This window comes from Pinus tabuliformis, chromosome 3_2 (genome assembly GCF_031772625.1).
Source record: "Pinus tabuliformis cultivar Carrire ecotype Pingquan chromosome 3_2, CPIR1, whole genome shotgun sequence".
NCBI classification, from domain to species: domain Eukaryota; kingdom Viridiplantae; phylum Streptophyta; class Pinopsida; order Pinales; family Pinaceae; genus Pinus; species Pinus tabuliformis.
This window is the reverse complement of record NC_142302.1, coordinates 323,298,909-323,361,613: the sequence shown is the minus strand read 5'-3', so window position 1 is coordinate 323,361,613 and position 62,705 is coordinate 323,298,909. Positions and strand designations below refer to the sequence as shown.

Here is a 62,705-nt window from a genome sequence, read left to right as displayed (position 1 = left end):
TTAGTAATTTAAGCTTCAGATAATAACCTTTCATTTTTCTGTATTTCTCTCTCTCAGTTTCATAGAGCAACCTTTCATTTCTATGTATTTATGTAACCTTTCATTTTTCTGTCTCTAAGTTTCATAGAGCAACCTTTCATTTTTATGTATTTATGTCTTTTAAGTTTCAGATAACAACCTTTAATTTCCTTGTCATACTTTAATTTTTGCAGAGCAGATTACTCTCTAATTTACAATTAGTCAATAACCTTTCTTCGAAAAGATTAAAAGTAAAAGACATTTTATTACATTTGTATTTATACTTTTATCATTATTTGATGAAAACCACAGAATGGAGAAAACCTATTAATCCACTTTTCTATATTTATAAAATTTCCAATTCATAATTTTTATTCTTTTTGACCTTTATAAAATCTCTTGAGAGCTCAATGACCTTTCAAAGAATTCTATTATTTACCCAGTGATATATATTTATAATTTTTAGATAATTTTGAAAATTTCTCAATTTTTTTTCATTCTTTACCTTATATTTATAATTTTTAGATAATTTTGAAAATTTCTCAATTTTTTTTATTCTTTACCTAGTGATAGATATTTATAATTTCTAGATAATTTTGAAAATTTAATGGCCTCTCATTTGTACAAAGAGCTACACAATTTAAATTGCAAAATTATCAAATTAGTTTTCACAAATCTCTTGAGAGCTCAGTAACTTTTCAAAAGTTTTTATTCTTTTGCTGGTGATAGAGATTTAAATTTTAGTTTTTAAAATTTCAAAAAAATTTGGCTTGTGAATTGTACAATTTAAATTGCATAATTATCAAATTAGTCTTCCTTTTTATATGAGATCAATTTTACTATCATGTAAAAATGATTAAGCTTCTTCAAAATGATAATTTGATTATTTTTTCATATAATTATTTATTTAATTTTATGTAAAAAATTTAACATAATATAACTATATATATATATATATATATATATATATATATTTTTTTTTTTTTTTTGAATTGTACATACATTATTTTTTTTATTTTAATATGGAATTTTCTTTATTTATAATGAAATTTAATATTTTTTTATTATATATGGAAATTTATTTATATAAACAATTTTATTTTGTTTCAACAAGAAAAATTAACATATTTTTATTAAAACCATGTTACATAAAGACAGATTGTTAAATATTCAGAGATATACCAGGTGGAAACTAAAACAAGTCATCAAGGGCTAACATGGCATTTCCCTAAAAGTAAATACCAACAAACTCAAAAGTTACCCAATGAGAAAAATATCAATATATATTCTATCAGTCTTTTAGAGATATACCAGGTGGAAACTAAAACAAGTCATCAAGGGCTAACATGGCATTTCCCTAAAAGTAAATACCAACAAACTCAAAAGTTACCCAATGAGCAAAATATCAATATATATTCTATTAGTCTTGAAGTGGCTGTATGTCTCCCAATCTCCCAATGATGGGCATGTCACTGAGATCTATAATCATTGTTTGGAAACCTCTCCTTGGGAAACCTCTCCCTAGTCACTTTTTTGTTAAGCTCTTTGAAGTTATTCTCTGAGTTTTATTAACCCAATTGGTATAAGCAATTGTGTGAAAACTAATTCATTTTGTCTTCACAATTTTCCTTGTCCAACATGCCAACATAAGAAATCAACAATTTCTTCAATACTCAAAGAATTAAATAAAGAATTGTATAAATCTTGTGGTCATTTAGCTATTTTCCTGCATATTTTCCCATTAGTCATCTTACTCCGGGCATAACCAAATACTACAATTGCAAATTTCCATCATCAAATAAACAACCCCTTAAGTAGAAGGTTGTTCTTAGTAATAGAGTTTTCTAAATTTTTTCAAAATAAACTTTATCTCATATTTATTTGGTTAGAAATAAGAGTTTTTATATTTAGTGATTTAGTTTTTTAAAACTATCTTCCCAACTCTTCTATTCTTTGATTGTTTATTATGAATTGATGCATATCGAAATCACCAACAATTTAATTTATATACTTATCTATGTCACGTATTAATTATTTCATATTAAATAAATAAATAAATTATAAATTAATAAATTTGATGCTTCATACATATGGATTTAGGTTTTTTTCCTCCAGAAAAATCCTTATATTTCTAAAAAAGAAAATACACATAATGATTATTGTAAAGGTCTAATCTTTTTAAAAACATGTCTAAAAAATGGATCATAAAAACATATTAACAACAAAATATCTAAAATCCTCCACATAAATGTAGAAACTATTTAGCAAACTATAAACTAGAACTAGATAATAAGAGCCTCTAAGGGTTGATTATCTTTAATACTTTCTTAGAAAGACACACTATTATCATATTAAATTATCTATATATGTGTCTATAATTGAACCACTTCAAACTTCTTGTTTTAGATTTGATCACCTAAAATATATCTTCTAAATATGGAACCACTATTCCAACTGTATCATACACCCAATCCACTACAAAATTAAAATCACCTAAAATTTATAATTTTTTAACATTGTAAAAATTTACAACATAAGTAAATTCCCATAATGCTGAGAATTCAACCTTGCAATTTTAACCTAGATTTAAATTGTTTTATTTATAGTTATTTTTTTTAACATAAATTTTATATTTAATAACATTTTCTTTATGTTAAACTATAAAGCAACTCATTACTTTTTATATAAAAAGTATCTAACTAAATACAATTATTAAAATTACATAATCAAAATACAATTATTAAAATTACATAATCAAAATAATAAAAATTATAACAATATTATATCTAATTACATATTAAAAATACAATTTAAATAATTAAAAATTATATTATTGAAATATTTTATCATCTAAATTTGAATCAATCTTATACTGTCCATCCAACAAACTTAAAATATATACTATCCATCCAACAAACTTAAAATACAAGGACACCATTAATTTGTAATTTGTAGTTTAATTATATCATTTTCAATTTCAACTATTTATTTAAAAAGTTATAATTTAAATAATTAAATTTTAATAATAATTATAAACAAATATCCAATTATATAATATGTAATATATTAAATTTATATTTTTTTTGGAAAGTGAAAGCTGTTATAAAGTTTTCTTCATTCAAATTTCAATAAATCTTATCCAATCCATCCAACAAACTTAGAAAATCATTTCAACGAAAGCACTAATTTATAGTTTTAATTATTTATCATTTTCAATTTCCACTGTTTCGATATGACGCTTTTCTTTCCTTTCCTTTCTTCAAAACCACCAGTCAACATGTACCTTCCGCCTGAAGCCCTCAAACACATGACCCACCTGTAAGACATGAGTGACGATTTAACTTTTGTTGGAAGCCTAGTAACACAGGACCCACCTGCAAGGAATGAGTGCCTGCCTAACTTTGTTATACGGCAATATACAGTGAGGGTTGATGATTTGCATATATGTGCGAGGGGTCCATTTAATTATTTCTTTCTATGCAGACCTCGTTGGTCTATGGGCCTGTATTCTTTTTCATATTTGTTTCTCCATATTTGTTTTGTTGTTACCTTCTGAAATCCTCTGGTAAACATGTACAAGATGTTAAGTTTATACGTGTTCTGCAGTATTATTTTTCTTACACAAGTGGTGTGTGATGCCGGGCTTTATGTGGAGAAGGGAGGTGTCGAGTATGAGTCTATTGTAGGGGACCCTGGAATGAAGAGTGACAAGCTGAGGGTTGCACTGGAAGGATGGAACTTCTGCAATGAAGTCGGAGAGGAGGCTCCTGGAATAGGTAGTCCAAGGCAGGCTGACTGCGCAGACATTTTCTGCCCTTTACTCACAGGTAATTAACCGACTACATTATCCTCGCATATATATTTTAATTAAGTGAATTTTCAAGATGCCATAGACTTTCAAAATAAATTTTTATGAGGGCGCCTCTTTCTGCAAATAAATCATATCAGATAGCGTCTGACAAATTAAATTACAGTAGTATAATTGCAAATCTTTAAAGCAGGTCATCAGTTACTCAAATTACAAAAATAACAAGAACATATTTTACTAAAAAATAATTTGATATGAACGACATACACATTTTAAGTTAGATCATAGGCTGCTTAGACCAATAAAAACAGCATAACTGATTGACAGAATTGTTAGATATTTTGTTGAAATTTAGTTTGGTTTATGCACACAGAATTGATTGACAGAATTCTGTGTGAAGTAGCAGCTAAATCAGATAGGTTTTATCTTAATTGACAAGAAATGTGAAATAGACCCTCTCCTACTTGTAAACGAATCAACTATGATCAACGCAGGTGGACGTGCTATAATAGACTCGAAAATATAAAAGGCATTCCAATTGCAGGTAAACAGTCCTAAATGTATCCTCCGTCCCTGACAAATATTTTCTGAAAATACTCTAGTCTATGTACACAACCTTATCCAATTATAAATATAATATCTTGTTCAAGTTAGAAGGTTCAAGGTGACGAAACGGTAGATGTGATCTGACTTCCGAAGGCCGATCCTTAATCGATATTCCTGTGACTGAACTTGCTATGGAAGACCTTTCTGTTTCTGGGCCTCTTAGAGCATGCCAGCCCATAGTGGATCCTAAATGATTGATATTCTATCCATGAATATTCGAGGCCTTGGTGATGAACCAAAATTCTTGGCCCTCAAACATCTTTTTGCTTCCTCGAATCCTTATATGATTCTCATTCAGGAAACCATGCACGACTGTGCTCAAACCATCTCATATTTCAGACATATGCTCCCGTCTTGGCACATGGTTGCCTCCAACGCTGTGGGCATGTCAGGGGGATTGGCTGTATTATGGAACCCCAGATGGATCTCCGCTGCTGCATTTCAATGTTTTGCTGGCATCCTTGTGCTGGCTCATGTCGGGGGTCCCATGATCCCATCCACATATTGAATATATATGCGCCATACAGGCAGCGGACTCAGTTCTGGAATTATCTGCTTTCTTCAGAACTTCTTGAGATTGATTCATTGATTATTGGCGGAGACTTTAACTGTACTTTTTGTTGTGATGAGATATGGGGTAATGGCAGGATTCTTGACCCTGTGGGAAGACATATCCGGGAATCCATTATCCAAAAGAATTTCATTGATCTTCTGCCGGTTGATCATGGTCCTACCTGGGACAATGGACGGTCCAACAGTGCTTATCTGGCAAAAAGAATCGACAGATTCTTGTTACATGAGCGAATGCTTGATAAATATGGGCCGCCAACTATGAAAATTTTCCCAGCCTTTATATCTGATCATCGGCCCATAATCATGCAATGGAAACAGGAACAGCGCCATGGAAGATACCCATTCAAATTCAATCGTACCTGGTTGGCCGATGACAGTTTCAACTCATTTATAAAGGATACTTGGTTGCATTCTACCAATCTGACTATTGACTCTCCTCGGACTTTCAACGACCGCCTTCAAGCTCTTCGTATGGAGGTTAAGAAATGGCAAAAGGCAAAGGCTGCGTCTAATAGAAAGGAGCTATTGCATTTAAATTTGGAATTAGAACAACTGAATGCCCTCCTTAAAAATCCCCCCTTGGCGACCTCCACTAGAATCTGGATCTGGGCATTAGAAAAAAGAAAACAACAGATATTAAAACAAGAAGAAGAGACGTGGAGACTCAAGAGCCGAGCTTTATGGATTCGTGAAGGTGATAAAAACACCAGGTATTTCCACATATTTGCAAATAAGAGGAGAGAAACAAATGCCATCTGGACTATCAAGGATGAACAGGGAAATGCACTATCCACGCAGAAGGCCATCTCCGGGGAAGCTGTTAAGTTTTTTAAAAGGGCTTACAGTGCTGTATCCGTATCCGATATTGAGGATGTTATGTGGGGCATTGAACCATTTCCCATTATGTTTGAAGAAGAACAGAACAATGCACTATTTGCTGAGAAGAATTATTGGCAACCATGAAATCTTTCCAGAAGGATAAGTGCCCCGGGCCAGATGGGTGGACCATCGATTTCTTCATCCATTTCTTTGATCTATTTAAGGATGATATCCTCAAGATGGTCGAAGATTCGAGGAAGCAGGGCACCATCAGTCAGAAGATTTCCTCTACTTTTATCGCCCTTATCCCTAAGAAAAAATGCACATCCACCTTTGCTGACTTTCGGCCCATATCATTGTGCAACGTATTGTACAAGATCATTTCAAAGATTATTGCAATGCGCATCAGGGATACTCTTTCTCAGCACCTGTCCTCAGAACAACACGGTTTCCTCAAAAACAGAAACATTCTTGACGCGGTGGCTCTCACCCAGGAATGCTTGCACTCTATGCATTGCAGGAAACTTGAAGCGGCCCTATTAAAGATCGACTTAAAGAAGGCATACGACTGTGTGAGCTGGGTTTTTATAAGATGTCTTCTAGCAAAGATAGGGCTTGATGTCAGATGCATTCGATGGGTCATGGCCTGTATTGTGGATGTAAATTTTGCAGTACTCATTAACGGTGAGCCAACTCCGTTTTTCAAATCGGCCAGGGGACTTCGCCAGGGCTGCTCCCTATCTCCACTTATCTTCATCCTGGTCATGGAAACTTTGAGCTTACACATTAAAATTGCTATCCAACAAAGGAGATTTCTGCCTCTTCCAATCTGCAAGGAGATTTCCATGTCTCACTCCCTATTTGTGGACGATATCCTCCTGTCGGCCATGCTGTGCAGATCTACTTGGGAATGTATTTTCTATACACTAGAAAGATTCCAGAGTGCCACCGGTCTATTCATAAACGACACAAAGTCATCTTTCCACGTAGCTGATACGAATGGAGAGGTGATCACTTACCTCGTTGAATTATTCCATATCAAGGCGATGCCTATCGGGGAGGGTCTCAAATATCTGGGATTTCACTTGAAACCTGTAAATTACAAAGCTGCTGACTGGTCGTGGATTGCAGACCGTTTCTACAGGAAGATAACATCATGGGAATCCAGATGTTTGTCTATCGGAGGACGTGCCACTCTTGCCCAGGCCGTGTTGGTCCAAATCATGGTCTTCTGGGCACTTCTTTTCTATATTCTGTCTTCTGTTATCAACTGTCTAAACAGCATGATATCAAATTACATTTGGGGCGGCCAGAAGGAAAAGACCAAATTCCATCTTTGTAGACTTGAAAAGCTGTCCCGCCCAAAATCCATGGGAGGTTGGGGCTTAATGAATTTACAGTCTTTCCGAAGGGCGCTGCTGTGTAAAACCATGTGGAATGCGCTGTCGGGGGAATCTCTATGGAGCAAAACTGTCAGGGCCAAATATTTGTATGGTCACGACATTATTTACTGGTACAGACAATCCACTTTCGGTGCCAACAGTGGTTCTATCATCTGGAGGGGTTTCAAGAGATTGTTTCCGTTTGTCCGAAAAAACTTGATTTGGAATTTCCATTCGGGTTCCAAGATCATCATCGACATTGATGATTTTGCTGGTATGAGTGGGCCGATCCATATCTCTCCTTCACTTCTGAGACATCTGCACAACAAAGGATATTTTTTCTGGGCTAGTGTTATAAAAAGATGGGACGACGGTTCCCCGATATGGAAATCTGCTGCAGATTTAAATCTCCCCGGAGATCTGGCTTCACAATGGAACGATGTCACTCGGTCCTTAAATTTCTCAGGCATATATCGAACGATGGAAAATGACAATATCAGTTGGAGAGGACTTGGCGGTTCTTCTGTGGTAAGCGCCAAGCACATATACCATCAGATACTACTCTCGGACTGGGACTCGAGCGAAAAGACATTTCCACAGGCATTTTGGAAAACCGGCTGCCCAACAAAAATTATTATATTCGCTTGGCTGGTATTTTATGACAGAAACCTTACCTGGGAAAATCTTCAGAAGCGTCAGTGGCATGGGCCTGCTATCTGTTCACTCTGTGGTATAAATTCTGAAAATAACCTGCACATTTTCCTCCAATGTCCACAATCCAAAAAAATCTGGCAGCTCTTGGCTACACATTTTGGTTTCGATATGGTCAACACCCCTTCCATCTGCGATGCTTTTTATTCATGGAGCAACATGCGCTGCATGTGGAGGCCGCTTCCTTTGGTTACTATTTGGACCATCTGGAAATGGCGGAACCGTATCATTTTTGAAGCCATAAAGGACCCGATTTATTCTATCTATGAATCCATCCTTTCATTATTTGAAGCTATCGCTCGTCCACAACAACCCACAGTCAAACAGCGAAGGATGCTGATTCATAATGATCTCTATGATTATCCAATTGCTTTTTTTGATGGCGCAGCCCAGAGGAACAATTGTGCCTGTGGGATTCACATTATTCCGGAAGAAGGACAATCATATGACATCTATTGGAACAGAGGTCCCGGTACAAATAGTAAAGCGGAGATTATGGCCCTCGCTGGTCTCATTGCTTTCTCTGATTTCCTTGGCATCAAAAACCTCCACATATATGGAGACTCCAAAGTCACCATCGAGCATGTTCTATCCAAAAGCCGAATTAGAAATATACATCTTTCAGGCTGGTTAAACAGGATTATGGATTGGTGGCGCACCAGGACGGACTACAACATCTCCCATATTCCCAGAGGGAAAAATCGAAGAGCAGACTTTTTGTCCAAGCAAGGACTCACATCTCCGCCGGGCATATGGAGACTGCAGATAAATGTGGACAACTGCGCCTGCCAGATCCAAGATTTCACCATAACGGGTACACATCTCCAAATTTTGTGATGTCCACAGATAAGTTCTCTATTCTCCTACTTATGACTCTCGCATATGCTGTTATTTATGCTATATTTTGGACCAACGGTTCCCACAGATAGGTCTGTTTTTTTGTCTGCACTCTCTATGTTTCAGTTTTTTGGTATAGCTTCATATGCCTGTCAGTATGTACTGAACTGTTGACATATCAAAATGTTGTACACGTTTTTTTTGTATATTATTGATTAATACAATCAACATACCGCTTTTTTTCATGCTGAAAAAAAAAAGGTGCCTATATAAAATGTCGTTGTAGTCTTAATAACTGGGTAGATGTGCAAGGAGCTAAAATCAAGTAGCAAGAGTACCTAATAACTTCATTGATAAGGGCAATCCTAATGTTTCTACTCCTTTTCCTTCTTTTATTAAGGATATATATTTAACTATTTCCTAACATACCTTATAACGGATTTCGGACAGAAATTAACCTTGGTGACTCAAAACACAGGACCAGGGAAAGTCCAACTCTGTGAACTGATCGTTTAATTCCATGGAAAGATCCTGTTTTTGATAATCAAGCTTATGTAAAGGTATTTGAATATGGCAATGTGATAGCTAGTTATCAATGAATGAAGCACAGAAAATGGAGGTAAGAAAACTGAAATTAGTCTTATTATAATTGATACTTAGAACTTGATTGTGGGCATGAAATAATTTCCATCCACCAATACAAAGAGAACTACCCTGTTCAATTATGGCACGCTTAAATGGGTTGAAGGAGAACAGCCTCCTTACAAGCGAGATGCTTTATTTGTGAAAGCATTTTTGGGCATTTATCACACATTTATAGTAAAATTCTAACAGCATAATGAGATCGACCCTTTTTTTCATTACAGTGACTTGTGTTTACAACTGATTATCCACATTTATCACTAGTTTTAGGAATTTATGAAGGCTTGTCCGAGTGGCATGCGTGTGAGGAGGTCACCGACACTTAATGCCAGAATAAGGGTGTCAGCTTGCATTTTTTGCACGAATCTGGATTGTGATCTGCATGTTTGGGATTACAGTATATAGTGGAACTACAAGAAGCTGCCAGAATCGGCATGGCGTGAATATTTGCAGATTATGGTCTGTAGGATGCATATTTGGAAGGATAAAGGAATACAACTTGCTGGTTAATATTTGTAAGGACCCACACTTATGGAGCCACAACCTAGTCTAGGCATTAATAAACTTTGATTATTGCATGCATATTGCCATTATCATTAGCGATGGCGATATTATGCCTTGGGGTGATGCAGTGATTTAGAAAGCATTGTGAACATGATGATCACAGTGAGGTCCATGCTGGCAACATGGACACCTAGTCGGTTGAAATGACAGGCTGCAGCTACATGCTTTTATATATAATTTTTTAACTGTGTTCAGCTTGGCACTCGGCTAGGGGTTTTACAATTCTAAGATATGATTTCAGTTTTCTTGTTGTCCACATTTCGAGGATGGAACTTCCAAGTAGGGTGAGGGAGGAGTCATTCCTATTGGCATCTCTGTAAATTTTCTTACCATTTAGGGTAAGGAGCTCCAAGGAATTGTGACTAGACATCTTGTACCTGTATCCTTTTGACAAAGAGTTGAACTCCGTGCAAGTTATTTCTCTTGTACAATTTGGAGAAGAATGGCCCATGTGGCGTGAACCATTGGAGAAAGGATTCCATGGGAGGAGCGACTAGCCATAAAACTTTCCCTTTGGGCACGAGAACTTCCAATTCACAATCATCCAAACAATTCTAGAATTTGGCATCTCACACCCATTGTTGCTTGAGAAAGCATGCATGCACAATAATCCTATAACCATCACTTTCTCTTCTTGATGCCTGTGTTTCAGGATTGTAGAGAAAAGCTGTAGCAGTGGTAGTACTAATTAGAGCTAGGAAACATAGAGCATGGTTTTCCACATTATAGGAAACACAAAGCATGTAATTATCTTGAACGCTGTTAGCAAACTCTGGATGGTAAAGGAAAATCTAAAGGCACTTGGCGTATTCAAAATACGTCCTTGGCATTAGAGAAAGTTGCTTATTCCAGTGAAGGTTGTTCTGGCTTCAACAATATTTTATGATGTTAAGGGGTTTGTAATGTTCATTTCTTCAAATTGACTCAACTTTGGAGGACCATTAACTCCATGAAGTATATAACAACCAATTAATTTCATATCCCTTGACCAGATCTACATGTTAGAGCTTGGCAGTTTTGAATTCTAGTACCTCTACTATGGACAATTTTAAATTAATGTTAGGCTCCATGATTGTGTTGTAAACTTGTAAGTTAATGTGTACAAATTTAGATTCAGATTGTATTGCTCCATGATTCAGATTTTATTACTGTTTGTCTTGCTTTAAAGAAGAGGATGTAAATACCATTTTATGTACCTTTCTATTTTTTGTTTTCTCTTGACATATCTATTTTTGTAAATATAAGAAGTATTTTTCAAATTTAAAAAAAAGAGAGATCATCCGTAATCTCTCCAATTGCCCTTCTAGAAAGATCATTTTGGACAGATCCTCGACATCAATAGTAGCATGTAATTCTCTGATAATCATTCTATTGGAAGAAAACAAACTCTTAGAATAGGCAAGGGTTCTCTACTCTGTCCATGTCCTTTGATCAGTATCCCAAAAACCATGCCACAGAAAAACACCCTTCTTGTTGAGTTCCCTTGGCTAAAATCTTGTGAGTTCTAATGCATTGTTATTGCATTCTCCAAAATCTAAATAGGATGGAAGGTGAGATCTGATCCCCTCCTATTGCCAATAAAGTCCCAGTAAATACACTTAGTCATGGGCTTCCAGGCTTCCCAAAGTTCAAACACTCTTGAGGACAAGAAATTCCTATATTCTGAAGTATTGAGGAGCACAAATGATTCCACATAGTGAAAAGTGACCCTAAATTTTGCTGATATGACTGCATTACATAGTCTCTGTGGATGAGTTAAGCTTTCCAAATGGTGTAGAAATTTTGAATAATATGACACTTATTCACAGAGATTATCCCGATTATACACTATTGCGGAATACATGCATAATACATAACCTCCTCTACGTTGATCATCAATTTAGCAGCATTAAAATCAATGAAACATCAATCGCATGCGCACATTAACACAGTATGTAACCCGGGGAAAGCATACAGCTGAAAACCCCACACTATCTGTATATTATAATGATTGAGAACATGTAACAATACATGGTACAATACTCCTCACAAGTACTCAGTGCTATCTCCACCTATTACACACAAAACTAGCTCAGATCCGAACAAGTCACAGGTTCAAATCTTCTCCGCTGCTTTGCCTGCCTCCACTGCACAATCCTGCAAGAGAATCATGTGAGCACAAGCTACAATTGCCTTTGTATTGGCCCACACTGCGCAATCCTCATTGGCATAACTCAATCCCTGCATGTGCAAATCTCATGCACAACTGATAGTCACAACTCACCCTTTCACTTACCTCTAACACCTGTCTTTGTTGAACTGTCCATGCACTGAGTTAACTGATGTATTATTTAGTTTCTTTATGAGTTAATAATTAGTGAATTAATTAATATTTAATTCACACAACTCATCACTAGTGTATTCTTTAGTTAGACTAAATACAACTAGTTCAACTAAGTCAAACTGAACACATCTCCATCAACTCCACATCCAACTCCACAGAACTCACATGCATGAGTTCTAACTGAAGTCCTCCATGCAATAGCTCAACTAACACATAAGAAACCACGTGATTCCTTTTGTCAGCTGCATGTGCCACATCCGTAGCTCGAACTGAAGTGCTCCAAGAGAATAAGATAATGTTTAGAGTCCAAATATTACTAAGGGCTAATAATATTTGACTGTTTCTATTTTTAGCCTGGCAGTCTAAAAATAGACTCTGATCACTCCGCTGTGAACCAAAAATAGAAGTCCATCTATTTTTCCCAACATGACCAATCATCCATAAACAACATCCTGCAACTCATAGACCGTGATCCATATGTCTAAAAATAGACATAGTCTAAAAATAGACTTTGCGCCAAAAATAGCTTGCGGGCCCACTTAGTGAAGGCGACTCCTTTCCACTAAGCTCCATCATCTTGTTGCATTTTCAACAAATGGGGCTCTCCAACAAGACTCCTTACTACCCACATTGTTGCCAGAATCTTCGATATCAATAAGCCCTTGTCAACCTTCTAGCTTTGGCATGATGCAGAGATGCGAAGAGAGACCCCATTATCTTCCATACTTAGCCTATAAGAATGCTCTTAAAATCTTCTCCAGCTTCAGAAATTGAGATTGGATTGGAAACCAGCAAGAAGCATAATACATGTGACCATCTTGCAGAATCTTGGAAGTGATGGTGAGCTTTCCAACAAAAGGAAGGTCCTTGTAATGCTAATGTAGAAGCTTAAGCTGCAACTTCCTCATGCACCATTCCCAAAATGAAAGCAGGAAAAGATGAATTCAATGGAAGAAATCAACTGGGCAATTGAAAAAATAATCAGAATGATGACCATAATGATAAAGCCCAGTTAATTTCAGACCCAGCAGAGGAGAATCCATTTCTGGTGCAAGAATTAGTTCCAGCTGTTGTCACATTGTCTACTTCCTAGTACCTGCATTCTTAGCGTCAATACGTATTCAGACAGTTGCAACACCAGTTTTTCTCTGATTTTTCCACAAAACCCAGTTAGTATTATGGTTTCCTTGACACCCACAATTTCCATAATTTCCACATCTGTTGGAACTGTCTCATCAGCCATGACTACATCTGATCTCTCAGAGGACTAATTATTTTTAACTATTCACAATCATGGGCTTTTTTGTTCTGAAGACAATGAGTTGAGTTCAGCAGTAAGTGGTGATAGCGTGCTTGGACCCAGACTGCAGCCCCTTTGGTCAGGGAAGCTGATGTCTCGATAATGTGACAGCAAGGTGAACTCTTACCTATCTTTCTACCCTTACAGGCCAAAACAGAGGGCCTTTTATTTGAGGAACAGTATGTTTGATATTTTTATGTAATTTTTAGCTTTCTCTACAATCTGCTTAATAACCTCTTATTTTATTTCATGTCAGATCCTGTGGGCGGTTGCCTCTATGGAAAACAAAATGGTTGCACAGTAAATCAGAAAGTCACTGAGGTAGACAATAAACTAAGGAGTGGGGATCAATTTCCAAATATCTCTTTTGAGTCTCAGAGTAATCCAGACAAATATGCTGCGGAGAAAGAGCTATATCTTGGTTCCCTCTGTGAAGTAAGGGACTCATCAAATCCATGGCAGTTTTGGATGATCATGTTGAAGAATGGGAACTTTGATACTAAATCTGAATTGTGTCCAGAGAATGGTAGAAAAGTCAGTCCGATCATTACAAGTAGGACCTTTCCGTGTTTTGGGAAAGGCTGCATGAATCAGCCTCTTGTGTACCACAACTGGACAAAGCCTCAAGAAAATGCAATTTATTCCTGTGATTCACAATCACCCAGTTTAAGGGGAAGCTTCTATGGCACTTATGATCTGAATGCAAGTCTAGGAGCTGACATTGATAATATTTCTTATTTTTCTGTTGTTTGGGAGAAGCAAGCTAGCACAGGCAGATGGATATTTTCCCATAAATTGAAAACGTCCAAGAAATATCCTTGGTTGATGCTGTATTTGCGTGCTGATGCCACCGAAGGATTTTCTGGGGGATATCATTACGACACTCGTGGGATGATGTTGAAGGTCTTTCCTGAGTCCTTATTTGTCTTACTGTTTAGTATTTAGGAAAATGCATTCAGCATACTTCATATGCTCACTTCAATATTTTTCGTTTAGTTGCCAGAGTCACCAAATTTCAAGGTAAGATTGACACTCAATGTTATACGCGGAGGTGGTTCAAATAGCCAGTTTTATTTGATTGATATCGGTAGCTGCTGGAAGAATGATGGACAGCCATGTGATGGTGAGGTTGAAACAGATGTTACTAGATACAGTGAGATGATCATAAATCCTGAGGTGACGAGCTGGTGTAGACCTGATAACCTTGCTGTCTGTCCACCTTATCACATCAATTCCAATGGTAGCAAAGTCTACAGAAATGATACAGCTCATTTTCCATACTCTGCTTATCATTTGTACTGTGCACCGGGCAATGCAAAATATCTTGAGGCACCTTTTGATCTTTGTGATCCATATAGTAATCCTCAGGCACAAGAACTGGTGCAATTATTACCACATCCAGAATGGGCTATTCATGGTTATCCAGCTCATAAGGGAGAAGGGTGGATTGAAGATCCTAGAACATGGGAACTAGATGTTGGGGCGCTGTCAAGTCGTTTATACTTTTATCAAGTAAGTTTTGCATTTTATATATCAATCTGTTGCATTTGCTTTAGTAATAGAATTCCATTACCTTTCATGATTGATTTAGGGCTCTTCCAACATACCAATATGTATCTGTCAGTTTAGTCACAAACTTACAAATTTGATTTCTGTATCTCTGATTTCTGTTGGGTTTTGAATTCCTTAGCAGTGTTATCAGTAACTTATGTATAAATAAGCCATCCTTCAAGTAACTCATAGGTCAATTCAATCTGCAGGACAAGTTGTTAATGAATTTTAGTTAGGAAACACTTACGTAAATATTGCTGTAATGTATAGTGTGAATAAGGACCACTTCGTTGATTCTTTAGTGATTTCATTGGCTCTAAATGGTTATGTAGTTTATCCTTTTTAGTAGTTTGTGGCATACTACTCACAAGAGCTTGCCTAAATGAATTCAGAGAAGGCCAAGGCATGATTTGGATAGGCAACATTTGAACCAATGATCCCACCTATTATGTGGTCCTTTGATTTATCATTTGGCCAAAGAAAGTAATACTGTTACAAGCACACAGCAGAAGTGAGGAATTTAGAGAGGCGACTCTCTTAAATTCATTGTGAGTGCATTAACATATTTTTATAGTAAAAAATTAGTACAAAATTGTTTCAGAGACTGGAGACGAAGATGGAATTATTAACTATATCTTGTTATGAGTATGACCTAACATATCTGATAAACTAACATGTCAAAATTAGATTTTCTCGTGAGAAGCAATAAAAATAACTTAGTGCTAAAAATGGTGCTGAAAATAGACAAAATGTAATTTTATTGCTCATTATTTCCTTCCTGCTTAGAGAAATTTGTTCCCAATTACTTCAAAAAATAATAAAACTGTTTATCAAAGGACAAGCTCCCTTTCCAACCAAGTATCTAATGGTCTGCTTGCTTTTAGTTGTTGCTGTCTTGCTATAGACCAACGCGTCTTTCAGGAGGTGAAAATTTGGTCTGCTTGAACTGGGGGTTTGAACTTTGTGTCATGCTCGTATGTCTTCTAATGATAAATTACTGGATGTCCTCCTGGCTTAAGCATAACACCTATGGCCAAAGACTGCTCTATGCCAAGAAGTTCAAGTACTGGTGTAGAACAAAGTGTGTCATGGATCCATTCAAAGGCTCGTGGAATGTTAGGCTCGTTGCTTTGTGTGTCATTCTTCTTGACAGTATAAATAGAAAAATGTTCTACTTGGATGCATTTTTGTTGCATGCTTCTGCATCGTTTGATGAAAATCTAAATTTGTGCACCTTATTCTTCTTGTGCAATTTAAATTTTGTGGTAGCTGTTGTATATAGCCTTGTGATCAGATTGGTATGTCATGCCAAGGATCAAGTCATGGTGGTATATGCATAACTCATTGCATTCTGCAGTTTAGTTTAGCACATTCTATTCTGCAGTGTTAATAACAGTCTCAATATCAAAAGTAACATATCACTTACAATCAACAAAATAGGTTCACTGCTAGTGTTAAGCCTTGTATATGGCCCATGTAACCCTAAAACCACTTATGAAGCCCTAGATATTGAGTGATTGCATTTCTATTGCTATATTGTTATGTATGCTAGAACCTAGCATAGTCCCATTTTATTACAATTGTACCCTTCGTCTCGTATATATACACTAAGGAGACATAGTCTTAGGATCATCAAATCTTGTCTTGTACATCGTATTCATTGTAAAAGGAGGTTTCCTTCTTGAACAGTATTGTAATTATTGGTTTCTATAATTTTAAAGGCGCAAGGTTCATAACATTTAGTAGTAGAGCTTATGATCCTAGGGTTATCCTACTTCAAATGGGTCATCTTGGCACTTTTGCTATAATTTTTTTTGGAAGGTTTCAGATGGTTAATAATGAAGAATATTGAGGAGAAATCTTGGGTAATATCTGGTTCAAATTTCAGATCTTGGTTCACTATATTTTCGAAGATATGCTCTAAGGAAATCAGTTTCAAACTGACATAGCGTGCTCCATCTATGCCTATTCCATACTTACCACTGCCCATCTTAAATTATGAGCCCCTATTCCACCTCCCTTCTTCGGGTCAACTGACCATTGGTTCATTCACATTGGGATTTGGCCACCACATTTCCTCATGCCTTGGGTAGGGCCTGGAAATGCACATTTGGAGGTTGATGTAGCTAAAAGAAAAGAAAAGATAATATGATGGCCACAAGAAAAACAAAGGAAAAATCAAAATGCAAAAGATGGCTGGGACTTACAAGTTAGCACGTGGGCAAAACATTGAACCTCAGGCCGACTCCTTTGATCTTCTAAAAATAGATCCCAATACTTGAGTGCTGGCTAGAAATGCTCTTTCTCATGCCTATTTATAGTGCATTTGGGGTCTAGGGTAGGGCCGATTTGTCCACTAGTTGGGCCAACTTGTGCAACTAGTGGAATGAATTTTCAAAAACTCCTTTCTCTTCAATTGTGAGGAGTTAGAAGGCGTGCCATATATCGTTGGAAAGGTCTCAGAGCAAGTTTTCTAATCATATATTCTATGTTCCCATTTGAGCTAGGTGATTGGAGTGAAAATGCCTTCAGAGAGAGTGTATCCAAATGGGGCCTGCTTGGACAGCCTTTGACATCAATAACAACCATTTTCAACATGATCTTGATGCATACCTGAGAGTTGCCAGGCAGTTAATAACTGAGCCTTACCAGATATCTTTTACTGTTCACAATTAGTGTTTGAACTTAAAAGAAACTTTAAAACATTGTTATTCTAGTTTTTTTGGCATTTTTTTTTCATTTTTCTATTTAAAATTGTGATTTTGTTCCATACAAATCATAAATCAGTATGCAATGTTCATCTATCTTATATGGTGGTATGCAATATGAAATAATAAAATTTGAAATCATATATGGAATTTAATCTTGTTTTTATGTATTATTCTGATTTATTGTCTCATTTTATAGTTAAAATGTAAGTCTTTTTCCAATTTCTGGAAACAGTTTCCTAGTGTTTATTCTGATTGTTTAATTTTATAGTTAAAATTTAAATCTTTTTCCAATATCCGGAAACAGTTTCCAAGTTTTTTCTGAGTTTCTCGCCATTCCCTGTTGCGCTACCCCTGTTGTTTCCTATGTTAAGTTTCTCAGAGTTCCTCTTCTGAAAAGCCTTTTCCTGTTGTTTCCTGTTTCTGTTTTCAAAAACTTGTGTAACATGGTTAAAATAGAAAATGTATTTAAGAGCTCATCAGTGGATTTAGCAGCCTTAGTTATTTTCTGGGAAACTAAGAAAACAATAATCAATTTGATTTATAGTCAATTTACAGCTGATTGCTGTCTTTGGGTTTTGAACTTTGACCAGTTTGTGACTGTAAGGGAAACATTAAAATTACAAATTTGAAAGCTAGTTCATCTGAAATGGATTATATGGCTTCTGATACATCTCCTGTTTGGAGATCTTGTGATGATGTTTTGTTGGTTGGACAACCTCAATGGTTTTGTTGGTTAGAATATTCCAAGTGTCAGACAAACAATGTTGCCTGGATATAATTTGTGAAGGCTAAAATTTATACAATTGCTATGAAGCTACCCTACCAAAAGAAACTCATATATTTCTCATTTAATGTGCTCGAGCTCATTATAGATGTTATTGAAAAATGAAGCTCTGGCAGAGGTAAACTTACCATGATTTCATTATTTGCTACTGTTAACTGAGAGCTAGACATTCAATATTAATTTGTTCACTTCCATTGCATCCAAGAGAAGTAAGTTGCACTGTGCAATATGGATGAAATATGTCACCCTTCATATTGTGATTAAGGTAAATTTATGATTGCCATCACATGATAGGGTTCTTAGGTTGACATATGGAGATGTCAATGGACTTGAGTTATACACCTTCAAGTTTGATTGGAGATGATGCATTTTGGTCGAGCACATTATGAGTGCTCATGCCTCATCATGGTGTTGAATGGATATTATACATTGGTTTATACATGATGGTTCTAGTCCCCAAGGGTTGGAAAGGTATGTGAAGTAGTTGTTGTGGTGAATTGTCTTGGTACTTGGTTCTCTCTTCATTGTTGTATTTAATACTTCGGTGGATAGTTCTGATATGCTTTTTGATACTATAATGTTTTACTTAGCCCTTTATCGTGTTATAACTTTGACTTATAACAGAGTTTACTAGAAAATACCATTTCCAATAGTCATGATGCAAACCCTTATACCAACCATGGGCACAAATGTGGTGGCAAGACTATTTTAAGGAGACCATCCACCTTTTGTACTTTCATCATAGTGAAGGCATTATATATATATATATATATGCAAAAAGCACACTTAAAATCATATTAATAAATGGGCCACCCCCCATTACCTAGCCCAACCACTAAGTTAAGCTACGCTATGGCCCAAAAGTGGAAATGATGTCATTATTAGTTTTCTAAATTATTTTGGAGGGGCTGTTGTCCGCTATTGTCATAACCACGGTGTATCAATTGTGCCCCTTTCGACTTGGGAGACATGCATTAGAGCTTGTTTTATATGCCTTAGTTTTAAACTATGGGAAGAGGGCACCATCCGGTCGACAATGATGTCATGGCATATATAGAGTGGGCTTCCCTCTCCCTTATCCCATGAGGTGGCTTATCTTATGCATATACATTAAAGCTACAATGCTATGAGGGGGAAGCCGCCATACGAAGTTCACTCTGCCTTGTCTTTATGTGGTTGCCGTCACACATCATTTGAGTGGGGCAGTGAGAACATTAAGTTATTGCGTGAAGCCGCCATCATACCTAGCCCACGAATCATGAGTCGGTTGAATTTGTGAAGGGGACAAAGGCTATTTTCTGTAGAGCTGCCTAGTTGATATGGTCCATGCCCCATTACATGAACATGAGCTGAACTGAGCCAAGTTGGTGTTTGATTGAATGGCGGCATCTTTATTGTCCTTTTTTTTCACATGAAGATGTAGATTGAGCCGCCATATTTCCCTTTAAGCACACTTAACATCGAATGCATGACATGTGGAGTTGTGTACCACATAAACAATGTTGTCATTATGAAGCCATGTTTGAATCATGAATACTCTTTGTTGAAGGTCTTAAATGGAGTTAACCTTTGCGTGGACATTTCGTTGGATGGAGGGATGGAATCAACCGTTGTATGGAGGCGTCTAGTTATGGATAGTTTATTTGCATATTTGTTACTCATTGGTAGAGCAATCTCCCTATATCATTGACATTGGGAGGATATAGTCCATAGGCTATTTTGAGGAGGTTGTACATAACTAATTCATTGGTGATGTTGGAGGGAGGCTGCATTAGTTTTTGTGAGAATATACTTGATGTTTCAATTGCAGAGTAGGGATCAGTGTTGGGAGTTTTTTAGGCTCAAGTGTGTAGGAATTTACAGGGTAAGTTCCTCAGACAGAACACCAAAGGACACCGCTCACAAACAGATCACAGATCAATACACCAGTATTTTGACATGGTTAAAACCCTCAAAGAGGGAAACAGTCCACGGCTTGAGCCAACGCGGCCACTTCAGGCAATTTATTAATAAAAGAATGAAAATTTACATAAGCTTCTCTCATGCACGGTTGACCTACAAATGACCTTCCATGCTCTTTAAATAGAGATCATGGACCAATCGGGTGTTAAGCCACGGATCAAGTGTCAGTAATACCGAGGAGAGAATGAACCGTCGGATCACTACATATCGTGACCGTTGGATTGTAAGTTACAAAATGTACATAGTAAAGAAACACACTTTACCTAACTCTATACCTAACTCTACTAGACCAAGTTGTACTTAACTATTTCCTATGTGTCGGAATATCCTAACATCCCCCCTTAAGAACAACTTGGGATAGGATTGAAGGATTTACAAATATGACACAATAGGAGAAGGAAGGAGGCACTAGAGCCTATCCCCCCTTAGTGACAACTTCCTGAACTCCAACCATAATCGAAGTTTAGTGAACTTCGCCTCTATGAGAGCCTTTGTAAAGATGTCTGCAACTTGATCATCTGTTGAACAATATTGCACTTCAAGAACATGGTCGTGAATGAGCTTTCTGATGAAGTGCATGTGCAGTTCAAGTGTTTGCTACGCTGATGTTGGACTGGATCTTTGCATAGCTGAATGGCACTTTGATTATCACACCAAAGTGTAGTCGGATGCTGCTGCTGAAAGCCAAATTCTGACAGGATCTGACGAAGCCACAAGGCTTCCTTACTAGCTTCTACGGCACCACGATACTCTGCTGAAGAAAGAGAAATGGCACCTTGTTTCTTGCAAGCCCATGTAATAGGTCCCGAACCAAGAGTGAACACATAACCTGCAGTAGACTTCCGATCATCAGGGTCACCAGCCCAATTGGAATCAGTGAAACCAACCAATAGAGGAGATGCTTCGGCACTGTAATGAATCCCAAACTGCACTGTACCTTGAACATAATGAAGTATTCTTTTAGCTGCCTTCCAATGACTTTCACGTGGGTTTTGCATAAACCGAGCAACAAGGCCAACAACAAAGGAAAGGTCAGGACGAGTATGGGTTAGATACAAAAGTTTTCCTACAAGTTGACGGTATAAGGTAGCATCAACTTCAGGAGAAGTACAAGTGACTGAAATTTTGACTCCAGACTGAAAGGGAGAAGGGGCTGGCTTACAGTCTTTCATGTGAAAATGGCGTAGAATATCACAGGCATACTTGGATTGGGAAAGGGAAATACCTTCCTTGGATTGCAAGACTTGAAGACCAAGAAAATAATGTAAGTGTCCTAAGTCTGTCATTTCAAACTTCCTTTTAAGGCTAGAATTCACATGGTTTATAAGGTTGGGATCACTACCAGTCAGGATAAGATCATCAACATAAAGAACAAGAATGATAAGAGACTTGCCCACTTTCTTGGTGCAGACGGTATTGTCAGAATGACACCTAGAAAAGCCATTTTCTAAAAGAAAGTTATCCATTTTGGCATACCAAGCTCGAAGAGCTTGCTTGAGACCATAAAGGGATTTCTTAAGCCAACATACAAGGCTAGAGTCTGTTTGTATAAAGCCAATAGGTTGTTCCATATAGATTTCTTCATGCAAGTCCCCATGCAAGAAGGCTGATTTAACATCCATCTGATGGACTTCCCATTTGAAAGAAGCAGCAAGGGAAAGAACAAGGCGGATAGAGTTCATTTTGGCAACAGGGGAGAAGGTTTCAGTATAGTCAATGCCTTCAACTTGTGAAAAACCCTTAGCAACAAGACGAGCTTTATGTTTATCAACTTTCCCATCTGGTCCATACTTGGTTCTGTAAACCCATTTGCATTTAACAAGTTTTCGTCCCTTTGGTAGAGGAACAAGATCCCATGTATCATTTGCCAATAATGAATGATATTCTTCATTCATAGCTGCTTCCCAATCTGGATGGCCTGAAGCTTCTGCAAAGGTGTCAGGATCATAATTCACTGAAGCTTGAGCTAGTAAAGAAGAGGCTCTATCGAACTGAGAACGTGTACGTCGCTGATCTGTAGGATCACCGGCAAGATCACCTGCTGCATCCCGAGTAGCTCGGACCCATTTTGGAAGCTGAGGAGCTGAAGGAGGATCCTAAGAAGGTGGGGGAGGAGTTTCATCCTCGCTTTCATCATCTGAAGAAGAAATATTTTCAAAAGTAGAAGAGATAGGGAGAGGTTGCACATCCGCCGAACTAGGCTCGCAGGCCGATATATTTTCAGCAAACTTTACATCTCTTCTAATGATAACATTTTTGGACTTAAGTGGAATAAGTCTATATCCTTTGACATCTTCAGAATATCCAACAAAAATACATTTTTCACTCTTAGGTTCTAAAGCTTTATGTTTCTCATCTGGAATATGGGCCCATGCTTCACTTCCAAAAACACGAAAGTGACTTACATCTGGTTTAATTGAGCTCCATGCTTCTTCTGGAGTGATATTCTTTAAAACCTTAGTAAGAGTGCGATTTATTATGTAATTTGCACAGTTAATTGCTTCTGCCCAATAATTAAGACTAAGTCCTTTAGATTGAAGCATACAATTAGCCATTTCCTTTAAGGTGCGATTCTTCCTTTCAGCTACACCATTTTGTTGTGGAGTATATGGAACAGTATGTTGCATTTGAATTCCATTCTCAGTGCAAAAGTTGATGAATGTGTTTTTAACATATTCTCTGCCATTATCAAATCTTAGCTTAAGAATTTGATGTCCAGATTGTTTTTCAACAAAGGCCTTAAAGGCCAAGAACATGTTAAATACTTCACTCTTGAGTTTTAAGAAGTATACCCAAGTGCGTTTGGAGAAATCATCAATGAAAGTTAAGAAATACTTGTAGCCAGAGAATGAAGCAGCTGGAAGTGGACCACATAAATCACTATGCACGAGCTGTAAAGGGGCTGAGGTGTGCCAAGAGGCATGTTTTTCAAAAGTGTCCCGATGATGTTTTCCGAGTACACATCCGGAACAAACACCATCTCTGCAAGATACCATTGGAAGACCTGTCACCATATTTTCTTTACATAGATTTTGAAGAGAGCGATAGTTTAAGTGACCAAATCGCTCATGCCAAAGTTTGCTCACTTCATCATTATGAGCAACAAATACTGAGGGAAGATTTGATGACCCAAAGTTGTGAAACTTATACAACCTTGTAGAATCATCAGCAATGACAGTAGCTAAAATCTGTCTAGGATCTCTTAGGTCCTTAATTACAACATCGTGAGGTGAAAATTCAACGATTTAACCTTCACTTGAATGGGTTATCTGATATACAGATAGAAGGTTGCAGGATAAGGTTGGAACACATAATACATTATTAAACTGACCATTGTCTAGATGAACAGTTCCAGTCCCTACAACACTAAGAGATCTATCATCACCAACATATATATTTTTGGTGTTACAATCATTTAAAGAAGAAAACATGGCTTTGTTTTTGGCCATGTGATAAGAAGCTCCAAAATCAATGAGCCACTCATGAGAATGAGAAGAAGAAGATACATTTAGTGCATAGCCGGACTGAGATGCTTGACAACCACATGCAGAAACTGCCATTCCTGAAGATGAAGTTGAAGTTGAAGATTGTTCCAAATGGATGTTATGCTTCTTCATTGCTGCTTCCAAGGCTTCCATCTTCTTAAAGCATTTGGATTCTAAGTGGCCATCTCGATTACAAAAGTTGCAATGTCTATCAGTCTTCTTTCCTTTGTTTTTATTTGTCTTATCATTTTGTTGAAATGATTTTTCATTTTGAGGCTGAAATTGCTTAGGACCCTTGTTTGGTTTAGGACCATTCTTTTTAGGATACAACTTCTTAGGATTCTTTGGATTTGGTTGCTGCTGGGCGGCTAACGCTTTCTTAGAAGAGTTTCCAAGATGAAGAAGACCAAGGTGTAAGAGTTTTTCTTGTTCTCTTATTAAAGAATCACAAAAGGAATCAAAGGAAGGGGACTTGTAGGTTTGTCCTTGAGAAATGAAGGCTTCTCTTGTAGAATGGAAGGTGGAAACAAACACAGAATAGGCTGGTCCCAACTTGGTAAGAATGGAGTAGATAAGACTACTATCTTCTTTCTTAACCTTAACACCTTCCAAGAGAAGTCTAAGGGTCTTGAACTTGGACAAAAAATCTTCAATGCAAGAAAAATTATTGGGGTCCAATGTAAGCAATTCATTTTCAAGTTGATGGGCTTTAAGTTCATTTTTAATTCCAAAGACTTTAGTAATTTGTTGCAGTGCTTCATCAGGGGTATCAAGTTCTGCAATATGGAATCTAAGATCTGGAGAAATAGACATCCCTATCAACCCACGTGCTTGGTCTTGCCTATTTTCCCATTTAGCTGCCTTATCTTCATCTTTTGGTTTGGTCTCTTGGCCTGTGGCTATTCTGTAAAGACCTTTACTTCTAAGTAAATCCACAATGTAGGACCACCATTGGAAGTAGTTAGTGCTATCAAGAATGATTTGGCATGGACTTTCCATTTTTAACAGAGACTGAAGCTGTAGATGCTGAAACTAAGTGTACCAATGGAAAGATCTCGAAAAATTATTCCGTTTCAAAAAAAACGGTTCTGAAAACGGCTTCCGGATGAAGAAGTTATGGCTTTTTGAAAAAAAATTGACGAAGTCGCCGACGAAGTGCAAGAATGTGCGGAAATGAAAAAATCTGCCCCCACAAAATGGAGACTTGAACCCAAGACCTCTACTCATAAATTAGCTTTGCACCAAGTGCGCTATACAAAATGTTTGAGAGAGAGAGAGAGAGGGAGAGAGAGAGGGGGGGGTTGACGCTTTGGGTTGCGTGCTTGCTTTGAGAAAGCTCTTTTTCCCTACAAAACAAAAAACACAAAACCCAACACGAACATACAAAAAAAAACGAACCTTGCGGCTCGAAGTTAGCTTTAGCCGGAAACTAAATATTTTCCTCAATGTTTCTGATTTTCCGAGATCACACTAAGGCGCAACGGAAAAGAGCATACGCATGAGAAAAATCCTTCCTTTCTGTTTCTGATTTGCCCAGATCGCACAGAGTTGCAGGGCAAAGAGCATACGCAGAAATGAAAGGTATAGATCCGGTAATAAAAAAGCTAAATAAACTGAAACCGAAATAAACAGAGAGAAAATAATTGTAAACTGCAAATAAACACTGTATACCTCCAGATCTTAAAAATGACGCAGCTAGGGCTACCGGAAACCTTTTCGTGTGAAACGAAAGGGGTTCCTCACTGGAATAGATGCTCCCAACACAACAGAGCAATCCTCTCGGCTCGAAAGCAGTCAAAAATAGTAGATCTAGGAAACGGCAGTCGGATGCAGTTCTAGCGGCTTCAGATTTGGATCACCAATGGACGCGGCCCTCAAATAGCTCTGATACCATGTAGGAATTTACAGGGTAAGTTCCTCAGACAGAACACCAAAGGACACCGCTCACAAACAGATCACAGATCAATACACCAGTATTTTGACATGGTTAAAACCCTCAAAGAGGGAAACAGTCCACGGCCTGAGCCAACGCGGCCACTTCAGGCAATTTATTAATAAAAGAATGAAAATTTACATAAGCTTCTCTCATGCATGGTTGACCTACAAATGACCCTCCATGCTCTTTAAATAGAGATCATGGACCAATTGGGTGTTAAGCCACGGATCAAGTGTCGGTAATACCGAGGAGAGAATGAACCGTCGGATCACTACATATCGTGACCGTTGGATTGTAAGTTACAAAATGTACATAGTAAAGAAACACACTTTACCTAACTCTATACCTAACTCTATACCTAACTCTATACTAGACCAAGTTGTACTTAACTATTTCCTATGTGTCGGAATATCCTAACAAAGTGAATGGTTTGTTTATCTTAAAATGTTAATAGCAATAATCCTTTTCTTAAGATGTTGGACTTTAAAACCGGCCTTATTATTAATATTTCATTTAAGCTTTTGAAGGACAAGCTTCTATGTTTTGTTTAGATTTTTATTATCGTCTCTGTTAAAATTGTTCTCATTTAATTCAATTTGCATGGCCTTTCATATCTTTATTTTTCCATAGTGATCCATTCTTGCAATGATCTTTGCATCCTCCACACTTATATGGTGACCAATATCATGGGAGTGTTCAGCCAAAGGTGATCTTTTATTTCTATTATGCCTCAGGTCTGTGCAATGCTCACTTAACCTTATTAGAAACAGTCTTCTGATTTTAACAATGTATTGCTTGCCACAAGAACATGGGATTGAATATCCACCTTATTGTTTTCTTAGTTTATTATTGTTGAAACTTTCTCATTGAGTTAGTATGGGCTGAGAACATTATTGTATTGGTTTCCTTGTAGAGGATGATTATTTTATTGTATCTCCTTTGAGAAAAATGTGGATGTCAACGACTCAATGGTACTTTTAGTAGATAAGTTGTTGAGAGGGCTATTTTATTGCTATTCCTAGGAGGACTAATGGATCTAGGAAAACGAATACTTGTTTATTTTAAAGGGAGATAGAGTTGAAACTTGTACAAGGGTTTACTCTCTCCATTTGTAAGGTTTGAGTAAAAGAGCTCCAAAGCTTTTGAATAAAAAGTGTTTTATCTTTGTATAAGCTATTGTGGAATGAATGTACAACTTTGTTATATGTATGGTAGATATTTTTGGTGCATATTGGTGAGTTTATATTGTAGGCTTGGATTGTAAAAGTCAATTTGGGAGCTAGGAAGGGGTATTCGTAAAATCTATTTGTCACTTTGTCTTGAGGAGCAATTGATGCTCTAGATGTCCTTTTGTGAGTGAATGCATAGTTTTTATCTTTAGATAATACTCCTCTTGGATTGATTTGGATGTGGAGCTCACCATAGAATCCCTTGCCTTTCATGAATTTGTAATATCTTCTTTTCCAAATCTAGGGCTGCCATTAGCTCATATTTTACAGCCAAAACCAGCCTCTATCTTACCCTTTGAAGTTGCATCCATGACCCCATATCCCAAGCAAAACTAGTTTTCCCTTTCATCTACCACCAAAATACAAACATTTTCAATTTCTATTTATGTTTTCTAAGCTCCATTGGTCCCACTTTATACTACAAAATATTGAGCCTAGTTAACCTTAAGGATTCCCCGATAGGCCATAGTTCATCTATTCTAAAGAGAGAAAGGAAAGGCTACTGAGGTGATAGTAGGTAGCTTGTATAAGTTTTCCTTGAGGTCTCACAAATTGTGCTTAGGGACTCTTGCACCAAGTGAGAATCTAGGAGGTCACAAGATGTATAGTGTAACTCTCACAACGCTAAAAATTTAAAATGAAATGAAAGTTGATATTTGTAATGTAAAAATTAAAAACTAAAAAAACATTGACCATATTAATAATCAATGTTGGACCATTTTTTCTGGACATGGGGCATGGGTGTAGGGAAATGCATCTAGGGGATGCGAGGAGACACCCTGCAAATTTTTGGTAGCATGATAGGGGACACCAAGGTTTGTGGCATAGGGGATGTTGTCTGTGAAATCATAAAACAATCTTAAAGATATGAAAAGTTAAAACATAAATGAAAAGTCACTTTTGGGGAGGAGTTTGATAAGGCGAATTGACTTAGGTTAGACATTTTAAGTTTTAGGTTTTCTTATTTTCCACTTCTTTTTAAATTTGAAAGTTGAATTTTGGTTTGGGTGGCTAGGCCTATGATCCAAAATATATAATTATTCATTTATTTTGGTACTTTTTGAGTGGAAAAACGGGAGCTATTGGCTATTAGGCCCATTTTAGGGGTAGGTCTTACTTTGGTGATTTGGGATCTAGAAACTTCTAGAGCTTATTTGAGGTCTTAAGTGGACCTTGTTAGGATCAAACTTTGCTAACATAGTTCCTATTTTCTTGATGTTGTTCTACACATCGAGAAATTTCCAATGACATGGAGATCACCTCACTTGGAGTTCATATGAGGAAGTTATGCTCCATGCAAGTTCACCTATCCTATTGACCACCTTGACACCTAGTGGATGCCATTTCAATTTACACTATTCACACATGTGGAGCTAGTCATGTGTATAATTTCAAGAAGATTCTAGAGGGTCAAAAGCCCTAACCCTAATCAGGAGTTGAGGTATGCAAACACCCTAATACAAACCCAAGACAATAAATAGGGTATGTTAAACATTGGGCTACTTAGAAAAGAAGGGGTTCTATTCTTATTGTATTGTTTATTATTTGTAGTAGAGTATAGCATTAAAAGTGGATATTGAAGCAAAATAGAGGAAGTAGATCCTATAGCAGCCATATAGGTCATAGTGTCCATGGAAACTCCGTGGCGAATGCACTTTCTTTGTATTTGCATTTCATAGCTGAGAAGAAAAGACCAAGGCACATGCCTCAACTTATAGCTGGGTTTTTCCTTGATTGTGTTTTTGAGGGTATATCTTGTGTTCATTGTGTGGATGGTGTCCTGTTTGCTTAGCGTTTTTTATTTCAGCGTTTGCTCTAAGATAGTAATATTAGATATGAATATAATGTAAAACGTTGTATAGTATTGTAAAATTGTTGAAAATAGCAACAAAAAAAGCTAAATATAGAAGTGCTAAAAATAGCATTACTATAAATAGCATTTCAGGATATATTCCAATTTTAGTTAGTCCCTGAACTAAAATTGAGAATTAAAATTAAAATTTGATCTTAGCAGCTGTTTGAAAAATAATTAATTAATTCATCTTGAGTTAATTAGTTGGAGAAAATCAAACATGAAGTCTATGTGAAGGCATGCAACAGTGATCCCTTTGATTGAGGAAGTTATCCCTTAATTAAGGAGATCATGATGAGTTGTACTTTGAGTTGTAATTAGTTAGTTCAGTTAACTGAGTTAAGTCCAGTTAGATTAGTTCCAACAGTTTGTGGAACTAATTGTGAGTTCAGTTAGTTAATGCATGCATGCATGCATGTAACTAGTGTACTTCAGATAGCTGAATATTCTCTCATAAATAACTCATGCATGTCAGTTCAGTCAGAGACCTAGTTGAAATCAGAGGAAGGGACAGTGTACTATTAGTTGCAGGAATATTCCCATGAGGATATCTCTTGCATGCAGAAGGAATTCATTCTTTGAGGATTGCGCAGTTATTTATGGTTTTGGTGAGTTGTGTGAGAGGTGAATACACACAGGTGGCAGCTAGAGGACCTAGGAGAAACTGTGCAAGGAAATAGGAGGCTTGGAGGGCTGAAGGAAGGCATATGTTGTGTCTATTCAGTCTATGAGCAGCATTGAGGGATTGTACTAAGAGCTGGATAGCTTGTGAGCTAAAGCTTTGTGTAATCCAGAGATATTTCCACTTGTATGATAATACAGATAGCGAGGTTTTTAGCTGAGGCTTTCCCTAGAGTATTCTTCTGTGTTCATGTGTGATTGATTTCTCATTCTCTGTTATATGTGTTCTATTTGATCTTGCTCAAAATCGATTAAGCTTCCGCAAGTTTGTTTGTAGAAGTAGATCAAGTATTTTGCTTTAGTATATTGCATTATCAGGTGATCTACAGTGAGAAATTCTACATGGTATCGGAGCAAAGGTGATCAAAGCGGAGAACAGTATACAAAGAAGGGAGAAGTTCGAAGTTTGAAGTTCCTGATTATAGAAATCGAATTCTTATCACATCTCAAATTTCACCAATGGCGTTCAACGGTTTGAGACTCGAGTATGCCCTGGATGGCAGCTCGAATTATATAGCCTAGAAGGATCGCATGGAAGCGGTATTAGAGGACAATGGTTTGAAGGACTTCATTGATCAAGAAGTCCCCAAGCCAGCAGCTGCTAATGCCCAAGAATTGGCGGAATGGAAGAAATGTGTGGCTAGAGCGAGGAGGATTCTTCTGGAGGGAGTTTGAGACCACATTGTCTCGAGTCTCCATGGGAAGGAGACATCGTTTTCAATGTGGAAAACATTGAAGGATCTATATCAGAACAACAACGATCAGAGGAAGCTGGCGCTGAAAGACAAGCTTCGGAAAATCAAGTGTGAAAAGGGCGACACGATCTCTACATATCTGAACAAGCTCACCACCTACAGGGATGAGCTTGGAAGTGTAGGAATCACGATAGCCGATGATGACATGGTGAGTCTTGCTCTCCTCGGTCTTCCTAAGAGCTGGCATATCTACCAAGACTCAATAAATGGAAGAGAGAAACTGCCAGATTAGGAATGACTATGGTCGGATCTGATGCAGGAGGAGATAAGGAGAAGCACCAGAGATGGTTCTTCATCAAAGCATGATGATGAAGAAAATATAGCCTTAGCGAGTAAGGTGAGGAAAGGGAAAGGGAAGGCTTCCCATTCGAAATTGAGTTCTTCCCATGGTTGGAAGAAGATTGACAAATCGAAAGTGCGTTGCTTTCATTGTCATGAGGTGGGCCATTATGCTACGAATTGTCCACAGAAGAAATCCAAGAAGGGATCTTCGAAAGGATCAGATGATGAGGCACTGGCCTCACAGTTCGAATTGGATTTCACTGTCATCGCATGCATGGTTTCATCGATGGTGGGTTGTGTTTGGTACCTGGACAATGGAGCCTCATTCCACATGACCAACGACAAGAGTTTATTCAGTACCTTGGAGGAGAAGGACCTCCAGATGCGCATAGAGATGGGTGATGATGGAAAGTACCGTGTTTCAGGTGAAGGCACGGTTGTGTTTCAGAGGGAGCATGGAGCTCCTCTCACCCTGACTGATGTAAAGTATGTGCCTGGACTGAAGAAGAACTTGGTATCCGTCGCTATGTTGGAAGACAAAGGCTATGATGTAGTCTTTAGTAAAGGAAAGGCATTCCTGAGGCACATCAGCACTGGACAGACCAAGAGGATTGGGATTCGAGTAAAGAATCTCTACAAGCTGGAGGTAGATGACTGTGCTGCATTGAGTTCCAAAGCAAAGTTGGTGCAAAGCCAAGATATTGGCAAGCTATGGCATAGAAGATTGGGCCACTTGCACCATGGGGCCTTGAAGATCATGCAGCAAATTTCTACCAGACTTCCCAAGGGTAAACTGGAGCAAGTGGATACATGCAAAGGTTGTACCTTGGGTAAGTATGCAAAATCTTCCTTTCAGGATCGAGATAGTTGAGCTGGAGCAATCTTGGAGCGAGTTCATACAGATGTGTGTGGACCATTCTCGACAGCCTCCACCGCTAAACAAAGGTACTATGTTATTTTCATTGATGATTTTTCTCGTAGATGTTGGATCTACTTCATGCAGAAGAAGGATCAAACCTTCTCAAGGTTTTGTGAGTTCAAAGCCTTGGTTGAGAAAGAATCTGGAAAGAAAATAAGGGCCTTGCGAAGCGACAATGGTGGAGAGTATGTCTCTCAACAGTTTAAGGACTTCTGTGCAGCAGAAGGAATTAAACGGGAGTTGACGACACCCCATAACCCACAACAGAATGGGGTGGCCGAAAGGAAGAACAGAACGATTGTGGGAGCAGCTTGGGCGATGCTGCATGACCAAGGCCTACCACTTCATTTGTGGGCTGAGGCATGCAATACAACAGTATACTTGCAGAATAGAAGCCTGCATCGTATACTGTTGATGAAGATACCAGTGGAGGCCTTCTTCGGGAAGAGACCAGATGTGAGTCACTTTAGGATCTTTGGATCATTGGTTTATTGCCATGTGACCAAAGATGCCCGAAAGAAGCTAGAGCCAATAGTTGAGTTGGGGATACTTGTGGGGTACACTGATACACCCCACAACTATTGGGTGTTCTTGCCTACCAGTCAGAGGACAATGGTATGCAGAGATCTGAAGTTCAATGAGCAGAAGGCCATGCGAGTTTCCCTTGAGAGGGAGCTCAAGTTGCATGCAGAGGAGGAACTTTTGGTTCCTAAGGAGGAGGAGCCTCAGACTGATGCGGAGCAGCCGCATGCAGAGGATCTAGGAGTGGAGACATCCACTCATGCAGAGTCTTCCAGAGATGGGCGGAAACGCTCAAGGGAAGTTGACAGATTGATGATGGATGCGAGAGAGAATGTGGGACAACCATCTTCTTAGCGCAGACAAAGGAGGTCACCCGAGCGGTACATTGGTTACATGGCCCTGGTTGGGGAATGTATAGAGACCGAACCATCTTCCTTCGAGGAAGTAGTGCAGCAACCAGTCTAGGTTGATGCTATGGTGGAGTACGACTCCATAGTTCGGAACAGTGTTTGGGATGTTGTTCCAAGACCAGAGAACAAGTCAGTAGTGAGTTCCTGATGGCTTTACAAGGTAAAGCAAGCAGTTGATGGGAGTGTGGAGAAACATAAGGCAAGGTTCGTTGCCCGTGGTTTCTCACAGGTCGAGGGGATCGACTATGATGAGACTTTTGCTCCTGTAGCAAGGTACTCATCTATTAGATTGATGTTGGCACTATCAGCACAGATGGGTTGGAAGATCCATTAGATGGATGTGAAGATTACGTTCCTCAATGGCAAGATTGACGAAGAGGTGTACATAGAGCAGCCGGAAGGATTTGAGACCTTCGATCGTGAGTCGCATGTGTGCCGACTCAAGAGAGCTTTGTACGGGCTGAAGCAAGCACCTCGTGCTTGGTACACTAGGATCAACAACTATTTCACCGGGTTGGGTGTGAAGCAGATGCGAACCTATACCACATCATGGTAGAAGGTACGCTATTGATCATTGTTCTTTATGTTGATGATCTGATATTGACAGGTGATGATTAGTGGATCAAGTCTTGCAAGGAGGACCTTGCAAGAGAGTTCAAGATGAAAGACATGGGTCTCATGCACTACTTTCTAGGCATGGAAGTGTGGCAGAAGGATGGGGAAGTGTTTGTGTCTCAAGGCAAGTATGCCGATGAGATACTCAGGAGATTCTACATGGAGAGGTGCAAGCCCATGCAGACTCCTCTAGCAGGTAACTGGAGGAAGGAGGATGCTACTTCAGGTGAGGTAGTAGCTGCTACTGTTTATCAATAGCTTGTGGGTTCATTGATGTATTTAGTGAACACACGACCAGATTTGTGCTTTGCAGTGAACCAGCTGAGTCAAGCTATGGTTCAGCCTACCAAGCTGTTTTGGAAGGCAGCGAAGCATGTGCTGAGATACCTCAGAGGCACATCTCAGTATGGATTATGGTACAGACGGACAGAGGGAGTGAAGCTTCAGGGCTTCACAAATGCAGATTGGGCAGGGAGTCCATCAGATCGGAAGAGCACTTCAGGAGGAATTTTCAACCTTGGTTCAACTGCAGTTTCTTAGTACAACAGGAAATAGAGGTCAGTTGCACTTAGCTCAGCAGAGGCTGAATACATGGCTACCAGTCAGGCAGCATGTGAGGCCATTTGGATGCGGAAAATTCTAGTTGGATTGTTTGATCAGAGGATGGATCCAACTGTGATCTATTGCGATAATCAGAGTTGTATCAAACTCTCTGAGAATCCAGTATTTCATGACAGGTCCAAGCACATCGATATTTGGTATCATCATCTTCGAGACTGTGTGGTGAAGAGGATCATGTTGTTGCAGTATGTTTCAACTGAGGAGCAGGATGCAGATATTTTGACTAAGGCATTGTCAAAATGCAAATTCGAGTTCCACAGAGATAGGATTGGGGTGACAGATAATCCCTTTCTTGTTGAGAGGGAGTGTTGAAAATAGCAACAAGAAATGCTAAATATAGAAGTGCTAAAAATAGCATTACTATAAATAGCATTTCATGATAAATTCCAATTTTAGTTAGTCCCTGAACTAAAATTGAAAATTAAAATTCGAATTTGATCTTAGCAGCTATTTGAAAAATAATTAATTAATTCATCTTGAGTTAATTAGTTGGAGAAAATCAAACATGAAGTCTATGTGAAGACATGCAACAGTTATCCCTTTGATTGAGGAAGTTATCCCTTAATTAAGGAGATCAGGATGGGTTGTAATTAGTTAGCTTAGTTAACTGAGTTAAGTCTAGTTAGATTAGTTCCAACAGTTTGTGGAACTGATTTTGAGTTCAGTTAGTTAATGCATGCATGCATGTAACTAGTGTATTTCAGATAACTGAATATTCTCTCATAAATAACTCATGCATGTCAGTTCGGTCAGAGTGAAGTATAAAGACTTCAGTAATAAACATAATAACATAAATATTTTATTAATAAGTGAATGATGATTACATTTTTGTGAGAGGCCCTAGCTATATACTGCCTTAGGTGCCCCTTGGTGAACGGGCATGATCTTTGATCATGCCCTTTTGCCTAATAAACTACAACTAACTAATTTTTACTTAACATTGCCTTCCTCTCGAAAGAATGCTTTGTCCTCAAAGCATACGTAACGACGGATGTTGTTGACAAAATGCTTCATTCTCCCAAGAAGCTTCTTCTTCTAGTAAGTCCTTCCATTTAATCAAGTATTCCTTGATTGTACGATGTCGAAGCTTTCTTTCTCTAGTAGATAAAATACCTTCTGGTTCTAGAATGACCCACCCTTCATCATCCAGAGAGGGAAGCGTTGTTTGCGCTGATTGATGGTCGCCTAGTGCCCTTTTAAGGCAGGAGACATGGAAGACGTTGTGAACATGACTTTTCTCTGGAAGGCTTAAACCATATGCAACTTGGCTGATCTTTTTATTGATCTGATAAGGTCCATAGAACTTTGGTTCCAATTTGTTTTTTCCTTTTTGTTTTAAGGACAATTGTTTGTATGGTTGGAGCTTGACAAACACCCATTCTCCGACTTCAAATTCTCTTTCGGGTTGCTTGTTGCTTTATACGATTCCTCGCATTATTCAAGTTTTCTTTCAATATTTGGACGATTTTTTGGGTTTCTTCTAGTTGATTTTTAACAACAGGTAGATTTGTCTGGACAATAGCTAGATCCTTCCATTTTGGGGGCTCATATCCATACAACGCTTGAAATGGCGTCATTTTTGCTGACGTATGATAAGTAGAATTATACCACCACTCAGTGAGATGCAACCATTGAGCCCACTTATTTTGTTTTTCTGTAGTGTAGCAATGTAGGTAGGCCTCCAAATATTTATTGACAACCTCTATTTGTCCATTTGTTTGAGGTTGATAAGCGGAACTCATATTTAGGTAGGTTCCTATGTGGTTGAACAACTCCTTCCTGAAATTACCCTTGAATTTGGCATCTCTATCACTCACAATGACTTTCAGAAAACCATGTAATATATATATATATATATATTTGCAAAATATTTCAGCGATTTGTTTAGCTGAGTATTATTTCTTTATTGCCATAAAGTGAGCATATTTGGTGAGTCTGTCGACCACTACGAAAATCTTGTCCTTGCCTTCAGATATGGGTAATCCCTTAATAAAGTCCATCGAAATTTCTTCCCATTTCTGATTTGGAATGTTTAAAGGGTGAAGTAATCCAAGTGTCATAATATTTTCACTTTTATTCCTTTGACATGTGTCACACTTTGCTACATACTTCTGAATATCGCGACTCATCCCTTTCCAAAAGAATGATTGACGTGCATTGTAGTAAGTCTTGAAGAATCCTACATGTCCGGCTGATGGTGAATCATGTGACTCCTTGAGTATCTTAAATTTAAACTTAGAATTTGCATTTAGATAAATTCTTCCCTTGTACCATAGAATATCATTCTTCCATTCAAATTTTGAGTTGTTGGGAAGGTTATTGGTTATCGCCGTTATTTCTGGATCCTTGGCATACTCACTTTGAATCTCGTTAAGCCATTCAGGAAAAACAACCGAGATTGCAAGTAGTGTTAGTTCTTTGTCTTTCTTGGACAGGGCATCTGCTACTACATTGTCTTTTCCCCTTTTATGTAGTATTTCCATGTCAAAGGCGGCAATTTTTTCAATCCATTTTTGTTATTCTTCGGAAAGTGTTTTTTGTTGAAGGAGGTGCTGGAGACTGTTATGGTTTGTCCGAATGGAGAACTTACTCCCCAAAAGATATTGCCTCCACTTAGCCAGTGCGTGCATAATAGCAAGCATTTCTTTGTTGTATGTGGACTTGAGACGTTCTCTTTTATTGAGCTTCCTGCTTTCAAAAGCTATTGGATGCCCTTCTTGCATTAATACTGCACCTATACCGAATCCAGAAGCATCACACTCGATGATAAATGGTTTAGAAAAATCTGGAGTTGCCAATATTGGGGCATTAGACATAACTTCCTTTAATTATCGCTTCCTCATCCCATAGAAATTAATTCTTCTTTAAAGGGTTTGTCAGAGGTGCAGTTATATGTGCATAGTTTTTAATAAACCTTCGGTAATACCCAGCCAAACCTAAGGACCCTCTTAGCTTGGATACATTAACTGGTTTGGTCCATTCCTTTATAGCTTTGATTTTGTTAGGGTCCACTTTTACGCCTTCATGGGATATAATGTGTCCAAGGTATTCTACTTCTTCCTTTCTGAAGGTGCATTTGGATTTTTTTGCGTAGAACTGATGCTCTTTTAGTAATGTAAGAACTTTATCCAGATGTTGTAAGTGCTCCTTCCAAGTTTTACTGTAAATTAAAATATCGTCAAAGAATACTAATACAAACTTCCTATGATGTGGATGAAATAATTCGTTCATAGTGGCTTGGAATGTTGCTGGTGAATTGGTTAACCCAAACGACATTACTTTAAATTCATAGTGACCTTCGTGTGTTCGGAATGCCGTTTTTGGTATGTCTTCCAACCTGATTCTGATTTGATAATAGCTTGACCTTAAGTCCAATTTTGAGAAGTATTTTGCGCCATGTAGCTCATCCAACATTTCGTCAATAAAGGGGATTTGGAACTTGTTTTTAATTGTTATTTTGTTTAATCCTCTATAATCAATGCATAACCTAAATGAACCATCCTTCTTCCTTACCAATACCACTGGAGCAGCATATGGACTTTTACTTTTTGAGATGATCCCATAGTTTAAAAGGTCTTGGATTAATCTCTCAATTTCGATCTTTTGGTGATGTGGATATCGGTACGGCTTAATGTTGACGGGGTCTGACCCTGCTTTGACTTCTATTGTATGCTCAATTTCCCTGTTAGGAGGCATTTTCATAGGCAGGTCTTGAAATACTTTTTCATGCTTCTGAATTAGATCTTGTATCTCTGGTGACTCTTCACTGATCATATTTGCAGATAACATTTCTAATTGGTGACATTGTACTACATAAGCGGGTGCTCCTTTTTGAATCATCTTCATCATTTGAGATGATGATACAATTTGATTCTCTGGTGCTTGGAATCTGTGTAATTTGTACCTCTGACCTCCCCATTTAAATCTTATGAATTGTACTTGATGGTTGGCAGCATAAGTGCCTAGAGTTCGTAGCCATTGGATACCTAAGACCACATCTACTCCACCTAATGGTACAGTGAAGAACGGAGATTCTAAATTAAAGTCTTGAATCTACAATTTGACCTTATGGCATTTCCCTACCTTTTCAATCTTCTTACCGTCAGCTACCATCACCTTCATGTTTGGTAAGGGAAATGAAAAAATATTGAGTCTCTTTGCCAAGGTTGCATCTAAAAAATTGTGTGTGCTACCAGAGTCGATGAGAACCACTATGTTGTTCTTCTTTATATGTCCTTTCAACTTTAAAGTCTGAGGTTGTGATATACCTATCATAGCTGATAGTGACACTTGCGGAATACTTCCGTCATCTAATTCTGGTGAGAATTCTGGGGCATCTTCTGTTTCTTCTATGTCAGAATCCTCACTGTTTGAATCATTAGTTGCTTCACAATTATATAGGTTCTTTGATTCTTTTCCTTTAGCACACCTATGTTTGGGGTCCTACTTCTCACCACAGTGTTTGCATTTGCCTTCTTTCATCCTTTGTATTTCCACATTAGATTTTTCACCTTCACGACGATGTGATGGAATATATCTTGTATTATTTGAATCCACAGACTGGGGCATTCTTCGTCTTGAATATACTTTTTCCAGTTTTGACCACAGTATTTGTTCAAATTTCTTTTTAGCAGTTTTTTCTTTTCGTCTTGCTACTTCTATTGATGTAATGTCATGAAGGTCAAGTTCTACTTGCAAATGAGTTTTAAGTCCGGAGATGTATGATTGAACTAGACGAGACTCTGATAACCCAGGTACTCGTGTTACTAAGGTCTCCCATTCTTGAGTGTACTCATCCACACTTCCTTTTTGTCGTAATTTGATGAGTGTTGAAAAAAACTCTTCTTCCCTTACACCTTGGAATCTTTTAAAGAATGCATCTTTAAATTTTCTCTAACTAATGGCGATTGTCGTCTTCTTCCACCACATATACCAATTATATGCTTCTCCTTCCATTTTCATGGATGCGTGCCTAAGCTTTTCGTCATCATCGTTGATGTCATAAATCTCGAAGTATTCTTCTGCTTTATTCATCCATGCAACACTGTATTTTTCGTTCCCATCGAATTTAGGCATCTCGACTTTTGCCCTTTGCTGATATGTCGCTAATGGTTGAGCGAAAAAAGGGTGTTGATTGGTAAATGTATCCCAGAGTTGCTTATTTGAAAAAGTCGCGTTACTATTTCCTTGGTGGGGCGTCGCTGATTTTTTTGGAGATTCAACTTTTTCTTGAGAATCTGTTGATTTTATTGAGTCTGATGAATTGTGCTCTTGATTTCCTCCATCTTCTTGGAGTAGTTGTTCGGGTGTCATATTCCGCTTTCCACACAAGTGGTTCAGCAATGCTAAGGTCTGGTTATGATTCATTTCGGATTGGATCTGGTTCTGCCCTAGCTATAGTTCTATTCGATTTGTCGTATCCTGAAGCCTCTTGATATCGTCAGAATGCCCGATAAACTTACTCTCGAAATCGACTAATTTTTTATTGAAATCATCGGAGTGGCTAGTAATCCTATTCTCCAATTCAATCAATCTTTTACTGAAATCGGCCATTGACATTGATGACATTGAATGAGTTTGTGGGGGTGTATATTTGTCTGCCAGCTTAATTTTTTTTTTAAATAATTAAATTAAATTAATTAATTTAATTATATGACATATAAGTTTTTGTTTTTGTTTTTTTTTTAATTATATAACATATAGTTTTTAAACTATATAATATATGTATATATATATAAATAAATTATATATCGTATATAATATATGTTATAATATATTAACCTCCGTGGGTTATTTTAAATGATATGCCGTGGAAAAACAACGACATAGCTAAGGAAACAACCTCAACGTGAAGGATGTTGATGGATGGGACGTCGAGGGCAGAGTGGACAGACGGCAACAGCATGAGGGACGTTGAGGCAGAGTGGGCAGACGACAACAATGTGAGGGACGTCGAGGGCAGAGTGGACAGACGACAACAGTGTGAGGGAATTGGTGGCGGTGGTAGTGAGACGATAGACAGAGAAAATGGTGGCGGTGGTGGTGAGACGGTGGAGAACAGTGGGATGAAAGATGGATGCGGAAGGTTTCGATGGAAATAAGAATGATGACGGCGATGGGGCAGCGGACCTGTGATAACGGCAGGTACACAGATGCTAGATGCTGCAAACAGCAACTGAGGCAGCGTAGCACGGGACGACAACGAAGGCAACGATCTTAGTCGCTCTGATACTAGATGAAGTATAAAGACTTTAGTAATAAACAGAATAACATAAATATTTTGTTAATTAGTGAATAATGATTACATTTTTATGAGAGGCCCTGGCTATATACCGCCTTAGGTGCCCCTTGGTGAACAATAAACTACAACTAACTAATTTTTACATAACAAAAAGACCTAGTTGAGATCAGAGGAAGGGACAGTGTACTATCAGTTGCAGGAATATTCCCATGATGATATCTCTTGCATGCAGAAGGAATTCATTCTTTGAGGATTGCGCAGTTATTTCTGGTTTTGGTAAGTTGTGTGAGAGGTGAATATACACAAGTGACAGCCAGAGGACCCAGGAGAAACTGCGCAAAGAAATAGGAGGCTTAGAGGACTGAAGGAAGGCATATGTTGTGTCTATTCAGTCTATGAGCAACATTGAGGGATTGTACTGAGAGCTGGATAGCTTGTGAACTAAAGCTTTGTGTAATCCAGAGATATTTCCACTTGTATGATAATACATATAGCGGGGTTTTTAGCTGAGGCTTTCCCTAGAGTATTCTTCTGTGTTCATGTGTGATTGATTTCTCATTCTATGTTATATGTGTTCTATTTGATCTTGCTCAAAATCGATTAAGCTTCCGCAAGTTTGTTTGTAGAAGTAGATCAAGTATTTTGCTTTAGTATATTGCATTATCAGGTGATCTACAGTGAGAAATTCTACAAAAATATCTTTTGATGAATTGTTCTAGTGGAATAAACATGGTAGTTTATAGATCAACATCTCCAAATTTTGAGGGAGTGCCCAAATGTCCTCATATGCTCCCCTAGATGAGAAATGTTCCACAAATCCTGTGAATTTTTTTGTAGTTTGTTTTGCAAGAAGGAGGATGTTGAGAGATGTTTTGTTTGGAGTTTCATCATCCTAGACATGCAAGGATTGAGGAGAGCACAAACACCAACTTGAGGAGTGTGTTCCCATGTAACATTGATGATAATAATAATAATAATAATAATAATAAACAACTAGTATAGATCCAACTTAACTCGATTTTTTAAGCACGTCGGATTATTTGTTATCCCTCTCAGTGCTTAATAAATCTGAGGTTAAGATGGATCTACACTGGTTATAGACTTATCCAATATATGAAACAATATATTATTGGAACACAAAGAAGATGAAGGCATACATAGAAACACCAGACACATTTATATCAATGGATTGAGAATATACAAAAATTAGCAATAATTATTTGGAATCCCATTTATTTCTTTGGAACATTATTAACTGTAAGTTGCATCAATAACTGTGTTATGCTGGACTGGATTGAGAATATACAAAGATTAGCAATAATTATTGTGAATCCCATCTGTTTCTTTAGAACATTATTAACTGTAAATTGCATCAATAACTCTGTTATGCTGGACTGGATAGCAGGATCCTGGGACAACACCAGCAAAGAGGTTGTGGTCATCAATTGATGTTGGCACTGAGGTTTATATTAGTGGCAATGATGAGATTGCAGAATGGATTGTAAGTGATTTTGATGTTCTTATCCCAAAGGGTAGTAATTCTCTATAGAAGAAAGATGTAATATTAAGTTCTAATATTTTTTGGTTAGCTAGACCCATGGGGTTTTGAACTGGTGACCTTCACATAAGGAGTGCTTTAACAGTGCACTCTACTCTATTGTCGACTGTTCTATGCTTCACGAGTTAATACTAGGTACTAATTTTCAATCTCTTTGTGCTATAGAATAGAACTGAAAAATCAATTTCCTTTTCATCTGTGCTCTCATCTCCCACTTGTGTAATGCATGGTATTTCACTCCAATGCCCAATGAAACATACAAGCAGGTCAGCATAGCTGTGCTAAATTATTTTATTTTTACATTTACCATGTCATCATGATAAATTTTTTTCCTGCCCCAAAAGAGTTATTTCTGTAAAAATACCATTTTCAGCAATACTAAAAATATTGTATATCAAATTCTTTGCTTTCGCTGGTGTAATTGTTTTCCTGAAAGTTATTATTGGTTGTTAACATTAAGTTACAGTGAACACATAATTATGTGAAGTCCTAAAAGTTATTATTGGTTGTTAACATTAAGTTACAGTGAACACATAATTATATGAAGATACAAACTACCGAGAGTGACAGTGCTGAAAAAAAAACTACCGAGAGTGACACATATACATTAAGGCAGCGTGGCCGAAAGATCAGTTACATGAGTTTATGCGTGACGTTGGACGAATTGCAGAGTGTCAGTTTTACAGTAAAGCATCATGCAACAACCAAAATTTGGAAATTTTATTTGCAATTCTATTGTGCAATAGCTTGCATATTATTGCATATTATTTGGGGCTGAGAATTATTGTCCTCGTATTAAGTTCGCACGTAGCGTAAGTATTTTCTGTGGCATTTGCTACAACTTTAGTTTATGTCCATTTTAAGTTTGTAATCTAGCGCTGGATTATCCACCATGAAGTAAGCTAGAATTCTTCAGATTTAATTATAGGATCTCTTATATTCTTCTATGACCATGCTTTGTGAGATGTCAAAGAAGCTTCCCTTTTTATCATTGTATGTGCACATTTTAAATCACAATATAAACAGATATATCAATGATAGAATGATATCATGATATGACTGTAGGTAAAAACATTAATTGTCCATTCCTTTTATGCTGCATATATGAACAACCAAATCCTTTTATATGGCTTAATAACTAATATAAGAAATGAAAGAAAATACTCATTTTTTGTTGGAGACATAATTAAAATATACAGTTTTTACTATTCCATAACAAGAATGGCACGGACATATGCATGTTTATGACCCTCAAATAGTGTTGGTATTGTTAGAATGTTGTGCCGCTGGAGGTATCTCTAGCTTGGCTTGCCATGAGGCATTCTATCCAAGATGTTTGTCTTATAGGAATTGTTACCGCTCAAACTAGCAGGAGTCCTAGGAGGGGATTATATAAAGCAACTACTAGGTCAAGGGGCAACAATGAAGCGATAGCCCATTGTCACCTCAGCTAAGGCTCCCTGCGCTTTACGGAATTTCACCAATGGGAGGAGACTTGGTATAAGAGGAACCACAATAATGATTATGTCAATGAAAGGATAAAGGGTGATTCCCAAGGCCTATTCACAAGAGAGACTCAATTATATATGGCTTTCTTGCTCGAGAAGCAAGGTGATAGGATCTCTAGGAAGGGTTAAGAGGATCTTTGAGGCTAGGGTTTGGAAATATGTCTTGCCAAGAAGGTTACTAGACCCGAAAATCCTTATGGAGAATTGATCTTTATGTGATCTTTGTGGAATTAGAGTTGTAAGGTTGCAGGACCACACGGGACTGAGTGGACCCAAATTAGGTCAAGGGTGCGGAGTTGATCAACCAAGGAGGGGCTTGACCTAATTATGGAAGAGAAGAGGATCAAAGGACAAATTTTCTTTGGAGAATTGAATGCAATGATCCAATTGAGGACATTAGCAAGGGAAACCTAGGGCAAGAAACGATTCTTGAGCTCGGACTTGCTATATCTGAAGATCCCACTATCGGAATTTCTTGAAATTTGGAAGGCCTCTAGAGAAAACCCTAGCGCAGTTATGGACAATAGATCAAAGTTCTTTGATGGCTACAATGGGAGAAAAATGATGCCCTAGGTGACCTATGGAGGTTAGGCCGAGAAAGAGAAGGAGAGGTGAGAGAAATATTCTTTAACAGTGATCACCTATGGAAGGATTAGTGCCTTATCCTTTGGGAGGGATGGAGTCAAAGATAATTTATTGTTTGGAAATGATTTACCCAAACAATGAGGACTTCAAGCAACTTCACATGACATTAGAGCATGAGAACATCTACTTAAGGACTTTATACTTTGATATGCAATAATTGGTGACTTATCAAGATATATTCAACAAAAATAATCTCTAGGAACATTCACCCATTGATACATGTGTTGAAGAAAGTGTAACTAGGTTCGGTCTTCATGACATTGTAATTATGATTTTTGTAAACAAGAAAATGAATTTATTATTATTCCTTGCTGCATGGGTTTCATGAGCAAGAGGTTTATTTATTTAGTGGCTCTCATTGAGAGCCTTAGGATGTCAAAGAGTCAATGTCATGCTCTTCTTGAGCCGTTGTGTAATGTATACAAGTCTATAGAAAGGTCAAGTAACCCTCCAAGAGAAGCACAATCCTCCAAGACAAGCACAAGAAGAACTCTGCAAGCAAAACAATATAAAACACAGTCATGTCGGTCTGCAAATCAATATAAATGTCAAGTCTGCTCACACATAGAGACACATCAGTTCACATTGACACGTCGACTAAATATGGGTGACTAACCACTTTAAATATGAGCTAGAGTCACCACAGAGACAGATTTTTGGACATACCTATGCAGCTTCGGATGGCACAGTGGGTATAGGAATCTCAGATGATTATAGGGGTCTGCAATCTGAATTACAGGAGGAGCAGAGAACTCAGATACTTCTTTTGTTTCAAAGGGAAGTTGTAGACAAGATTTCATATAACACTCAGGGGGTCTATCCATTATGTTTTCAACCTCATGATGAATATAATCTCGGCCTCCTCCTTGTCTCAGTGATCACAAAAGTAACATTATAGTCGCGACATATGTGTAAAAAGGAAGACTATGAAGTGGCACTCTTTGTCTCAACCTACTCTCTAAATGAAGCCATTGTCTCGACATAATTATGAGGAGAAGGTTTTAAGTGATATGGTCTCTATCTTAAAGGGGAGACAGTCACAAGGTTATGTCTTTAGTGAAGGGGCAACTATGGTAAAAAACATCATGATCTCGGTGGACCTAGGTGCAGATCTCATTCATATATATATGGAGATCTCATTGATGAAAATATCAGTGAAGGTGCAGTCATGGTGCAACAGTAATGAAGATCTTAGTGGTGCAGTAGTGATGGCCTTAGTGATGCAACAATGATGATGATCTTAACTGTGACAAAAGAAGAGGATTGGTGTCTTAGTCTTGGAGTGGCTAAATAGGTCAAGGGTCATGGTCTTGGTATTCATCAATTGGAATCTCTATAAGAAGAATTTTGTGGGGGTTTCCTCTCCAAGAGGGAGAGGTTTTGGCCTTGGTAGAAAGCCAACATCTTGTGTTTTTGTCATGTATTTTGGTAACTGTTTGATGAAGTAAGAAATACACACACTAATGATATCAAGAGAAGATTGTGCTAATAAGCAAAAGTTAAAATACCTCACAAATAGTTATCATGCTAAGAAGAATCACATTAACTCTAATGGCCCTAGATTCTTCAACATGGTATCAGAGCTAAGGTGCTGAAGTCAAAGGAAGGGAGGCATAGAGACATTCAAGAATCAAGCTCCAAGAAGCATATCAAGGAAAGGGATCAAGATCTACAAAAATCAGTCCATAACAACAATCTACAACAATAAGAGCTTTTGTCTCCATAGTCATCATCAAAAGGCCATCAAGATCCTCATCAAGTTGTCTACAAAGCAAGGTAGCTCAAAGGACCTAAAAAACTGAGATCACATCATCTTGGAACAAGTTGAAACCCTAGAAACCATCTTGGTCTACACTACACAAGAAGACAAATTGAAGGTAATAAGGCATGAACACCTTCAAAGGATCATCTCCTTGCCCTAGAAGAAGATCATCCGAGGAAGCAACAAATCATCCTCATCAACAAGAGCAACCTTTTCTATTGAGGATATGCTCTCTCATTTGTAAGAAGGTCATCCAAGAAGAAGCTCTAATATATCTTCTTCAACCATCATCAAAGCAATCAAGGTGAAGATTTCATCTTCACATGACAGGTAAGTATCTTTTCATTCCATAATCAAGTTTGGTTAAATGACTTCATGATTGCAAGAAGATCTATAGGTTGGATGGGTCATCAAGATTCCTTATAGGAAGGAGGAGAATGGACATAGTCCTCTAAGTAGTTGAAGTCATTGAACATATCAAAAGGGCTACTCTGAATTCATGGAAAGGGATACTTATGAAAGATCCCCTCATATAGCAACATTGGAGATATCAAATAAATGTATATGGTAAATTCATACTCTAAAGGTGCAATGAAGAAGTGTTGTAGGGAAAAGTATCCGATTCGGATGACCCTATCCCACTCTAAGGGTGATAGTACCTCAGCAACAACTGTAAAGAAAACTACTTAAGGTTTACTTCTTTATGAAAGCAAGAGAGAGTGAAGAAATGCACTAACCGTTGTCTTGCGCTTAATGTCGAATCCAAACTCTTCTCTTTGCTTGCTTGCTCCCAGCTCCTTGCTCTTTTGCTGGCCCAGCTACAATGAGATCCTGCAAAATAACAAAGAAGGAAACTACAAGAAGCATGCAATCATAACTGATTCAAGGATTAGCATAAATCAAATATACAATTATCACAATACATCATTGAAACAAGTGCATATAGAAGAACCTCAATAGCTTTTATTAATGGAAGAAGTAAAGTTCTGAGAGTGTTACAACCATTGAAGGCCCCAATCCAGCAACACCTCCCAGCAGAAAGAATTTCTCCTCTTCACCTCCTTCAAGCAATCACCCAATAGCTCTATAGTGAAACCAACAGCATATCATTACTTTGCACAAAATTCCAGCCTCCTGAGCTCATAGGAGAGAGCTCAATATATAGATGAATTGAGAAAGGATGAGTCAGCTTGCAACTGATGTGTAGCTGCCTTGTGTCCTCTCTCTCTTCAGTTCTTGAGTCCACTTGGAGAACCTTGCTTCCACTTGGAGAAACAGAGCCTCTGACTCATCACAAGGCGAAATCCCTGATCCAAGTGTCATTTTTGGAAGATTCCAGAGCAATGACTCAGTGTGCCACTTGTCCCATCTCGCTCAGCGCAGGTGGCCTTTGTTCTACCTGCTTTGCAACGCAGGTACACCATGGAGGAGTTGAGTTTCAGCGCAGAAGCCTAGTGGAGCACCTGCTTTGATTTCAGGATTGCTTGTTTTTGAGTGTTTTCAGGTGGAGAACTGATCTGAGAGCTGTTGGTTTGCTGACCTTGTTCCTCTAGGGGTAGGAACATCATGTTTAGGGACTTTGGATCCCTTGGATTATTGACAATTCATGCCTGATGCTGCAAGGCACAAAATTGTCTATAACAGATGCCCCCTAAAGTATGAGGTCGTTTATCGGGTGAAATGCTTTATTAGGAGGATCCGAAGTTCATTCAATCTGCTGAGAAGTGTCCTGTAATAAGATACAATACAATACATTATTTTTCGTACTTTTTCATGATCTAGCTGAGGCGGGCATTCCCATGCTCAGCTTTATAAATTCATTTTGGTACATAGAACAGACGATCGTCTGATGGTAGACTGATAATTCTCTGCTGAAATTATCATCCTTTGAGAAGGATGATCATCTGCTGCAATGATGTACACATCAAATGGCTTTATATCCTGAATATATATCGCAGCCCGGATGGATGAAACTAGATCCGGGGTCTTCAATCTCTTCCGATCTTCACTCGATGTACAAGTCGATCCATGTGAGAATTTCTTGAAGTCGAACATGGAAAGACATCGCTTGATTACCAGTCAATGATGTAAACCGTTAGCAAGCGCGAGAGGAATCACCGATAAGGATGATGACCCTCAAGGTACAGCAGTACAATTCACATGGTGGGAATAAAGGACTTGACGTCGACCACCATGCAAAATCTTCTGGTCGAAGGTCATTGATGTATACCTGTCGCCGGAAGTGAGAAACTTGCCATTGAGGCATGCAAGCTTCAAAGTACTGAAGGGGTTGTTCCTAGATCAACTCCTTGGATAATGAGCTGATGTCGACAAGGAGCGATCCGTCAACGAAGGGCCTTAATGAATCCCACATTATTGACATGGAACGGAGCTAGTGATTGTGATGAGGTGAAAACAAACTGTGATGTATGATTCAGGGTGGCGGTCATGAAATGGATGAAGGACAATGTATGGCAGTGGATGGGACACGGTTGACTCTTTGCAGAACAACATCTCTTGAACATATAACGACACTGATGTGATGGATCGGTAGCATTACCCCAACTGTGGATGGTGTGGCGAGGACCATGGTGATGAGACCGGTGAATGAAAAAACCCAACCCGATGTGATACGGAGGACAAAGTGTCATGTTCAAGAGCGACTTGCTACCATTAAAGCTGTGAGGTTCTCCCAATTTTTCCCCAGTCATTGCTGACCAGTACCTCTTTATTTTTGTCAAGCTTGAGGAGGATAACATATGCTTGTTCTATAACCTGCCCTTCGGGCAAGCCCATCGCTATGTTTTAACGAGCCTAGCGATAGGGAAACTCGTTCTCGTCTAAAGACAAGTTTGTCGCTATTTAATGAATTTAACGAGTCTAACGACAAGGATAACTCGGTCATTTTCATTTTTAGAGAGTCTGAAAAGGTACATAAAGTCAACTCCAGAATTCCTTTTTCGTCATCTAATCCCTTAAGTCCGAAAAAGTATAAAACAATACAGAAGGGATGAGTTTTCGGTACTTTTAACGAGCCGAACAAAACAAGCGCTCGATCTTTTTGTGCAATAATCCCTCAGGTCCAAAAAGATTAAAATCTAGAGGAGGGATAGCTCTTCCGGTCGTTTAACGAGTTGGAAGGCCAAAACTCGGCAAACTTTTCATATTTTACGAGTCAGGAGAAAAGAGCTCAAAGGAGACTCGTCTTTTGAGGAACGAGTGATAAACAGGGGTAGCAGTAGATTCCAGGTACAGGTTGGAATTTTCCAATCACGGCAGTGTCACAAGGATGGCTTAGTGAAATCACTCTTCGCAGCTGTTCCTCAAAATGGGTAAACAAACATATGGAGATGAACGATTGGCCAAATGAATGGATGGAGGTGAGACTGCAAGAACACGACCAAGGGCTTTAATATGGCTGTCAAAGGTTACATTTACCAAGGTTATTTACCGGTTCATTTTTTCTGGGTGAGCTCGAACTCTAGGGGAAGATTGCTCACAACTTATGTTTATTTTTTAATGAGCATGAACTATGTGCTAAAACTGCTCGATTTTGCATGCCCCTAGCATCATAATAACGCATGTCAAAGGAGGGTGCCCCCCAAGCTTCATTGCATTCAACTTGGTGGTTGGAATGAAGGTTTACCTTTGAATTTTGAAAAGGGGATTTGTTTCATTTTTTAATGAGGTTGACATAGTAAAAGAACTATCCTCGTGACTCCTTGTTTCATTTTTTAACGAGGTTGACATGAGATAAGAACCGTCCTCGGGGCCCACTATATTTACAGTATTTCCATTAGGGCGATGATCCATGCTGACAAAATATTTAGGAATCTTCCGAGTCCGTTGGATATAGAAGATTTCATATTGTAGGTTTCCTCTGTGGCTAATTCTGCCAGATTACCCGCCGGCGGTAGGGCAAAAGTACCCATTAAGGCAGGGTCTTTTAGGAGACCTACTCCAATATTTTGGATCGATTGATTACTTTCATGGATCATTGTGCTGCTCCCCGTAACTTGAGAACTGTTGGGGAGAAATGTTTGTTGGTCGACGACTGTAATTTTTCCTTGAAAAGGAAATACAATCCTCCTGAAGTAGGTCGACACAACTGCAGCCATGGCATATATCCAAGGCCTTCCCAGTAGGATGTTGTAATCGAGGTTTCCGTCGATTACTTCCACATCAACTTCTACTGTTTTGCCCCCCAGTTCAACTTGCAAGTTACTTAAAATCCCGTATGGAGTGTATGATCGTCCATCAAATGCTTTTAATGTCGTTGACGATTTTGACAAGGGTGGTGAGCCTAAATTTTTCCAGCAACTCATCGACATAAGACATGTAGATGCCCCCTCATCAATAATTGTTCGATGAACAGTTTTGTTGAGGGTTTTCACTTGAATAAGGAAAGCTAGTTGAGCTGGTAACTGAGGGTCATATCCTTTATGATCAAAGGCCACAAGATTGGAATCCATTGGGCCAATCCCACTTATTGCTGATAGTAAAGCTTGCTCTTGGGAGGGGCAATTTTGTGGTACCTCAAGTGTCGACATAGTGGACGGCGATTGGGCCTGTTCCTCTACTATATTATAATTCTGTGCTATTTTTGCTCGAGGATTAAATGTCGATTTGTGTACTACTCCCTTTGGCGACTTTATCATTGGTTCAAGAATGATGGGTGGCACGACTTTGGTCAAAGTTGTTGTTGAACTACTAGGTTGTTTATTTGCCTTGTTGTTCAACTGCTTTGGATTCCTGTAATCTTTATTCCTCGTCAAAGCATTATTCTGCTGCTTTGAGGTGGACAACATAAGCACCTGGGATCGGGAAGCATTTTGATTAGCAACCAGATTTTGTCTTGGAGTAGGAAACGGATCAGTCAATACTGCTGGGGTTTTTGAACTCTTGAAGAGTTTCTTAACTTCAGCTATATGTGGACAATCTTTCGTCCAATGATCCTCATCGCATATATGACACCCTGTTGGGGGTTTCCCTTTCCTTTTCTTTTTCTTCTTGCCCCCTGGTTGTTTCAGTTGTTTGCCCTTGTCGGTTGACATGGCATTTACTTCTGAGGCAAGAAGTTCCTCATTTGCATTTTGACTAGAAATTTTGCGTTTGCCAGTCACGCCATTACTGGCGTGAGAATCAGTATTCGATTTAGGAGGGGGAGGAATTGAAAATTCAGGTTTAGGGGCGTCAGGTATTTTGTCGTAGAGCGTGCCCGACTGAGTATATACTAAGTCCAGATATTGAGCACGAGCAATGACCTGCTCCTCCGTTACGACTCCCCCCTTGGCCACATCTTCCGTTATAGCCGGAAGTAACGACTTTATAAACCATTCAGCTAACAGCTGATCGGGAACGTAAGTTTTCACCATCCTACGACGACGTCGCCACTCATGTATATGATCCGATATATGAGTGGCCGTTGTCTGTTTGAAGTTGGTAAGGAGTTCTGTTCCCGTTTCATACCTTATCGGTAATTGAAAATGGGTTAAAAAGGTTGTAGCTAAGGCACTGAAGTTGTCGAACGAAGCTCTAGGCAATTCAATGTACCATTTTGCCGCTGGACCCGTTAACGTCCTTTGAAAAAGGCGAAGTCTTATCGAATCATCATTCAAGGTGTTCGATGAACACCATAGATGGAATGTCATCACATGATTCGACGGGTCTTCACCCGGATTTCCATTAAATTTAGGAATATCTGATGGAAGTTTATGTGGAATCGCTGGCCACCAAGGGGCATAAGCAATTGGATCATTCGTCAGCCGGTTTAGATCTGGTAATTCTAGAGTTGCTACAAAGGGCAACTGTTGATTTAGGTTAGGCGAAACATATCCAGGATAAGATTGGATTGCCTGAGCAATGGGTCTTTGCAGACCAGCATAATGTTGGCAACTTTGACAAGGTTGATGGGCATAACCATTATAGTATGGTTGCCCGTTACTTACAAAGACTTGTTGCTCAGGTCCTTGATATGATTGTTGGAATGGCGGTTGTTGACCAATACTGGATGATTGACCAGGATGAGGAGTCACAGTAGTTGTTTGATCTTGAGTCGCTCCAGATAAGGAGGTACTATCCTGAGATTGCGATTGAGTCGTTGAGACAAGCGGTTGTTGTATTGAAACCTGAGATTGGGGTTGACATACAACAGGTGGAGCTTGTACCTGCGACACATTCACTATAGCAGGTATGGTGGGAATATTCGACACAGGGTGTACTGGTTGCATCGAATATACAACTCCTGGTTGTTGAGGCAGTATTGGTACCCAACCGCTGGATGTAATTCCAGTTTGACCTGAACTTTGTTTTGAACTCACGTATGGGTATCCTCCCGGAGGAGGTAATGAAAGGGCATACTGCCCCCCATACGGTATCAATCCGGAACTCAAGGGGATTGATTGCCCAGATTGACCTCCAGATGGATCAATTTGGCGAGTTTCAACATAATAAATACCAGATGATAATCCGGATGAAGAAATAGGAACTAACCATGTCGTTGTCCCTGATTGGACTCCGGCTTGTTGTTGACAATTCGCCGGGACAGATGGTATACCAGCGAACATCGTTGGAGTAGCAGCAGGAGGCTCTGCTGCTGCTGTGTCGGACGACACAGTCCTAGATGTCGACGGTTGTTCAGACATATCTAGTCTATCCAAAAGATTTCTTAGCGATTCTACAGGAACTTCCACTTGTGGTGGACTAACTTCGAAGATCAACGAGGGAAGGGTGATGATTATTCCGCTTAAAATAAATTTTATAACGACGCTTTAGACACAACTTGCTTTTTCAGTTTTAAAGAGTCGAGAAAAAGCTAAAGATGACTCTAGTCTCCTTCGATGTTTTAACGAGCCCGAAGTGACAAATGCTCGGATGGACTTTTTCAGTTATAGAGTTTGAAAAAGGCCAAAAGAAACTGCTCTGGAGATCTAGGCAGAGGGTGTGCCAAACTTTTCGCAAAACCACGGAATACGTTTTACGGTACGTGTGGTCAATCTTCGTGAATGCTGTGTTCACTGCATTGCGATCAGTAGGGCGGTCGACACGGCTTCCTAAGGATAAAGGATATATGCCTATAGGGGTCTCCCAATATATACTCGACGGTACGTGGGAGCACAAGTCCGTATTAGTGCCACCGACTCTCAGGAGGAATCACCCACCTTCTTCGAGATCGACAGTCACTACGTTTAACGACGCCGGAACACGTCTCTAGCTTAGACCTCTATGTGTTTGCGTTATGTTTCAAAGCGTTGTTAGGTTCATTCAGTATATTTTAAGTTGATCTTTTTAAAGTTTGCCTTTCAAGGTTCACCACGAGATGTATGTGACAAATTCCTAAATGCAGCCTAAGATGAGAAGCAAGCTTTTTCAAATCTTTTTGACTGATGAAAATCTTAACTACTGAGGGAGAAGAAAGGCATATCTTTTCACACAGTTCATACAGCACAAACTAATGCACTTTCTCCTAAATCAACATGCAAACTTTTCAGATGTAAAATGCACAATGCAAGTATTTCTTTTCTCTTTCTTAATGTTGATGTATTACAGAAAGAAAGCTGTTATATAACTTTGAGTTCAATTTCGAGTGAAAACAAACAAGCTTGTCCAAAATCAAAAGACACCTTAAGATTCACTTGTTTCGACACTAGAAATATATGAAATCAAACCATATGATGAAAGCAAAAGACCAATCAGCGATGAACAACAAACAAACTAACTCTTAAGATCAGCAAGACACCTATCACAGGTTTAGATCTAAGAGGCCACAACAAGACTAGTTCACTTTTCGTTATGGGAAACCGTAAATGATGTAAGAAATACAAAAGAACAAGTACAGTTTCTTTATATAACCGAGGTGGAATAATGGAAAGTAAAGTTGGTTTCAGATAGGTACATGGACTGGTAACTGGCTGCAAAAAACAATAGTGAAAACAGGGCAAGAAACAGGAGGAAACCCTAGCAGCACTAGGCAAAACTGGATCAAAGCAGGTAGTACACTGTCAGTTTGACATTCAGCGCAGGTCCCGAAGGGGCTACCTACGTTGCAAAGCAGGTAGCCTGTGTACAGCCTGCTTTGGAAAACGAAAGTTGCGTTTTCACAGTTTCCGGGTCACAGTTTTCTCAAAAATTCACGGTTTTTGCTCAAATCAGAAGCTATCAGTCAAGTACACACTAAGGGATGACAAGGAGGATGAAAAGCTATCACTAAGAGCTTACAAGAGTCCTTGTAGATCAGCTCTTCAAATCATGAACATGCTCAAAACTGAGCTAGAGTAGCTGCCCTCTACTTCGCATTTGATAGATTCAAATGCTTTTCGATTCGGTACTCCCCTTGTTCAGGAAATGAATAGCAAAATACTACAAACAATCAAACAGATACGATCCCCAGCGGAGTCGCCAGTTTGTTGTAGGGAAAAGTATCCGATTCGGATGACCCTATCCCACTCTAAGGGTGATAGTACCTCAGCAACAACTGTAAAGAAAACTACTTAAGGTTTACTTCTTTATGAAAGCAAGAGAGAGTGAAGAAATGCACTAACTGTTGTCTTGCGCTTAATGTCGAATCCAAACTCTTCTCTTTGCTTGCTTGCTCCCAGCTCCTTGCTCTTTTGCTGGCCCAGCTACAATGAGATCCTGCAAAATAACAAAGAAGGAAACTACAAGAAGCATGCAATCATAACTGATTCAAGGATTAGCATAAATCAAATATACAATTATCACAATACATCATTGAAACAAGTGCATATAGAAGAACCTCAATAGCTTTTATTAATGGAAGAAGTAAAGTTCTGAGAGTGTTACAACCATTGAAGGCCCCAATCCAGCAACACCTCCCAGCAGAAAGAATTTCTCCTCTTCACCTCCTTCAAGCAATCACCCAATAGCTCTATAGTGAAACCAACAACATATCATTACTTTGCACAAAATTCCAGCCTCCTGAGCTCATAGGAGAGAGCTCAATATATAGATGAATTGAGAAAGGATGAGTCAGCTTGCAACTGATGTGTAGCTGCCTTGTGTCCTCTCTCTCTTCAGTTCTTGAGTCCACTTGGAGAACCTTGCTTCCACTTGGAGAAACAGAGCCTCTGACTCATCACAAGGCGAAATCCCTGATCCAAGTGTCATTTTTGGAAGATTCCAGAGCAATGACTCAGTGTGCCACTTGTCCCATCTCGCTCAGCGCAGGTGGCCTTTGTTCTACCTGCTTTGCAACGCAGGTACACCATGGAGGAGTTGAGTTTCAGCGCAGAAGCCTAGTGGAGCACCTGCTTTGATTTCAGGATTGCTTGTTTTTGAGTGTTTTCAGGTGGAGAACTGATCTGAGAGCTGTTGGTTTGCTGACCTTGTTCCTCTAGGGGTAGGAACATCATGTTTAGGGACTTTGGATCCCTTGGATTATTGGCAATTCATGCCTGATGCTGCAAGGCACAAAATTGTCTATAACAAGAAGGTCACATAAAATTTGATCTACATGAAAGTAAAGGTATCAAAGGATGTAGGATATCTCCAGAAGGTCTCACCTACAAAATCTAGGAAGGAATTCATCATTGTTCTAACTGATAGGCAAGGTAGCAAATGTCCATGAACAAGAAGGTTACCTCATTCAACAATTTGTGGTCTCTATGCTAGATAGAGAAAGACAAGTTTATGGAAAAAGTGTTGAAGGTTAAAGGACTCAAACATGTGCATAAAGGAAAGGAAAGGGTCCTCAAACAAGACAAAACAATGCTACAGAAATATTATAAAAAGAAAGCTCATATCACCAGAAAGATGGAGGAAGCTGAAGAAAGGGACAAAGGAAAGAGGGAGTAACAAATCTCTACTATGATTGAGATGGCATACCTCACAAAAGGGTCCTATCATAAGCTCCTAAATCATTAGTTACCGATATGACCATGATAATAAGATGCATCGTGGCAACATGGAATCATTAGAAACAAGAGCTCGTGATAGCACCATGGGAATTATGGAGGACAAAATCCATGGCAGACAAACATGAAGGATATAGCTCTTGGGAACCTCATTGGACATTGAAGAAAAGGATGAAGTCATCTAGGACACGACTCATCATACAAAAAGGAAACATCTGCCAAATGGGGATATTCAAGATCCTCAAGATTCTTTGAAGGAATCCTCATCAGAGGGTTCACTGATCTAGAGAGGAAGCAAGTGTTTCGTCAGGAAATCTAACTTATGGAATTCATGAGATGATGGTATGATGACATGAGAAATGAAGCAGGTCAAGGGATTGAAGATCTTTTCAATCAAGGAAGTTTTTAGAAGAAGCTTAGGTGACCTAAAGGTAAAATGATGTATGTATGCTTTTGTTTAATATTATAATGTCATGTCATATGGTTGTAGGTAACATGGATCATTACTTCTATCTTAAGAAGCATGATCAAGAGAAAAATGATCTCCTCCTCTGAAAGGACGCAGGAAGGCATAAGTCACACTAGATGAAATCAACTTAATATGTCCTCATATGAAGTACGAGGTGGTTGACCACATTGAAGAAACTTTGATTGAAAGTTCATGGGAATGGAATGTGTGAGGAAGGAAGAGATCGTGAGATATGCAACCCTGATGAAGGTGATCAATATCCAAAAGATTAAGAAGATTTTATTAGGAAATCTCTCGGAAAGATATGAAGACTCTGATGGAAGTCTGAAAAAGATGGAGACCCTTGACTATGGATATCTTTGGGAGATGTGTCAACATGTATGCAGGATGCTGATACCTACATAAAGATGTCATGATGAAGAGCCATCTCGAAAGGTACAATTTGATTTAATGTTATGTTTTTCTTGAATACTATTTGGATGAGTTCATGCAGGGCTACTAGCACAAGAGTTGTGAGTACAAGTACAACTATCATTCACGTGGAGGATGGAAATTCCTGAAAGAAACATGGTAAGGAAGAAGTAGCCATATGACGAAGGTTCCAAATATGTATCAAGAAGGCCACTTTCCATGAAGAAATGAATAACATGACAAACCAAGAAGGAAAGTGATTGATGACTAATGCCCTACAAGGAAGAAGCTCGACTGAATTTCATGACATCAAGGAAATTGATCAAGCAGTTGAAGGACCCACAAAGAAGAAGTTTTTGATGAAAAAGAGAGTCCCTAATTAATAAGGAGCTTGGGCAAGTTCCTGGTTAAAGGGAACTTGGGTACATTCCTTTATATGAATGGGCATATCCTCCCTAGTTAAGAGGGAGAGACAAACACAACATTCTTATCTTCACCCGGGAAGAAAGAATGGGAGGATTGGGTAATCATCTGGCATTTGATGCTCTTTGAGGATGTGTAGGGCATCCAAGATAAGAGTAGGCAAGAAGACCAATATTCTTTGAGGGTTGGGAACCCAAGATAAGAATAGTCCTAGAAGGTCATACTCAGTGAACACCCGGGTGGGTATGTACCTTGAGAGACAATGATGAAGGTGTCTATAATCATTGGCCTCGCCAACATTGTGCCCTGATCTAATGAGAGATAGAGCTGTCACAATGTGGGTTACTATGATGTTATACAGATGGGTTACCAATCCGATTCTTCTTATGAGAAATTATTCAGATTGAGAATGACCAAGTACCATCATGAATAGGTCCCTAGTTAAGAGGGAGTGTTGAAGAAAATGTAACTAGGTTTAGTCTTCATGACATTGTAATTATGATTTTTGTAAACAAGAAAACGAATTTATTATTATTCCTTGCTGCATGGGTTTCATGAGCAAGAGGTTTATTTATTTAGTGGCTCCTATTGAGAGCATTAGGATGTCAAAGAGTCAATGTCATGCTCTTCTTGAGCCTATGTGTAATGTATACAAGTCTATAGAAAGGTTAAGTAACCCTCCAAGGCAAGCACAATCCTCCAAGAAAAGCACAAGAAGGAGTCTGCAAGAAAAATGATATAAAACACAGTCATGTTGACCTGCAAATGAATATAAATGTCAAGGCGGATCACATATAGAGACACATGAGTTCACATTGACACATCAGCTAAATATGGGAGACTAACCACTATAAATATGCAACTAGAGTCACCACAAAACACAGATTTTCGGACATACCTTTGCAACTTCGGATGGCACAATGGGTACATGAATCTTGGATGATTATAGGGGTCTGCAATATGCATTACAGGAGGAGCAGGGAACTTGAATACTTCTTATGTTTTAGAGGGAAGTTGATCCAGGTGGATGTTGGTGGCCACCCACCTATCCCACTTTGGACCCCCATAACTGTCTCTTTCAATTTTTTAGTTTACGTAATTGTAGCACAATTTACTATTTTTAGCAGTTTTTCAGGTCCTAAACTTCCAAAGCTGTTTTGAGGCCCTAAACGACGTTTTTTTGGGAAATCTAGGAGCAACATGGGTCCAAGGACCGATGTTGCTCTTGCCAAAGTTGTAGTGCTCTGATAGATCTTTCTAACGAGCTATTATACGTGTCAAACGGAGATCATATGCCAAAGTTACGACCCCAGGAAATTGATGTACCAATTTACCCAAAATGGGGCCCACAATTTGGCGTTTCATCTTCTAGGGTTAGGTTTTGGGATGTTAAGGGTTTTCCATTTTTTGTCAACAATAAATAGGCCTTCAAGCCTCATTGTAACACAATTCAGAGGCATTTAGCCGCCGCATCTCTTCTTAGAGATAAGCTACCATCGCCCTAGCTGGTTTATTTCCATTTCTATTTGTAAGCATATTCCAGTATTTTACTCTAACGAAATGAAGTATTATTTCTGATGCATCTCTGTGTTTATGGTTATCTCTGTAATTTGTTGTGTCCCAGTTTAAATCCGGATCATTGGTATCAGAGCGGTTTTCTCTTTCTCTGTTTTTCTTTGCATGTCCCCAACGAAGTCAGGATATAAGGAGTTAGGGCTTGAATTGGTCGAACCTTTGCAAGACCAGCCTCACAAATCCTAATGACCTCCCATGGCGGATGAAAAGAAAGACGAGGGGGTAGGAGATCCTATCAAAATCTTGCTCAAAGAAGCCCTTGAGCGACAAAGGAACGCGATGATGGACAACTTTTCCCAGATCCTTCAGCGGCTACCCAGGGGTGACGCATCGGCTTCCAACAGCTACTCTGGAAACGCCACACCGTTTACGGTACAAGTTAATTTTGAAATCCCCATATTCGAGGGTAAAATAGACGCAGATGTCGTAGATAAATGGTTAAATCTGCTAGATGGGTATTTTTCTGTTCATGATTTTTCTAGTCAGGAAAAGATTATTTTCGCTCTTCTCAAAGCAGCCCCCCACGTCAAGAACTAGTGGGAAACCTACTGCGAGTAGAAGGATGAAAGTATGGGCTCACTATTTTCAGCCGCACCCACTTGGAATTCCTTCCGTGATGCCATCAAGGAGTAGTACTACCCTGTCAAAAGCTACGAGGACAAATACATAAAGTGGACCATGCTGCGGTAGGGACGAGACCAAGATGTGCCAGAGTTCACAAACATTTTTCATACCCTTCGCGCACAATTGGGTATCAAATATTCTGAGCTGCATCTGGTACTCAAATACCACGGTTGCCTTCACAGATACATCCAGGAAGAGATGGAGTTCCTGAACATCTCCTCGCTCGACACAACGTATTGATACGCTGTCAAAATCGAGCAAAAGTTCAAACAGAAGAAGAGAGACTTTGGATCTGCGAATCCAAAGACCAAAGGACAAAGCCAAGGCGGGGTGACCCAAGACAACCTATCGAAGCCACAAGAAAAGAACAACACCACGAAGTCGAAGAAGGACACAGGAAAGTGGTGTGAGTTCCACAAGAGCCCCACTCACAACACAAGTGAGTGTCGGACCAAGCAGTCGCTGGTGGCCAAGTTGAAGGCTTCAGAATCAGATGCATGTTCCGACCCTGAGTCAAAACCCGACAAGGGGAATGGCAAAGGGAAGTAGATCATTGACGCGGAGCCCAGCACCGCCGTTGCCACCGCCAAGATCCAGAAGAATGAGCCTGAAGATCCAAAAGAGGGGGAGCGCCTTTTCCACTCACATATGTGGGTGAAGGGTTTGCCATTGCAATTCATTGTCGACAGTGGCAGCCAAAAGAACCTCATTTCAGCAGAGGTCGTGAAGCGGTTGGGCCTACCGACTACACCACACCCGCAGATGTACAGTATCGGGTGGTTTCGCGAAGGACGAGATCTCCGAGTCCGGCAACAATGCCGCCTTCCCTACAGCATCAAGCCTTTCACAGATGAGGTATTGTGTGATGCTACACCTTTGGATGTTTGTGATGTACTATTAGGCCAACCATACTTGTGGAGGCGACATGCTGTGTATGAGTTAAGGCCTCGTGTTGTCATTATTTCTTTATGTAATTCGTTGTACAGGATACCGAAGGTAGCCCCACCTATCGCCACCTCTTTGATCACTGCTAAGAAAGGCAGCAAGCTCATCTCCCAGACTAGGAAATTCATTTTCTGTCTGGTTCGCTCCCAAAGTAAGGGGAAGATCGTCACCACATCCATGACCCCCGCGAAGGGTTCCTCCACGCAGCAGCAACAACAGAGGGATACGGTCATGAAAGAACACAGGAACAACTTCTCCTCACCCACAGGGGTACCACACAAGCTTCAGGTGGGCAACAAAGTCTGGTTGCATCTGCAGAAAGAACGCCTTACAAGAGCCCATCAGAAGCTCCGACCACGCCGACATGGTCCTCACACCATTACCAAGGCTGTGGGAAATAATGCATTGAAGCACAACATTCCTCCATTCCTTCACTTGCACCGAGTGTTCAATGTGGACCGTCGTCGACCATGCTTCCCACCATTACTGGACACATCAAAGATTGCAAAATAGCTCACCAGGGACCAAGTTCAGCAGATGGAGGAACTCAACGCAATGGGGACCATTGCTTCCTAAGGAGGGAGGAATGATCCAGGTGGATGTTGGTGGCCACCCACCTATCCCACTTGGACCCCCACCACTGTCTCTTTCAGTTTTTTAGTTTCCGTAATTGTAGCACAATTTACTATTTTTTAGTAGTTTTTCAGGTCCTAAGCTTCCAGAGCCATTTTGAGGCCCTAAATGATGTTTTTGGGAAATCTGGGAGCAACATGGGGCAAAGGATTGATGTTTCTCTTCCCAAAGTTGTAGTGCTCGAATAGATCTTTTTAACGAGCTATTGTACACATCAAACGGAGATCATATGCCAAAGTTACGACCCCAGGAAATTGATGTACCAATTTACCCAAAACGGGGCCCACAATTTGGCATTTCATCTTCTAGGGTTAGGTTTTGGGATGTTAAGGGTTTTTCATTGTTTCTCAATAATAAATAGGCCTTCAAGCCTCATTGTAACACAGTTCAGAGGCATGTAGTCGCCACATCTCTTCTCAGAGAAAAGCTACCATCGCCCTAGCTGGTTATTTCCATTTCTGTTTGTAAGTATATTCCAGTATTTTACTCTAATGAAATGAAGTATTATTCCGCTGCATATCTGTGTTTATGGTTATCTCTGTAATTTGTTGCGTTCTTGTTTAAAGCCGGATCAAAAGTTGCAGATATGATTTCAGATAACACTCAAGAGGCCTGTCCATTATGTTTTCATCCTCATGATGAACATAATCTCGACCTCCTCCTTGTCTTAGTGATCACAGAAGTAACATTACAATTACAATATCGACATATTTGTAAAGAGGAACAGTGTGAAGTGCCACTCTCTGTCTCGACCTACTCTCTAAATGAAGTCACAGTATCGACATAATTATGAGCAGAAGGTTTTCAGTGATATGATCTCTATCTTAAAGGAGACACAGTCACAAGGTTATGTCTTCAATGAAGGTGCAACTATGGTAAAAACAGTCATGATCCGGGTGGACCTAGGTATCTCATTCATATATATATGGAGATCTCATTGATGAAAATATCGGTGAAGGTGCGGTTATGGTGCACCAGTGATGAAGATCTCGGTGGTGCAGTAGTGATGGCCTTAGTGATGCAACAGTGATGATGATCTTAATAATGACAAAAGAAGAGGATTGGTGTCTTGGTCTTGGAGTGGCTAAATAGGTCAAGGATCATGGTCTTGGTATTTGTCAATTGGAATCTCTATAAGAAGAAATTTGTGTGGGTTTTCCTCTCCAAGTGGGAGAGGTTTTGGCCCTAGCAGAAAGCCAACATCTTGTGTTCTTGTCTCGTGTATTTTGGTAATTGTTTGATGAAGTAAAAAATACACACACTAATGATATCAAGAGAAGATTGTGCTAATAAGAAAAAGTTAAAATACCTCACAAATAGTTATCATGCTAAGAAGAATCACATTAACTCTAATGGCCCTAGATTCTTCAACAACATGGCCCATGCAATGATGCAATGCTACAAAAGATCACAATTTCCACAATTTTGCATAGAAAAGCAGTAAATTTTAGAGTTGTATAGCGAAAATCCCAGCAACATTCATGTGACCAAGTAAACAACAAGAATGAACATGAAAAATATCACTTACATGTACAAATGAGTATATCCAATCATCAAATTATGCTAATAATGAAGCTCCAAGATCAAGAAGATAGAATCCATAAATCAAAATTCATCCAAGAAATCCAAACTCGTCCTCCAAAGGGAATGCACAATTCTCAAGTAGCTACTAAACCCAAATCCAAGTGACGATGAGAGAATGAATCACCTCTCATCTATTTATACAATCTCTAATGAGTTTGATTTGCCTAATTTGGCCTAATTAAGCCCCAAATAATAATATAATGTGCAATAATAGCATCCCTTGGTGACAAGCCCACCAAGATAACTCAATAACGTAAGAATAAACCTCTCAAGAGGATAGAATGATCAATAAAATGAGTCGTTGGGCCTTTGAGGAGGCCTAATGAAGTCCAAGGTTTGCCATGATGTGAGAATGAGCTCAAAACATAGTGGATAAGGGGTTGGCCCCTTATTTTCCAAACAAGTCGTTGTGGTTCTCACAAGTGGGTGTGGGGGCACAAGGACATCTTCATGGGTCTCCAAGTGGATCGAAAACGTCTATAAACCATCTGTAAGGGCTAGGATGATGACACCAACCCTCCCTTTGTCTTTAGCAATGAGACACATCCTCATTTGGG

The 62,705-nt window shown here is 38.9% G+C and overlaps 1 protein-coding gene and 1 long non-coding RNA gene across 2 annotated transcripts; both read left to right on the top strand.

Moving 5' to 3' along the window:
* The first annotated feature begins 3,261 nt into the window (after positions 1-3,261).
* Positions 3,262-41,846, top strand: LOC149180827 (uncharacterized). Its single transcript, XM_089416311.1, has 4 exons — positions 3,262-3,845; positions 13,840-14,486; positions 14,580-15,095; positions 41,545-41,846. The coding sequence occupies exons 1-4, from the start codon at positions 3,590-3,592 to the stop codon at positions 41,686-41,688; spliced, it is 1,563 nt and encodes a 520-aa protein (XP_089272437.1). The 5' UTR covers positions 3,262-3,589; the 3' UTR covers positions 41,689-41,846.
* Positions 3,852-13,459, top strand: LOC149180828 (uncharacterized). The gene is made up of 2 exons (XR_016256972.1): positions 3,852-4,490; positions 9,016-13,459. It is a non-coding gene; the product is annotated as an uncharacterized LOC149180828 (long non-coding RNA).
* Positions 41,847-62,705: the final 20,859 nt, after the last annotated feature.

Excerpts from the sequence above, each read along its gene's own strand:
- LOC149180827 (XM_089416311.1), top strand. The coding sequence starts at position 3,590 with ATGTACAAGATGTTAAGTTTATACGTGTTCTGCAGTATTATTTTTCTT. Across the intron at positions 14,487-14,579 it reads CTCGTGGGATGATGTTGAAG|TTGCCAGAGTCACCAAATTT; the intron begins GTCTTTCCTGAG and ends TTTTTCGTTTAG. Across the intron at positions 15,096-41,544 it reads GTCGTTTATACTTTTATCAA|GATCCTGGGACAACACCAGC; the intron begins GTAAGTTTTGCA and ends ACTGGATAGCAG.